Source organism: Bos indicus x Bos taurus, chromosome 4, assembly GCF_003369695.1.
Source record: "Bos indicus x Bos taurus breed Angus x Brahman F1 hybrid chromosome 4, Bos_hybrid_MaternalHap_v2.0, whole genome shotgun sequence".
NCBI lineage: Eukaryota > Metazoa > Chordata > Mammalia > Artiodactyla > Bovidae > Bos > Bos indicus x Bos taurus.
This window is the reverse complement of record NC_040079.1, coordinates 6,881,211-6,953,299: the sequence shown is the minus strand read 5'-3', so window position 1 is coordinate 6,953,299 and position 72,089 is coordinate 6,881,211. Positions and strand designations below refer to the sequence as shown.

At 41.6% G+C, this 72,089-nt stretch overlaps 2 protein-coding genes across 4 annotated transcripts; both read right to left on the bottom strand.

Annotated features, from left to right (window-relative positions):
• Positions 1–18,672: 18,672 nt before the first annotated feature.
• LOC113891021 (GTPase IMAP family member 5-like) lies at positions 18,673–25,387 on the bottom strand. The gene is made up of 3 exons (XM_027538641.1): positions 24,040–25,387; positions 20,619–20,666; positions 18,673–19,737 (listed from the first exon to the last, which is right to left on the bottom strand). The coding sequence occupies exons 2-3, from the start codon at positions 20,626–20,628 to the stop codon at positions 18,959–18,961; spliced, it is 789 nt and encodes a 262-aa protein (XP_027394442.1). The 5' UTR covers positions 20,629–20,666; positions 24,040–25,387; the 3' UTR covers positions 18,673–18,958.
• Positions 25,388–34,970: 9,583 nt separating this feature from the next.
• Positions 34,971–71,443, bottom strand: LOC113891016 (GTPase IMAP family member 7-like). Of its 3 annotated transcripts, XM_027538624.1 has the most exons (3): positions 42,210–42,314; positions 37,949–37,988; positions 34,971–37,211 (listed from the first exon to the last, which is right to left on the bottom strand). In XM_027538624.1, exon 3 carries the CDS (start codon positions 37,172–37,174, stop codon positions 36,281–36,283), a length of 894 nt encoding a protein of 297 aa, XP_027394425.1. In that variant the 5' UTR covers positions 37,175–37,211; positions 37,949–37,988; positions 42,210–42,314; the 3' UTR covers positions 34,971–36,280. The 3 variants fall into 3 exon arrangements, with proteins under 3 accessions (XP_027394425.1, XP_027394426.1, XP_027394424.1); XM_027538625.1 differs by lacking the exons at positions 37,949–37,988; positions 42,210–42,314 and adding an exon at positions 71,384–71,443; XM_027538623.1 differs by lacking the exon at positions 37,949–37,988 and having other exon boundaries at positions 42,210–42,313.
• Between the last annotated feature and the right edge of the window lie 646 nt (positions 71,444–72,089).

The window sequence follows — 72,089 nt, the reverse complement described above, 5'->3', positions numbered from 1 at the left end:
GTATACAAGTTAAGAAGCCATAGTTAGAACCAGACTTGGAACAATGGGCTGGTTCCAATTTGGGAAAGGATTACATCACGGCTGTATACTGTCATCTTGCTTATTTAACTTATATGCAAAGAACATCACGTGACATGCTGGGATGGATGAAGCATGGAATCAAGATTTTGGGAGAAATATCAATAACCTCAGATATGCAGATGACACCACCCTTATGGCAGAAAGTGAAGATGAACTAAAAAGCCTCTTGATGAAAGTGAAAGTGGAAAGTGAAAAAGCTGGCTTAAAACTCAACATTCAAAAAACGAAGATCATGGTATCCAGTCCCATCACTTCATGGCCAACAGATGGGGAAACAATAAGTGAAAGATTTTATTTTCTTGGTTTCCAAAATCACTGCAGATGGTGACTGCAGCCATGAAATTAAAAGACACTTGCTCCCTGCAAGAAAAGCTTTAACAAATCTAGATAGCATATAAAAAGCATAGACGTTACTTTGGCAACAAAGGTCCATCTAATCAAAGGTATGATTTTTTTAGTAGTCATATATAGATGTGAGAGTTGGACCATAAAGAAGGCTGAGCACTGAAGAATTGATGCTTTTGAACCATGGTTTTGGAGACTACTCTTGAGATACCCTTGGACTGCAAGGAGATCCAACCAGTCCATCCTAAAGGAAATCAGTCCTGAATATTCATTGGAAGGACTGATGCTGAAGCTAAAACTCCAGTACTTTGGCCACCTGATGCGAAGAACTGACTCCTTGGAAAAGACCCTGATGCTGGGAAAGACTGAAGGCAGGAAGACAAGAGGACAACAGAAGACGAGATGGTTCGATGGCATCACTGACTCGATGGACCTGAGTTTGAGCAAGCTCCGGGAGTTGGTGATGGATTGGCCAGCTGCAGCCAATGGGGTCGCAAAGAGTAGGACACGACTTAACAACTGAACAACAAGTTCTCTGTGACATCCTGATTTTATGAGGGTTTTCGAAAAGAGTATCTGTGGTCTATAATTGATCTCAGTTCATTTTCTAGAATGGCTGGCATATGGTCAGTTTGCCATCTCAACGCTGAAATCCCTGATCTCGTGTTACAAAGAGATAAAACATAGTAAAAGAAAACTAGCAAACTACTTTTACATGTTTATACACAGATTTTTTTTTTTTTTTTGGTCGCCATTTACAGCTTGGAAATAGAGAAATTCTAATGCAAATTTCATGCTGCTTCAAAATAGGCAATAATAAAAAATAATTGAGTTGTTAAGTTTTCTATAAGCAGTTTAGACTTTTAAAACTCCATTGTCAGGATTCTAAAAGGCATAGGAAAGCAAAGCAACCTGTGTGCACTGATTGCACTGATTCTCCACTCAGCTCACAACAGAGCTGTGACTGTCCTCAGTCAGGCCTCCTCAACATGTCTGAATCCATTGTAAGCATCACCCCGTGTAGTGGGGAAGTGGACCTTGCAGCTTAAGCTTTCTATCCTGTGAAGTGACCGCAGCTATGAGTGACAGGTAAGGTCAAAGGTGAAGGAGATGAGGCAGGAAATGGTTTTGGCTGTTTACTGGAAATTTTATAACAGCCATTCTTGTTATTGTGAGAAGATTCTGAGAAAGGGGTAAACCACAGACTTCCTGGGGACAGTGCTGTTACATGTGTGAAAATCATCCTCTTTACCACAGAATTTCTAGTGAATAGGTACAGATATTTTTACAGGCATGAGAAGGTAGTTCAGTTCAGTTCAGTCACTCAGTCGTGTCTGACTTTTTGCAACCCCATGGATTGCAGCACACCAGGCCTCCCTGTCAGTCACCAACTCCCAGAGTTTACCCAAACTCATGTCCATTGGGTTGGTGCTGCCATTCAACCCTCTCATCCCCTGTTATCATCTTCTCTTCCTGCCTTCAACCTTTGCCAGCATCAGGGTCTTTACCAATGAGTCAGTTCTTTGCATCAGATGGCCAATATTGGAGTTTCAGCTTCAGCATTAGTCCTTCCAATGAATATTCAGGGCTGATTTCCTTTAGGATTGACTGGCTGGATCTCCTTGCTGTCCAAGGGACTTTCAAGAGTCTTCTCCAACACCACAGTACAAAAACACCAATTCTTCAGCATTCAGCTTTCTTTTTAGTCCAAATCTCACATCCGTACATGACAACTGGAAAAACCATAGCTTTGACTAGATAAACCTTTGTTGGCAAAGTAATGTCTCTACTTTTTAATATGGTATCTAGGTTGGTCATAACTTTTCTTCCAAGGAGAAAGCGTCTTTTGATTTCATGACACTTGTTCTCAGTTCATTTTCTAGAATGGCTGACATATGGCCAGTTTGCCATCTGCAGTGATTTTGGAGCCCCCCAAAATAAAGTCTGTCATTACTTCCACTGTTTCCCTATATATTTGCCATGAAGTGATGAGACCAGAGGTCATGATCTTAGTTTTCTGAATGTTGAGTTTTAAGCCAACTTTTTCACTCTCTTCTTTCACTTTCATCAAGAGGCTCTTTAATTCTTTGCACTGATAAATATAGATGCAAAAATCCTTAACAAAATTCTAGCAAACAGAATCCAACAACATATTAAAAAGATGGACCATCTTTTTAATGGTCTATTAAAAATTATTTAATGGTCCATTAAAAGTCTAATAGACCATCATGACCAAGTGGGATTTATCCCAGGAATGCAAGGATTCTTTAATATCCACAAATCAATCAATGTAATACACATTAACAAATTGAAAGATAAAAACCATATGATTATCTCAATAGATGCAGAAAAAGCCTTTGACAAAATTTAACATCCATTTGGATAAAAAACTCTCCAGAAAGCAAGAATAGAAGGAACATACCTCAACATAATAAAAGCTATATATGACAAACCCACAGCAAACATTATCCTCAATGGTGAAAAATTGAGAGCATTTCCCCTAAAGTCAGGAACAAGGCAAGGGTCTCCACTCTCACTACTACTATTAAACTTAGTTTTGGAAGTTTTGGCCACAGCAATCAGAGCAGAAAAAGAAATAAAAGGAATCCATATTGGAAAAGAATAAGTAAAACTCACTGTTTGCAGATGACATGATCCTCTACAAAGAAAACCCTAAAGACTACCAGAAAATTACTAGAGCTAATCAATGAATATAGTAAAGTTGCAAGATATAAAATTAACACAGAGAAATCCCTTGTATTCCTATACACTAACAATGAGAAAACAGAAAGAGAAATTAAGGAAACAATTCCATTCACCATTGCAATGAAAAGAATAAAATACTTAGGAATATATCTACCTAAAGAAACTAAAGACCTATATATAGAAAACTATAAAACACTGAAAAAGAAATCAAAGAGGACAGAAATAGATGGAGAAATATACTATGTTCATGGATCAGAAGAATCAATAGAGTGAAAATGAGTATACTACCCAAAGCAATCTATAGATTCAGTGCAATCCCTATCAAGCTACCAAAGGTATTTTCCACAGAGCTAGAACAAATAATTTCACAATTTATATGGAAATACAAAAAACCTCGAATAGCCAAAGCAATCTCGAGAAAGAAGAATGGAACGGAGGAATCAACCTGCCCGACTTTAGGCTCTACTACAAAGCCACAGTCATCAAGACAGTATGGCCCTGACACAAAGGCAGAAATATAGATCAATGGAACAAAATAGAAAGCCCAGAGATAAATCCACACACCTATGGACACCTTATCTTTGACAAAGGAGGCAAGAATATACAATGGAGAAAAGACAATTCTTTAACAAGTGGTGCTGGGGAAACTGGTCAACCACTTGTAAAAGAATGAAACTAGAACACTTTCTAACACCATACACAAAAATAAACTCAAAATGGATTAAAGATCTAAATGTAAGACCAGAAACTATAAAACTCCTAGAGGAAAACATAGGCAAAACACTCTCCAACATAAATCACAGCAGGATCCTCTATGACCCACTTCCCAGAGTAATGGAAATAAAAGCAAAAATCAACAAGTGGGGCCTAATTAAACTTAAAAGCTTTTGCAAAACGAAGGAAGCTATACGCAAACTGAAAAGACAGAAGAAAATAATAGCAAACAAAGCAACTGACAAAGAATTAATCTCAAAAATATACAAGCAACTCCTGCAGCTCAATTCCAGAAAAATAAATGACCCAATCAAAAAATGGACCAAAGAACTAAACAGGCAGTTCTCCAAAGAAGACACACAGATGGCTAACAAACACATGAAAAGATGCTCAACGTCACTCATTATCAAAGAAATGCAAATCAAAACCACAATGAGGTACCATTTCCTGCCAGTCAGAATGGCTGCTATCCCAAAATCTACAAACAATAAATCCTGGAGAGCATGTGGAGAAAAGGGAACCTTCTTACACTGTTGGTGGGAATGCAAACTAGTACAGCCACTATGGAGAACAGTGTGGAGATTCCTTAGAAACTGGAAATAGAACTGCCTTATGACCCAACAATCCCACTGCTGGGCATACACACCAAGGAAACCAGAATTGAAAGAGACACGTACACCACAATGTTCATCACAGCACTGTTTATAATTGCCAGGACATGGAAGCAACCTAGATGTCCAGGAGCAGACGAATGGATAAGAAAGCTGTGGTACATATACACAATGGACTATTAGCCATTAAAAAGAATGCATTTGAATCAGTTCCAATGAGGTGGATGAAACTGGAGCCTATTATACAGAGTGAAGTAAGCCAGAAAGAAAAACACTAATACAGTATTCAGTTCAGTTCAGTTCAGTCACTCAGTCGTGTCCATTCTGAAGGAGATCAGCCCTGGGATTTCTTTGGGAGGAATGATGCTAAAGCTGAAACTCCAGTACTTTGTCCACCTCATGCAAAGAGTTGACTCATTGGAAAAGACTCTGATGCTGGGAGGGATTGGGGGCAGGAGGAGAAGGGGACGACAAAGGATGAGATGGCTGGATGGCATCACTGACTTGATGCACGTGAGTCTGAGTGAACTCCAAGGGTTGGTGATGGACAGGGAGGCCTGGCGTGCTGTGATTCATGGGGTCGCAAAGAGTCAGACACGACTGAGTGACTGACCTGATCTGATCTGAAACAGGGGTGTCAAATTATGAAGCACAAACAGGAAATGCTTAAAAGAGCAGAAACTATTGAAAGTAAAACTGCAAAGGCTTTGTGGCTTTGAGCTTCAAGAGGTGGAAAAATAGATCCCAACTCTGCATGGGTAGAAATCCAAATTTACATTGTAAAAGGGCCTGGAGACAAGGTAGTGTGACAACTTGGGCCAGTTTTACAATCAGTCTCCTATAAATGAGTATCCTGCTCACATCCAATTGTGCCTAAATTGTGTATTTTTCTTCTTTATTGAATTTTAATTTGCATAAAATAAAATTTATGGATTTTTTTGCAGTATATTCAAAAATTAATTAAAATATTTCTAAGTCTTGGTATTTCTCATTAGCTTATATATGTGTTTACATGTTGAAATGGACGTTCATTTTACTTCATTTGTCATTTTATTAACGTCATTTGTTTCATCTATTGATTTGTGAATGTGGCACCATCCTTGCATCTTTGGATAAGTCTCAGTTGATCATGGTGCATGATGGTCTTAATGTATGTTAAATTTGGCTTGCTATTAATTTTTTGAATCTATATTTGTTAGGGGTATTGGCATGTATTTTTTTTGTAATGGCCTTGTATTTAAAAAAAAAAAAAAATATATATATATATATATATATATATATATATATATATATAGTATTGGTCTATTTGGCCTCAAAATGTGTTTGGAAATGTTCCTTTCTCTTCAGCTTTTTGGAAGAATTTGAGAAGGCTTGGTATTAATTTTCAAAATGTTTGGTTGAATTCACCAGTGAAGCCATATGGTATAGGCTTTTCCTTGTTGGGAGGTTTTCATTACTGTTTCAATCTCTGTATTCATTATTAGTCTGTTCAAATTTTCTGTTTCTTTATGATTAAGTATTTGTAGGTTGCTTATTTTTAGGAATTTATCTATTTCTTCTAGTTTATCCATTTTTCTTAAAAAAAAAAAATCCATCTCTTAGTTTTGTTGATCTTTTCTATTGAAAAAATGTACCTAGATGGCTGCAATTTTTCAGCTTTATTGAATTTTTTAAAAGATTTATTTTTCAAAAAAAAAATAAAAGATTTATTTTTCATTCAGCACAGTGTGTGGCTTGTGGAATCTTAGTTCCCGGACCAGGGATTGAACCCTGTACCCACTGCAGTGAAAATGAGAAACCCTAACCATTGTACTGCCAGGTAATTCCTTCCATTGTGATTTTTTTTTTAAGATTATTTTTTATGTGGACCACTGTAAAAGTCTTTAACTTATTACAATATTTTTTCTTTTTTATACTTTGGTTTTTTGGTCACCAGGCATGTGAAATGTTAGTTCCCTGGCCAGAGATTTGAATGTGTGTCCCTGCATTGGCAGTCAGATCCTTAACCACTGGACCCTCCATTGTGATGTTTAAATGCATTGTTTTCTTCAATGGTTAAGGCAGATGAACCATATATGTCTAATAGATCACAAAATGGGCTGTTTTAGTTAAAGTTCAAGTTAAATCGTGTATAAACCAGTGTGAATTTCCCATGCCCCTCTTCCATCATGATGATCTGTGATCATTGGTCTTTGAAGCTACTGTTGTAATTGTCTTGGTGTGCCATACACTGCACCCATATAGGGCAATGAACTTGACTGGGAAATGTGTGTGTTCTGATTGCTCCTCTAAGCAGCCCTTCACCTGTCTCTCTCTCTTTGTGTCTCCCTATGCCCAAGAAACAACAACATTGAAATTAGGTAATTAATAACCCAACGCTTGCCTCTAACTGTTCAAGTGAAAGGAAGGGTTCACACATCACTCAGTTCAAATCAAAAGCTAAAAATGGTGAAACTTAGTGAGGAATGCATGTCAAAATCCAAGACAGGCTGAAAGCTAGGTTTCTTTTGCCAAGCATTTAGCTGAATTATGAATGCAAAGGAAAAGTTCTTGAGGGAAACTAAAAGTACTACTCCAGTGAACTTAGAATGATTAGAAAATGAAATAGCTATTCTGATATGGAGAGAGTTTTAGTAACCACAGCATTCCATTATGCTAAAGCCTAATCCAGAGAAATGTCCAAACTCTCTTCAATTTTCTAAAGATTAGGAGAGGTGAAGAAGCTGCAGAAGAAAAGTTTGAAACTAGCAGAGGCTGGTTAATGAAGTTTAAGGAAAGAAGCCATCTCCATAACATAAATGTGCACAGTGAAGCAACCAGAGCTGATGTAGAAATGCATGTAAGTTATTCAAAAGATTTAGCTAAGATAAACAACAGATTTCCAGAGTAGGTGAAACAGCTTTATCCTGGAAAAAATGCTGTCTAGAACTTTCATAGCTACAGAGGAGAAGTCAATCATGTATGCATGCTTAATTGCTAAGTCATATCTGACTCTTTGCAATCCCATGGACTTTAGCCCACTAGGCTCCTGTGTCCATGGGATTCTCCAGGCAAGAATACTGGAGTGGGTTGCCATTTCCTCCTCCAGAGGATCTTCCTGACCCAGGGATCGAACCTGTGTCTCCTGCAGGTGCTGCATTGGCAGGAGGATTCTTGACCACTAGCACCACCTGGGAAGCCCAGAGAAGTCAATGCCTGACCTCAAATCTTCAAAGGACAGGCTGACTCTCTTGTTAGAGGTTAACATAGCTGGTGACTTTAAGTTGAAGCCAATGCTCATTGACCATTGTGAAAATCCTAGGGTCCTTAAGAATTATGCTAAATCTACTTTGCCTGTGCCTTACACATGGAACAACAAACCTTGGATGACAGCCTATCTGTTTGCAACATGGTTTGCTGAAGATGTTAAGCCCACTGTTGAGACCTACTGCTCAGGGAAAAAGATTCCTTTTAAAATATTACTGCTAATTGACAATGCCCCTGGTCACACAAGAGCTCTGATGGAAATGTACTGTGAGATTAATGTTGTTTTCATGCCTGTGAACACATCCATTAGTAGCCCTTGTATCAAGGGGTAATTTTGACTTTTGAATCTTATTATTTAGGGAATACACTTCATAAGGCTGTAGCTACCATATATAGTGATTCCTTTGATGCATCTGGGCAAAGTTAGTAGTAAACCATCTGGAAAGGCCTCATCAATCTAGATGCCATTAAGAATATTCATGATTCACAGGAAGAGGTCAAAATATCAACATTAACAGGAGTTTGAAAGAAGCTGATTCTAGTCCTCATAGGTGATTTTAAGGGACTCAACACATATAATTAAAAGATGCTTGCTCCTTGGAAGAAAAGCAATGACAAACCTAGACAGTATATTAAAAAAGCAGAGACATCACTTTGCCAACAAAAGTCCGTATAGTCAAAGCTATGGTTTTTCCAGTAGTCATGTAAAAGAAAGCTTAGCACTGAAGCATTGATGCTTTGGAACTGTGGTGCTAGAGAAGACTCTTGAGAGTCCCTTTGACAGCAAGGAGAGCAAACCAGTCAATTCTAAAGGAAATCAATCCTGAATATTCTTTGGAAGAACTGATGACTTCCCTGGTAGCTTAGCTGGTAAAGAATCCACCTGCAATGCAGGAGACCCTGGTTTGATTCCTGGGCTGGGAAGTTCTCCTGGAGAAGAGATAGGCTACCCACCCCAGTATTCTTCAGCTTCCCTGGTGGCTCAGACATTAAAGAATCCACCTGCAATGCAGGAGACCTGGCTTTGATCCCTGGGTTGGGGAGATCCCCTGAAGGAGGGCATGGCAACCCACTCCAGTGTTCTTGTCTTGAGAATCCCCATAGACAGAGGAGCCTGGTGGACTATGGTCCATGGGGTCCCAAAGAGTTGGACACAACTGAGTGACTAATCACAGCACATGCTGTAGCTGAAGCTACAGTACTTTGGCCGCCTGATGCAAAGAGTTGACTCATTGGAAAAGACCCTGATGCTGGGAAAAATTGAAGGCAGGAAGAAAAGGGAGAGACAGAGGATGAGATGGTGGATGACATCACCGACTCAATGGAAATGAGTTTGAGCAAACTCTGGGAGATAGTGAAGGACAGGGAAGCCCAGAGTGCTGCAGTCCATGTGGTCTCAAAGAATCAGATACAACTTAGTGACTGAACAATAACAACAATTGATAAAGTAGCAGCAGAGTTTGAGAAAATTTATTCCAATTCTGAAAGAAGCTCTACAGTGGGTAAAATGCTGAGAAATAGCAGTGCATGTTACAGAGAAATCATTTATAAAAGGAAGAGTTAATTGATGTGACAAACTGCATTGCTGTCTTATCTTGAGGAATTGCCCCAGCCATGCCAGCCTTAAGCATCCACCAACTTCACCTTGATTAGTCAGCAGTCCTCAACACTGAGGCAAGACTCTCCACCAGCAAAAAGATTATGACTCACCAAAGGCTTAGATGATGGTTGTCAGTGATTTTAAATTCAGGTATGTACATTGTTTTTTACACAAAATGCTATTGTACGCTTAATAGACTACAGTGTAGTGCGAACAGAGCTTTTATGTGCACTGGGAAGCTAAAAACTTGGTGTGATATTAACTTGGTTTCAGTGATCTGGAACCAAATCGACAATGTTTCCTGGTATGCCTGTGTAAGAGGACTGTTTCCAGACACTGAGCAACAGGCTGCTCTGGACTGATCCATAGATGGGTCAGATGGATGGAAAGTGGAAGTGGATGACAAGTGGGATCGACACAAAAGAATGACAGGCGATAGCAAATAACTGGATAAATGAAGAAAGATTATTTTTATCATCTAAAGTTTTCCTAAAGATAGTTGGCTTTTAAAGACAAAGCTAGAAGAATATATTACTGAGTTTATATCATGTTGTTCTTTAGTCACTAAGTCATGCCTGACACTTTTGTGACCCCATGGACTGTAGTCTGCCAGGCTTCTCTGTCCATGGGATTTCCTAGGCAAGAATACTGGAGTGGGTTGCCATTATTTTTCTCCAGAGGATCTTCCTGACCCAGGGATTGAGCCCTAGTCTCCTGCATTGGCAGGTGAATTTTTTACCACTGAGTCAACAGGGAAGCCTGTTTGTATTTCACTTAAATGTAAAAGGTATAATATAAGTAATGCAGAAGATGGGAGGGAGGAAATAAAGAGTGTTCTAAAGAACTCCCAGTATATGTGAAGTGATATAACCCTCTCTGAAGAGAGGATGAGAAATTAAATGTACATATTCTTGAGAGTCCCTTGGACTGCAAGGAGATCCAACCAGTCCATCCTAAAGGAAATCAGTCCTGAATGTTCATTAGAAGGACTGATGCTGAAGCTGAAACTCCAATATTTTGGCCACCTGATTCAAAGAGCCGACTCATTTGAAAAGACCCTGATGCAGGGAAAGATTGAAGGTGAGAGGAGAAGGGGATGACAGAGGATGAGATGGTTGGATGGCATCACCTCAATGGGCATGAGTTTGAGCAAACTCCGGGAGTTGGTGATGGACAGAGAGGCCTAGCATGCTGTAGTCCATGGGGTTGCAAAGAGTCGGACACGACTGAGTGACTGAAGTGAACTGATTGTAAATTGTGGAGCAATCACTAAGAAAATAAAGTCAGGTATAGCTAACAAAGCAATAGTGGAAATAAAATGAAAACTTAAAAATTCATCATAAAAAAAAGCAGAGAAAAAGAAAAAAAAGACAGGTGGGATAAACATAAAGAAGGAAATAGCAAGATGATGAATTTAAACACAACTATATCAATAATCATATTAGATGCAAGTTATCTCAACTCTTCAAGTATAAGACAGATGGGGTGAAAAAGCAAGACCTACGTGCAAACTGTCTAAGGAAATCTCACCCTAAATATCAAGACACAGAGAGGTGAAAGTAGAAGAGATGAAAAAGATATATGATGCATAGATTAAGAATATGAAACCTACAGTGGCTATAATATCAGTGGTTTCAGGACAATACTATCTCTACCTCAGGGCTAAAGGAGGACACTTCATCTTGGTAAAAAGGCTAATTCATCAACAAAACACAGTCATGTTGAATGTGATGCTCCTCATATGTAACTGAGATTCAGAAAAATCCCAGAGAACTTCAAAATTCAAGAAGTAAAAACAGACAGAAATAAATGGGGAAAAATAGACAAGTCCACAGTTAGAGTTGGAGATTTAAACACTCATGTACCAATAACATTTATTATTTCCTTTTTCTTTTAAGATTGAACACAAACGAGGGGAGGAAATTGTGTTTTGTAATTCATATTTCTTCCCATCAAAGACTTATGGTTTCATTTCCCCATTTCCCACAATCTATCCTTGAGTGAGTGTGTTGGGATGAAGAGATGCATGGAGGAACAGAAGGAGAATGAATTCAAAGACTTATACTGTGGCTATAAGTCAAAGCTAGTGGAGGTGATGGAATTCCAGTTAAGCTATTTCAAATCCTGAAAGATGATGTTGTGAAAGTGCTGCACTCAATATGCCAGCAAATTTGGAAAACTCAGCAGTGGCCACAGGACTGGAAAAGGTCAGTTTTCATTCCAATCCCAAAGAAAGGCAATGCCAAAGAATGCTCAAACTACCGCACAATTGCATTCATCTCACACGCTAGTAAAGTAATGCTCAAAATTCTCCAAGCCAGGCTTCAGCAATACATGAACTGTGAACTTCCAGATGTTCAAGCTGGTTTTAGAAAAGGCAGAGGAACCAGAGATCAAATTGCGAACAACTGCTGGATCACGGAAAAAGCAAGAGAGTTCCAGAAAAACATCTATTTCTGCTTGATTGACTATGCCAAAGCCTTTGACTGTGTGGATCACAATAAACTGTGGAAAATTCTGAAAGAGATGGGAATACCAGACCACCTGACCTGCGTCTTAAGAAACCTATATGCAGGTCAGGAAACAACAGTTAGAACTGGACATGGAAAAATAAACTGGTTCCAAATAGGAAAAGGAGTACGTCAAAGCTGTATATTGTCACTCTGCTTATTTAACTTATATACAGAGTACATCATGAGAAACGCTGGGCTGGAAGAAACACAAGAGGGAATCAAGATTGCCGGGAGAAATATCAATAACCTCAGATATGCAGATGACACACCACCCTTATGGCAGAAAGTGAAGAAGAACTAAAAAGCCTCTTGATGAAAGTGAAAGTGGAGAGTGAAAAAGTTGGCTTAAAGCTCAACATTCAGAAAATGAAGATCATGGCATCCGGTCCCATCACTTCATGGGAAATAGATGGGGAAACAGTGGAAACAGTGTCAGTCTTTATTTTTTTGGGCTCCAAAATCACTGCAGATGGTGACTGCAGCCATGAAATTAAAAGATGCTTACTCCTTGGAAAAAAAGTTATGACCAACCTAGATAGCGTATTCAAAAGCAGGGACATTACTTTGCCAACAAAGGTCTGTCTAGTCAAGGCTATGGTTTTTCCTGTGGTCATGTATGGATATGAAGTTGGACTGTGAAGAAGCCTGAGTGCCAAAGAATTGATGTTTTTGAACTGTGATGTTGGAGAAGACTCTTGAGAGTCCCATGGACTGCAAGGAGATCCAACCAGTCCATTCTGAAGGAGATCAGCCCTGGGATTTCTTTGGAAGGAATGATGCTAAAGCTGAAACTCCAGTACTTTGTCCACCTCATGCAAAGAGTTGACTCATTGGAGAAGACTCTGATGCTGGGAGGGATTGGGGACAGGAGGAAAAGGGGACGACAGAGGATGAGATGGCAGGATGGCATCACTGACTCGATGGACGTGAGTCTGAGTGAACTCCAGGAGTTGGTGATGGACAGGGAGGCCTGGCGTGCTGGGATTCATGGGGTCGCAAAGAGTCGGACACGACTGAGTGACTGAACTGAACTGAACTGTAGGTCCTGCATAGGGGGGTGCTTTGTGCATGCCATCTAAGATTTCTGGGCCTCAGTTTGCTCCTTTTTAAAAAAAATAATCTTAGTTTCTCTTCTGGCTGAAAGTAAAGCCAGAGCCCCTGAAATCAGTCAGCAGTCGGAGGTGGATGCTGGTTCATGGTGCTTCCACCTAGTGTCCCATGAGGCTGATTCTTGGCATGGCCTAGGTGCGCACCCCTGAGCAGTCAGCTGTTTCCCACATACAGTGAAAGGTACAAGACTAGAGTCATCTGAAGACAAATGCTTTCCCCCAGGATATAGAGCTTACTAGACTATTTGCTGTCATGCTCTCCTTACTGAGGGTAAGTTTTTTTTCAGATAAAACTCTGCTATCTTGTAAAACAGAGACCAGGCAGGGATGGGAGGAGTTGAAAGCATGGGACAAACAGTTAATTCAGTGGTTGTAGGAAGTTCTGAGCATCAAAGAGGCTTCTGGTGGAGGCAGAATAGGAAGAAGGTTCTGGAAAGGTTGGAAAAATCCAATAACCGCAAAGGACTGATCCTAAAGACTTTGGCCATCTGGGATGATTTATTCCACCAGCACTGTGTGAGCTCCCTTTATTCTCTATGTAAGAATATCTACTCTGAGCCCAGGCCTGTGGTGGGAATAAAGGGTGTGATAGCTGAATTGATCCAGGGGTGCTAGTCCTTCTAGGCCTTTTCCTTTTTATCTTTTCTTATCTTCCTCCTCAAGAGGCATTTAGTACTCCTTTTGTCAGTTAAGGTTGCTAAAACAAATAGCAAAGACTAGGTGGTAATCAAGAAATATTTATTTCTCACTGCTCTGGAGGCTGGGAGGTCCAAGATCAAAGTGTGGGAGATTTGCTGTCTGGGGAGAACCCACTTCCTGGTTGCTGTGTCCTCATCTTGTAGAGAGAGAGATCTAGTTTCTTCCTTTTCTTTGTTGTTGTTGTTCTTCAGTCCCTAAGTCCTCTCCAACTCTTTTGTGGCCCCATGAACTGTAGCCCACAGGCTCCCCTGTCCCTGAGATTTCCAAGGCAAGAATACTGGAGTGGGTTGTCATTTTTTTCTCCTGGGGATCTTCCCCATCCAGGGATCGATCCTGTATCTCCTGCACTGGCAGGTGGATTCTTTACCACTGAGCCACTAGGGAAGCCCCCTAAAAAAAATGTACATAACTTTAAAAATACTTTATTGCTGAAAAGTGCTAATCATCATCTGAGGCTTCAGCAAGTCCTAGTAGCAACATCTAAGATCACTGACCACAGACCAGCGTAATAAATACAGTACGTCTCCTACATGGGAATCTTCAAGTTGTGAACTTTCAAAGATGCAAAGAATAAACAAGCAAACAAACTTCTCTTTTCCTAGTATCAGGAAGGACCTCTGTGTACAGCCAAAGCTCCTGCTTAGAGAGTCAACATCCACTGAATCCTGAAGGGGCTTCCCTGGAATCTTGAAGAATGTGAAAAATCCGTGGAGCTGAACTATCCTAACAATGACAAAGGGAGAAGCAGAGGAAATGGGATGGTCCTTGGGTGAGTCTTTTCTGTGCTTCTTTCACCCTTTGGTTAGGGTCAAACTGCCTGACTGCACACTGACTGAAACTGCCCACCCTGGCCAGGCACCACAGTAAATACTTGCTTGAGTTACTTTATCATAGAAAGTCCTGTTAAGGAACACAAACTAATAAGCCACCACCAACTGGAAGAGTTCAGGAAAGGTCAAAAGGAGAAGCCACATGTTCTACCACCTCCCAGAATCCTTCTCGCTTGCATCCATCTTGACCAAGCAATGCATGCACCACCAGGAAGGACCCTGAGCCAGAATGATTGGCCAAAGACAACCGGGAAACTAATCCCATCACCATGAAACCTGAGACTTCGAGCCACATGGCAGAGCAGTTCTCCTGGGTTCCCTTACCCTACTGCTCTCCCCTCAGGGAGGGGGGTGGGGAAGGGGGCCCTTCCCAATAGTCTCTTGCTTTATCAGACAATTCACTTCCGAGTGTTAGACAAGAGCCCCCTTTCAGGCCCTGGAAGGGATCCTCTTTCTGTAACACTTTGAGGGAGAATTAGAGCTCATAGTTGAACACTTTCAAAGGAATTACTTTGGCGAACATCCAAGGTGGAGCATGACCCTGTCTTCTCTACTGTAAAATATTCCTGGGTTCTTCCTCCAGCTTTACTCCCCTAGAAAGTCAACAAAGGTGGAATGCCATATGGCTCACTGAGAAACGCTGCTCCTGGGGCGAGAGATAATTTCTCATTGCAGGGAGGCCTGGGAACTGACCATCTGCATCCTGGGAGGGAAGCCATCCTCCCACAGCCCTGATCCCGAATACTTTCTTTAGTGAGTTTCCCTGGTCCAGTGCCTTCCCTGGAGGGAGGAGGAGACCACCCAGCCCAGAGGGCTTCAAGGTGGACTCCACCAGATCTGAAGTCTCCGCCCTCTTCTGCTCAGCCCAGTCTCCTCTGAGGGCCCAGGCAGTGGGGGGAGCCAGGGTCCCCAGGAGGCTGACAGAAAGCTGGCTCCCTCCCAACCTTGATATCAGTGCCACTCTGTGTCAATTCACCCCTTTGGTGTCCCCATTCCTGTCATATCCTCTCCATCCCCACACCTCCTGTTGCAGCTCAGGCCCTGATGGATGGCTGAGATGGAATTCTTTCATTCTGAATGTGATGCCATGTTCCTAGGCTCACACTTATTTTTTCCAACCACCACATTGCTACAGCGTGAACTTCATGAAATTCCTAAGCTGCTTAAAAACCTCGGGGAGAAAGCCCTTGAACCCATCCAGCCAGGTCCCTCCCTGCCTCCTCCAGTGATTCTCAATCTCCTGCCTGACCCAGCATTACTGGTTGGGGCACAGACTTGGATTATTGTGATTCTGAATGGCTTGCCTGCTCCCTCTGCCTGAAGTCAGTCCTGGAAGGAGGGGCTGGCATGTTTCTAGAAGCCCCGGCCCCACCCTGGCCAGGGCGCCTCTTCCCCCCAAGCCTATACTCTTCTTCTGGTTGACATCCCACCATGGACAAATTTCTCTCACACCCATTTTTAGTTTAATTTATTCATTGGCCACACTGGGTTTTTGTTGCTGCCCGGGCTTTCTCCAGTCATGACCAGTGAGGGCTACTCTTGCTTCCCTGTGTGGACGCTCACTTCTGGCTCACCCTTGTTTTATATGCCTTCCTCCCTCTACTATACAGGTGCCTTTGGCCTTACTTCTCTCAGATCCCTGGTGACCAGCAGAGACCCCGACATTGGGCACTCAGCTACATGTGGGTGGAGTGGGACTGGATGAAGTCAAGGAAGGGAGAGGCCAACTTGGGTCAGACAGTTTGGGAAGACTGCACTGAGGAGGAGGTTGCTTGGTGTTTCAAGGGTTTGAGGAGCTCACACATAACACTCCTTGCACAAGATTGGAATCGGCTATGGGATAGCACTGTTGAGATAAACTGCACCTTTATCACCAGCGGGGATATGGACAATGAGTTGGGTGTCACAGAGAGTTCATCACCTACCCACCCAGTCACAGAATGCCTGTGCAACCATGGGTGTCCCCTACAGGGTTTGAAGGGACGGGCAGCTATTCCATAGAAGAAGAAGTTGGGAAGGGGTCACCCATACCCTTCCTCATCTGATTTCTTCTTTCCACTGACTTGGTGACCACCACTCAGACTTCACCCTGGTGTCTTTCCACTTCTCTTTCCTGCCACTGAAATTTGCAATGCCACCCTTTCCCCAAATTCCTACAGGTATTGCACACAACTGTGCTGACCTTGGGGTTCAAGATGTTCCACTACATCCAAGCTCAACCCATGATGGAAAACCTCCTCTAAGATGGGGGTGGGCAAACGACAGCCTGCAGAGCAAATCCAGGCTGAGGCCAGTTCTGTGAACTGAGGAATGTTTTTACAATTTTGGATCATAGAAGAAGCAAGAGAATTCCAGAAAAACATCTACTTCCGCTTCATTGACTACATTAAAGCCTTTCACTGTGTGGATCACAACAAACTGTGGAACATTCTTAAACATATGGGAATACCAGACCACCTTACCTGCCTCCTGAGAAACCTGTATGCAGGTCAAGAAGCAACATTCAGAACTGGACAGGGAACAATGGACTGGTTTCAAATTGGGAAAGGAGTACATCAAGGCTGTATATTGTCACCATGCTTATTTAATGTGTATGTGGAGTACATCATGCAAAATGCCAGGCTGGATGAAGCACAAGCTGGAATCAAGGTTGCTGGGAGAAATACCAATAACCTCAGATATGCAGATGACACCACCCATATGGCAGAAAGTGAAAAGGAACTAAAGAGCCTCCTGATGAAAGTGAAAGAAAGGAGTTAAAAAGCTGGCTTAAAACTCAACATTCAAAAAACAAAGATCATGGCATCTGGTCCCATCACTTCATGGTAAAATGATGAGGAAACAATGATAGCAATGGCAGATTTTCTTTTATTGGGCTCCAAAATCACTGTAGATGGTGACTATAGCCATGAAATTAAAAGATGCTCCTTGGAAGAAAAGTTATGACAATCCTAGACAGTGTATTAAAAAACAGAGATATTACTTTGCTGACAAAGGTCAAAGCTATGGTTTTTCCAGCAGTCATGTGTTGATGTGAGAGTTGGAGTATAAACAAGGCTGAGCACCAAAGAATTGATGCATTTGAACTATGGTGTTGGAGAAGACTCTTGAGAGTCCCTTGGATTGCAAGGAGATCAAACCAGTCAGTCCTAAAGGAAAGCAGTCCTGAATATTCTTTGGAAGGACTGATTCTGAAGCTGAAGCTCCAATACTTTGGCTACCTAAGAGCTGACTCATTAGAAGAGACTGAAAAAAATCTTTCAAAAAATCTTTGCTGGGAAAGATTGAAGGCAGGAGGATTCAGGGATGACAGAGAATGAGATGGTTGGATGACATCACCAACTCAATGGACATGAGTTTGAGCAAGCTCCTGGAGATGGTGAATGACAGGGAAACCTGGTGTGCTGCAGTCCATGGGGTTGCAAACAGCCAGACAGGACTGAGTGACTGAACAACAACACGGGTCAAAAAATAAAGAGAAGCATAATGTTTCATCACCACATATGAAAAGTCCATGCAATTCAAATTTCATAAACTTGTAGGGAATGCAGTCTTGCAGGTCACTTCCTTCTTCTCCAGGGTGGCTTTCATGCTACAAGGAGATGGTTGAATGTTGAAGGAGACCAGATGGCCGGCTAAGCCTGAATTCCTACATTCACCATCTGGCTCTTGTCTAGCCCTGCTCTAAGGATTAAGGTTCTCTAATTTCCCAGTGGCTGACTATGCAGAGATTTTCCTCCCCACCCCGTCTCTAGGGCCTTCCTCCTTTCTCCCCCAGCCTCTTCACACCCCAGAGATATCCCAGAACACCCTAGTCTTTCTCTTTTGTGTGGTGTCTTATTATTACTATTTTTTTTAAACCTACAAGGAAGTCAGAGTATGTTTCTGAATAAAATAAGGAATTCCAACTGTAAAAAGGGGGTCCCTGGTGAGACGCTCGCTCACACATGTCAGTCCATTCACTTTCCTCTCTGCAAGCTCCACAATATTTCTTGATGGTGTGCAGTTAGTTTATTATTTGTCTTCACCATTTTTTTGAAAAGATTTTGCTCTTAAATTTATTTATTTGCTTTAATTTTTGGCTGCACAGCATATGGGATCTTAGTTTCTCAGCCAGGGATTGAACCTGCACCCTTTGCATTGAAAGCACAATCTTAACCACTGGACTGCCAGGGAAGTTTCCACCTTCACCATTTTTAACACAACAGAAAGCGGAAATTTTTTTTCCTTTTGGATTTTATTCCTAAAAAGGAACCAAAGAAAAGGGATGGTGTGTCTGATGCAAGGAAGCAAAATTGAAAATGAAATTATGTAAAAAGCAAATAAAGTTTCTGATCAACACAGACAGGTATGCCGACTGAAAAAATGGAAGCCAAGGACAGGTGTCATCTGAAAATGCTCAATGTTGATGCGTACTATACAAGCTAATTACAATGGCAAGAAAAATCAAAAGGCATAGGACAAGAACAAATATTTTGGCATGAGAAACGATCCAGGCTTTGAGTCAGAGGAGCGCCTTGAAGGCAGAGTTTCTCTCCGCCTCTTTCAGGTCTTGCTTTTGCTTTGCAACCTGCAGCCGTACCTTGTCCAGGTAGCGCCTCTGAACTTCTCCATGGGCGCCACCCCCCATCTGCTGGAGCATCTGTGCATCAAAGAAGAGCTCGTTGGTGAGGAAGGCACCCTGGTGCTCCCGCTCCAGCCCCTCAATCACAGCCATCAGCTGGGCCAGCTGCTCTCTCTGCTCGTCCCCGGAGGCCCAGTTGTTGAAGGCGCAGTACCTCCGCCTGCACTTCTGGACCAGGCTCCTCAGCCTGAGGTTGTCTGTGTTTGCCATGTACTCATCCAAGGATCCGCCTGCCAAGTCCTCCTTGTGGGTGAAGAGGATGACCATGTATCTCTCAGCTCCTGCCCCAAAGACCTCCTTCACCCTGGTCACGGCCACCGCATCCTGCTTGGTGAAGTGCCCCAGCTGGGTCACCAGCAGCAGCACGTGGGGCCCTGGCACTGACAGCAGGTAACAGGCTCCGATATTCTCATACACCTCTTGATCCTGGGCTCTGGACTCAAAGATGGGGGGCATGTCCACCACCAGGATGCTCCTCCCATTCCACGTGCCTGTTGCCCTCTGACACTTCCTGGTCACCGACTGGGCCCCCAGCTTGGATTCAAACATGGGCTGGGAGAGGATGCTGTTCCTGGTGGCACTCTCCCCGCTGCCTGTTTTGCCTACCAGGATAATCCTCAAGGAGGAGGAGGGTTCAAAGCCCTGATGTTCTATCCTGCCTGTAAAAAAAAAAAAAAAAAAAAAGAATTTTTCCGGTTTTACTAAGTTTGTGATTCTTTTTTAAAAGTTTTTATTTTATCTTGGAGTATAGTTGATGATAGGCTTCCCAGGTGGTGCTAGTGGGAAAGAACCCACCTGCCAATGCCGGAGACATGGAACACAGGTTTGATCTCTGGGTTGGGAAGATTCCATGGAGGAGGACATGGCAAGCTGCTGCAGTATTCTTGCCAGGAAAAGCCCATGGACAGAGGAGCCTGGTAGGCTGCTGTCCATGGGGTTGCAAAGAGTTGGACATGACATAGTGACTAAACAACAACAGACAACAACAAGAGTTGGCAAGGGTGACACTGTGCCAAGAGCTAAAATTTTCAAGAGATGGAGTGAGAATCCAAGGACTTCTGGAGTTCTAATGAGCCCACGTGAATTAGGTTCATTCCAGGCTCCTAAAATCTTTTATTTTGTTCCTTTTACTCTGTGTCGGTTCTTCCCTTACTTAAGTATTCTGAAATTTTATTTTTCAAACATGATTACTAAATCTCTATGTGGAACTTTTCCTCTTTTCAGCTGAGCACAGGCAGGGGAAGATTTCATTTTCACAATTTGGTTCCAAATCCACTGACTTCTGACTTGAAGTTTTGTTTCCACATTTCCCATACATCACCACACGGGTCAGAGTGTCATATCAGAGTGTCATACTCGGGTGTGTAGGGTGTGATGACAGTAGGGAAGATAAAGAACGTGATAGCTGCCTTTTTCTCCTGCAGTTTAAAGTAACTGGGTTCCTCTTCTGTCTCAGTTTTTGAGGTCAGGGAGTGGAGGAGGGAAGACAGTAACTGTCGCCTGGTGTCCAGAGTGCTTGAGAATTTGGAGGGTTTCTTACCTTCAGCCATGGTCCATATCTGCTCCTCTGCAGCGCTTCCATTCACTTCTAGAATAAAAAGAAGGAAGGAATAAAAGCAAGTGTCCTTATAGGAGTTGGTATAGACCTGAGAACACCTCCAATTCAGACAGCTGAGAACAATTATCCTTAGATGAGCCATTTCCATTGCTAATTTTCTAACACATTTTATTTTCAAATATCCATATAGAACTTTAAGCAAGCCAGGTGATGCTAGGTTATGTTAACACAGTGAACTCTTGTTTTCTTCCTCATTCTGCAGGAAAGCAAGAAATGTTTGAATACATATCAGTTGATTATCTCCCTTCAAACTGAAAAGGCATGAAATAAAGAAAGCCTTCTTATATGGAATAAGAAGCAAGACTTTAAAATTATTTGTTATTATTATTGGAATCAAAGCAAACTTGCTAGACTAGAGAATAAAAGTTGCCTTACTGTAAATGAATAGTGGTTTGTTTGAAGTACTGGGCATTTCCAGTCCCAGAAACTCTTTGTATCAGATGGACATCCCAGTGGCAAAGGGGAAAGTACAATGCACCTTCCAGTGGGAATGTTGAATTGGGGTCCAGGGCTCCTTTGAGGATGCACATGAGAGGGAGAAGGGGAAGAGGCCCGAGTGTGGTCACCACCTCCTTCCCTCTGAGCAACTGGGGGAAGAGAAACTGGTGCCTTGACTGAGGGACAGCAGCAACATTTGGGACAAATTCAGGATAAAGTCCTTTCCTGATCTGTTTTAAATCAAATGTCTTTCCTTGTGGGTCTCCCAATAACAACTTAAGAAAAATCCCAGTAGACATAAGCAGAAATCGGCAAAACCATGGAGATAAATGTTTCATTCAGATGAGGCATACTATTGCGTCATTCTTGGTGCTAGAAAAGGTAAGCATACATTGGAAAAGGCAAGTATGCACTCTGCAATTATAATTAAGATGAACTCTGAGCCTGTGGGCTTCCCTCATAGTTCAGTTGGTAAAGAATGGGCTTGCAATGCAGGAGAACTGGGTTCGATTCCTGGGTTGGGAAGATCCCCTGGAGAAGGGAATGGTTACCCACTCCAGTATTCTTGCCTGGAGAATCCCATGGGCAGAGAAGCCTGGCAGGCTATAGTCCATGGGGTCACAAAAGTCGGACACAACTTAGCAACTAAACCACCATCACTGAGCCTATATTTTATTTATTCAGTTTTAAAGATTATGCAGTTATGAAATAAATATTTTAAGAAGAGAAATAAATACACTGAGTAATGAAACAAATTCCACAATGTGCAATGAACAAATCTCAGTATTTTGGCATTTTTATTACTGCTGTTCAGTTTGGTTGAGAAAGTTAAAACTTTACACATATAGTTTCCTTTATTTACTTTTGGACTCCCCCAACCCTGAGTCTCATTCTCCCTCTCCCTTTAGAGGCAAACAGTATTGTGAGATGTTTATGTGTCTATCTCACTTGTGTATTTACACTTGTACATACATATCTATCTATAATTAAGATACAGTACTTTTTGGTATTTTAATCTTTTACAGAAGTGACATTATTTATGTAACATTTTATCCAGTTCTTTCTTAACGAACAGTTGGTGTTCCAAATGCATCTTTGTTACTGCCAACTGTAGTGCTACTACCAACATGACAATCTCTCTGGAATGTCCAACTTCCTCCTGACTGCTGCTGCTGCTGCTGCTGCTGCTGCTGAGTCGCTTCAGTCGTGTCCAACTCTGTGCAACCCCATAGATGGCAGCCCACCAGGCTTCACCGTCCCTGGGATTCTTCAGGCAAGAACACTGGAGTGGGTTGCCATTTCCTTCTCCAATGCATGAAAGTGAAAAGTGAAAACGAAGTCACTCCGCCTGACTAGATGTTGCCAAGTCTGACTCCATGAAACTTGTGCTGAGTCGTGCTGGCAGCAGCCACGTACCAGCATCCTGCAAATCTTCTCCTACACTTGGTAATACTATATTTTTAATTTTTTGGTCACCCTGTTGGGCATACAGTAGGATGTCTTAATTGGTTTAAACTTGCATTGTATTGATTAACATTGAGTTAAAAATGATTTTCATAGTTGATTTGCAATTCAGCAAATTTCTTATTTCTACCTTTACACATTTTTCTATTCACTCAGTCAAGATGCATAGAAATGGTCCTCATTAAGGAAACCATCCCCTGTCACACTATCAGAATACACTAAAATAACTTCTTTCCTTTCCTTAACCCTTGAGAAGAGCATTTTCCTTACCACCTTCTCCCACTTGGTGTACTTGCCTCTGGTAAATTATACTCCAGCCTCTGCTAAAATTGCTCAAATTCTCTGACGTCTTTTCTGTCTCAGATGACATTTTCTATTGGAACCAGTATACTGAAGTAGTAAAGACAATGACGAGTCATGACAATGTTGATGATGAACTTCACCATCATAATAACCCTCTGTTCAGCCGTTTGTGATTTTCAATTTTGCTTTCATATCCATTATTTTAATTGTTTGCCCTAATTCCCTATGAAGTGATTGAGATAGGTATTAAAATTTCTGTTAAAATATTAAGAAACTGAGTCTCAACTAACATGCCCATGTTCACACAACTGTCATGGAGCTAAGAACAAAAACTGGCTCATTTTGCCTGCATATTCTCCTAGGTTCATTGGGGAGGAGAAGTGACGATAAAGTCATTGAGCCTCTTGGAACACCACATACCATGTTGCCATCCATGGTCAGGACATAAACTGAAGCAGTTAGGCTGGAAGCTTGCCCTAAAACCAACAAACAGAACTGTATTGCAAAATCTTGAAATCTTGGGTGCCTTTTTTTTTTTTTAAAGACTATTCAAACATAATATCGTAGGGGACAGAAGTTGCTCAGAATGGAAAGATTTCAGTTTAAATAATCTGGTGTTTTTACATGACTTGATGATCAGTGTGACCCAAATGGGGCTCTGTGGCTGCCACAAAACACCATCAAAGTCCCAAATTGGGGGGCAGAGGTGCAGCACCGTCCTCCTGAAGCATCTTCTGAGTGGGTCAGGTTGCCAGGGGGAGACATGTCTCACCGAGGAATAGATTTTTGGGGGTGGATATTAACAAATATTAAAGTGTCCAGAGGCTAGTCAAAAAGGATATTGATGGAAATGCTGAAATGAAAGGATATTAAAAGGACTGAATCAAGCCTAGGAAGACATCCGGAAGCATTGTAAACCTGAAGCAATGTGACACGTGTCAATTGCAGAACAGACAAAAGTGGGGGAATGAAGAGTGGAGGCAGATTTCTTCTCCACAAGGAAAATCCGAATCTTCCCCACATGCGATCAGGAATCATGAAAGAGCTGGTGTGGGAGCAGAGATTATACGGGTATCTGACAGGAACAGCAGGGGGATCTAGCTTATGGAGGAGGTTGAAGCAAATAAATGTCATATACCTTTGGATCTTTAAATTGGATGAACCTGATGTTATCTTGATCCTATCTCATTTTATCAAATCAGTAGAAAGTAGGCTCTTTCCTGCTGTTTTAGGAAAGGTAAAACTGTTTTTTGTCTGCCTCATTCATGAGTCTTTCCTTCCCCATTTGCTTGAGTCCCTCTGTTTCCCGGCATCACTTGGTTTCACAGTTTAGTCTCAGGACTTCATAACACGGCTTTCACAGGGGGTTGACAACAGACCAAGGGATGGTTCCTGTACACGCTGGGGTCTCTCTGCCATAGTGTCGAATTCTACATCGTGTGGTGGGAAACGTGGCTATCTGGGGAAGAATGGGGTGGCTTTCAGAAGATCAAGGTCTATGGAACAATGTCCACTGAGAGGTTTCGTTGTGAACGTGGCTCAGTGAGGGTTCTCGTCGTGTGGAGCCCTAGGAGTGGATTCCTGCACCAGGCTTCTCTGGGAGGTGGTGCTGGTCAGGGCCCGGGCGGGGGTGGTATGGGTGAAGTTACGAAGGTAAAACTTAAGATGTTCGCTCTACTTAGTTAGGGCTTACTTGTGAGTTTCAGTTTTCTCATCTGTCAAATTGTTGTTCAGTCGCTCAGTCCTGTCCAGTTCTTTGCGACCCCACGGGCTGCAGCACGCCAGACTTTCCTGTCCTCCACTATCTCCCGAAGTTTGTTCATGACCAATGAGTCCGTGATACTATCTAACCATCTCATTTCCTGCAGCCCCCATCTCCTTTTGCCTTCAATTTTTCCCAGCGTCTGAGAATATTAGCGAAGCTTTGTGAAATGCTGTGAAGCTTAATGAAAATCAAAAGAGCTCAGAAGTAGGCAACTAGACATAAAAGACTGCAGCACTGTGGAAAGCGATGGGCGGGAACGCGGAGTAAGCGGTCCGGTCCCCAAATCCGCCTGGTTCGCACTGGGAACCTGCTGTTGTCCATAAGCTTTCCACCGGCGCCCGGTTTCACTGACAGGAGACCCCAGAAGCATGGAACCGGTTAGAGGACCCACCAGAAATCAGTAGCCCTGACTCAACCGCGGCCTCCAGAACCCTCCCTCTTCGCCCGGCTCCCAATCCTCCAGGACGCAGGGACCCCCGCAGGGGTCCCCTTACCAGGCTCGGCTCTGCGGGCTGGATGCCGGCGGGTCGGCGGGAGCGCGCGGCCGAAGGCTGCAGGGCACGACTGCTGGGCTAGAAGGAAAGCGGCACTGACCGAGCGCGCGCGCCTCCTGTCCCCGCAGCTGGGGACACCCCTCCGGGCAGGGCGAAACTGCTGCCGCGGAAACCGGAGAGCGGCGAGTTCGCAGCGTGCGCACCCCCAAGGGATGTTTGCCCTCTGAGACCACGAGCGCCTCGCCCCCTCCCATTTCCTCTTTAAGAAGGGTGAAAAGAGACCACTCTGATCCCAGTCTCCCCGTGAAAGCACGTCTGCTGCTGCTGCTAAGTCACAGTCATGTCCGACGTTGTGCGATCCCATAGACGGCAGCCCAACAGGCTCCCCCGTCCCTGGGATTCTCCAGGCAAGAATACTGGGGGTTGTCATTTCCTTCTCCAACTCATGAAAGTGAAAAGTGAAAGTGAAGTCGCCCAGTCGTGTCCAACTCTTAGCGACATGGACTGCAGCCTACCAGGCTCCTCCAGCCATGGAATTTTCCAGGCAAGAGTACTGGAGTGGGTTGCCATTGCCTTCTCCGTTAAAGCACCTCCAAAGAGATCAACTTAGAAAGCTAGTTATTTTCTTTGGCGCAAGAAAGAATCACAGACTTTTCACGGAGGACTTCTCTACCTTCGTGCAAAGCTGGAGCCAGGTGTGGAGCAGGTTAGAGTGGAGCCCTCCTCCTTTCCAGAAACTCCGCAGAGCTGGGAGCCAGAGAGCCACTGTTCTTTGCCTTTTGTCTCTTGGGGTTGAGGTGTCTGTTCTTAGGAGGCGTGTATGTGTATGATTTCTGAGGAGTGATACGCAGTTCTCTTTGGTGTATCCTTGAGCTATTTCACCAGCGCGTGGAAGAACAGATCTTAGATGTTTTCAGACGTAATAAGTCAAGGGATATACACGATTTAAGTCTATTTTTGAAGTAAAAAGGAGTGCCTAAACTTCATGGGATAAAGTGTGAAGGGAAATACAAAATAAGAATTGGACCAAGAATGAGACTGAATGTAAGGTATAAAAATAATTATGACCCAAAATAATAAAAACAAAACACTACATCATTCGGGAAGATATTTAAAAGAGGTAAAAGACAAATTTAGGGGAAAAAAATCTCAAAATATTTTATTGCTGGAATAAGCAAATACTTATTCACTTGTATAGAAAAGGCAACATTGTCACTATCATATTAAGGCTCCCAGAGCAAAAAAAAAAAAAAAAAGACCTAACGTCATTACACAACAATAAAAGACCTAACTGTAAGGCCCAGAAGTATAAAACTTTTAGAGGAAAACATAGGCAGAACACTCTTTGACATAAATCGCAGCAAGATCTTTTTGACACACCTCCTAGAGTAATGAAAATAAAAACAAAGATAAGCAAATGGGACCTAATTAAATGCAAAAGCTTTTGCATAGCAAAGGAATACATAAATGAAATGTAAGGGCAACTCTCAGAATGGAAGAAAGTATTTGCAAATGAAGCAACTGACAAAAGATTAAACTCCAAGATATACAAACAGCTCATGCAACTTCATATCAGAAAACCAAGTAACTCAATAAAAAAAAATGGGCAGAAGACCTAAACAGACATTTCTGCAAAGAGAACATACAGATGGCCAGGAAACATGTTCAGCATCACTAATTATTCAGGAAATGCAAGTCAAAACTAAAATCAGGTATCACCTCACACTGAACAGAATGGCCATCACCAAAAAAATCTACAAACAATGAGTGCTGAAGAAGGTGTGGAGAAAAGGGAACCTTCCTACACTGTTGGTGGGAATGTAAACTGGTACAGTCACTATGGAGAAGAGTATGGAGGTGCCTCACAAAATTAAAAATAAAACTATCATATGACCCAGAAATCCCACCCCTGTGCCTGATTTGAACAAAGCCATAATTCAAAAAGATACATACACTCCAATGTCCATTGCAGCACTGTTTACAATAAGCAGGATAGGGAAGCAACCTACATGTTCATCAGCAAAGGAATGGATAAAGAAGATGTGGTACATATACACAATGGGATGTTACTCAGCCACAGAAAGAAATGAAATAGTACCATTTGCATAGACGTGGATAGACCTAGAGACTGTCACGTAGACTGAAGCAAGTCAGAAAAACGAATACTGTATAATATCAATATATGGAATCTAGAAAAGTCATGCAGATGAATTTATTAGCAAAGCAGAAATAGGGACACAGATATACAGAACAAACTTATGGATACCAAGGGGGGATGGGGGAGTAGGATGAATTGGGAAATTGGGATTGAAATATACACACTACTATGTATGAAATAGACAACTAATGAGAATCTACAGTATAGCACAGGGACTCTACTCAAGGCTCTCTGTTGACCTAAATAGGAAGGAAATCTATAACAGATGGGGTGTATGTATAAGTGAAGGAGGAAACAGAACAGACTCTCTTGAGGGCGGGACTCCATCTTGGGCTGGACTGTGGACTTTGAGCTATATGCCCAGTATCTATGGAAATGACATACCAACTGGAAAACCAGGCCCCTGGCAGGAAGAGCCCCAGGGCTCTCTATCGTCTAAAAGAATACCCTAATTATCTGTGTAACCCAATAGAATCATACATTCAGTTATGCTTATTGGGGTATGACCACAGGCCTATTGATAATTGCCCACTGTTAACTACCTAGGCTTAAGGCATATGATCACGGGTTAACTTTGATTGTATCTTTCTTTTTCTTTTGTTCAGACTAGTTTCAGGGAACCTTATACACTTAGGGTATATAAGCTTTTCACAAAAACTGGTCAGGGTCCTTGGCTAAGAGAAGACTCTGCCTTGGACCCACCGGTGTAATAAACTTCACTCCACTATCTGCATTGTCCTTCTGAGTGAGTTTGTTTCCCGGAATGCATGGCTACAACATACATACAAGTGATTCACTTTGCTGCACAGCAGAAACTAACAACACAACATTGTAAAGCAACTATACTCCAATAAAAATTTTTTAAAATAAATTCAAAAAAGCTTAAAAAAAAAGTGAGTCTTAGATCATAGTCTAGCTCTGGATTCCCCACGAATTTACAGGTATTCCTCTTCTAGGGAATTCAACCCACATGGTATTCACTGGAATGAGTAGTGGCTTCTGTCCAGCCAGGCAGATGAATATTGTACATTGTACAATACTGAATATGGTACAAGACTATATAAGAGGGTACGGATTGTTTGAAATCTGCTCAGAAATCTGATCATGGCCAAAAACAACTCTCAGAAGTAAGCCAAAGATGAACCTCTTTGGGTAAAATAACAGTTGATCCAGGCAGCAGGACACGAAAATATGAAATAAACTTCATCAACACACAATCAAAGATGTTCACAAAGAGGAGATAAAAGAAAAGGTGAGAGAAGACATACCTAGTTGGTATGAATTTATAGATTCACTTAAATAGACAGCTTTTGAGAAGTTATAATATTTTGACCCTGTGTCTGGTGACTCAGTGGTAGAAAATCCGCCTGCCAGTGCAGGAGACGTGGATTTGATTCCTGGGTTGGGAGGAGCCCCTGGAGGAGGAAATGGCAACCCACTCCTGCATTCTTGCCTGGGAAATCCCATGGAGAGAGGAGCCATAGGGTTGCAAAGAGTCGGACATGACTGAGCAACCAAACAACCACAACTCCTTAAGGAAACTCTTCCTATCAGTTCAGTTCAGTTCAGTTCAGTCATTCAGTCGTGTCCGACTCTTTGCGACTCCATGAATCGCAGCATGCCAGGCCTCCCTGTCCATCACCAACTCCCGGAGTTCACTCAGACTCACGGCCAACGAGTCAGTGACGCCATCCAGCCATCTCATCCTCTGTCGTCCCCTTCTCCTCCTGCCCCCAATCCCTCCAAGCATCAGAGTCTTTTCCAATGAGTCAACTTTTTGCATGAGGTGGCCAAACTACTGGAGTTTCAGCTTTAGCATCATTCCTTCCAAAGAAATCCCAGGGCTGATCTCCTTCAGAATGGACTGGGTGGATCTCCTTGCAGTCCAAGGGACTCTCAAGAGTCTTCTCCAACACCACAGTTCAAAAGCATCAATTCTTCGGCACTCAGCCTTCTTCACAGTCCAACTCTCACATGCATACATGACCACAGGAAAAACCATAGCCTTGACTAGATGGACCTTTGTTGGCAAAGTAATGTCTCTGCTTTTGAATATGCTAGCTAGGTTGGTCACAGCTTTCCTTCCAAGGAGTAAGCGTCTTTAAATTTCATGGCTGCAGTCGCCATCTGCAGTGATTTTGGAGTCCAGAAAAATAAAGTCTGACACTGTTTCCACTGTTTCCCCATCTATTTCCCATGAAGTGATGGGACCAGATGCCATGATCTTCGTTTTCTGAATGTTGAGCTTTAAGCCAACCTTTTCACTCTCCTCTTTCACTTTCATCAAGAGGCTTTTAGTTCCTCTTCACTTTCTGCCATCAGGGTGGTGTCATCTGCATATCTGATATTGATATTTCTCCCGGAAATCTTAATTCCAGCTTGTGCTTCTTCCAGTCCAGCGTTTCTCATGATGTACTCTGCATATAAGTTAAATAAGCAGGGTGACAATATACAGCCTTGACGTACTCCTTTTCCCATTTGGAACCAGTCTGTTGTTCCATGTCCAGTTTGGTAAATAAAAAATAGGTTCAAGTTCTGATTTGCTGCCTTTTCCCCTTAGAGAGTCACTAGGCTCTTGGTAGATTATTTTCCTCTTCAAATAAAAGGCTGTTAGTGATAATTATCCTTCAACCTCATCAGGTAGCTTTCATCATAAAATATTAACCAATAAACCTGTCATCCAGAACTGGTCCCTATTTGACAACTTAAGGAGCCTCTGCCTTTTCCCCCAGATATTCTTCTACCAAAGAAAGTTGGGGGTGGGGTGGGGGTGGTGGTGTGGCAATAGGCGTGGCCATGAGGGCTGCCTGAGGTACCACACCCCTGGTTCATAGCCCCACTCTCTGTCAGCTCTGTAATCCTGGGAAGCTGTTTAATCAAAGTGTTAAATCTCTTCTGCACAAGTGAGATCAATACTGTAAGTACTGTCCTCGTTGGCTATCAGAAAAATAAGAGGAGACCATCTCCCTTCCTTCCCTCCCTCCCTCCCTCCCTCTTCCTCTCCTCTCTCTTAAACCTGCTGCCTAATAACCTCCATCCGTGTTCCCTAACACCTTCTACCTGGTGCATCATGTTCCCTCTAATACACGATCTGATGCCCTCTACATCCCTTTCTGTTTATTCATTTTACTTTGGGAACAGAGCTGCAGGTTAGTCAAAGAACTTAATATCTCACAGCAGGGCAGGAGTAAAGATCCAGGTGAAGTGCCAGCCCTAGGCCTCTTGCTGCTTCACCCCAGCATCGAGTCACCTCTTGGCTTCTCTCTGTTCAGTCTTGAGTGAGCCCTTCCCCCTACTACCCAGAGCTCATACCTGGGGGCAAACATGCATTATGAGATGTGTTCTTACCATAGGCATTTTCTTCATCTCTTGCCACCTTCTGTCTTCCCATGATTAACTGAAAGAGTCCCAGACACTGTTCATTCACTCATTCATCAAATAGGTATAACTGCCTACAATGTATCTGGCCAAATCCAAAGAGCTGGTGACCCCACTCATAGTTTCTCCTCTCCCCTGAGCATTGGAATTTAGGGAAAGCATTGGAGGAGCCTTATCTGAGTTGGGATGATGCTATGAGAACACCTGGTGAGCTCGACTTTGTCTTCTTTGGATCTCCAAATGCAAAAAGCAGACGGGAGATGATAACATTCCATGCCAATGAGTAAGCTTTTGGTTCAGTTCAGTTGTTCAGTTGTGTTGGACTCTTTGCAACCCCATGGACTGCAGCGTGCCAGGCCTTCCTGTCCATCACCAACTCCTGGAGCCTACTCCAACTCATGTCCATCACATCGGTGATGCCATCCAACCATCTCATCCTCTGTCGTCCCCTTTTCCTCCCACCTTCAATCTTTCCCAGCATCAGGGTCTTTTCAAATGAGTCAGTTCTTCACATCAGGTGGCCAAAGTATTGGAGTTTCAGCTTCAGCATCAGTCCTTCCAATGAATATTCAGGATTGATTTCCTTTAGGATGGACTGGTTGGATCTCCTTGCAGTCCAAGGGACTCTCAAGAGATCTTCTCCAACACCACGGTTCAAAAGCATCAGCACTCAGCTTTCTTTATAGTCCAACTCTCACATCCATACATGACTAGTGGAAAGCCATAGCTTTGACTAGATGGACTTTTGTTGGCAAAGTAATGTCTCTGCTTTTTAATATACTGTCTAGGTTGGTCATAGCTTTTCTTGGATTACTGTGATATTGAATGGTTTGCCTTGGAAACGAAGAGAGATCATTCTGTCATTTTTGAGATTGCACCTAAATACTGCATTTCAGACTCTTGTTGACTATGAGGGCTACTCCATTTCTTCTAAGGGATTCTTGCCCACAGTAGTAGATATAATGGTAATCTGAGTTAAATTCACCCATTCCAGTCCATTTTAGTTCGTTGATTCCTAACATGTTGATGCTCACTCATGCCATCTCCTTTTTGACCACTTCCAATTTGCTTTGATTCATGGGCCTAACATTCCAAGTTCCTATGCAATATTGTTTTTTACAGCATCGGATTTTACTTCCACTACCAATCATATCCACAACCGGGCATTGTTTTCACTTTGGCTCCATCTCTTTATTCTTTCTGGAGTTATTTCTCTACTCTTCTCCAGTAGCATATTAGGCATCTATAGACCTGGAGATTTTATCTTTCAATGTCATATATTTTGCCTTTTCATACTGTTCCTGTGGTTTTCAAAGCAAGAATCCTGATGTGGTTTGCCATTCCCTTCTCCAGTGGATTACGTTTTGTCAGAACTCTCCACCATGACCTGTCCTTCTTGGGTGGCCCTACACTGCATGGCTCATAGTTTCATTGAGTTAGACAAGGCTGTGGTCCATGTGATCGGTTTGATTAGTTTTCTTTGATTGTGGTTTTTGTTCTGTCTGCCCTCTGAAGGATAAGGATAAGAGCTTATGGAAGCTTCCTAATGGGAGAGACAGACTTTAGGGGAAACTGGGTCTTGTTCTGATGGGCAGGGCCCTTCTCAGTAAATCTTTACTGAACAAGGGAAGCAGAGTGGGCAGAGTAAGGAAAAATAATGGGAAAGTGAGAGAAAAACAGGAGTTTGTGTGGATAGATGGTAATTTCCCTCTTGTCCCTGTTTTGCTTCTTTAATCACCGCTTACCAAATCAAGATTATGCAGCTCAGCTTTATCCCATGTCTGTTGCTCAAGAGACTCCCTCTGTATGTCACAGATCATACCCCTTGGTTGGAATTGACAGATTTATCCATTCACCTGTTGATGGACATTTAGGTTCACACAATGTCTTTTTTAACACTCTTGACTCCATGTCCTTGCCTCACTACATCAGGGAGTCTGAAATACCCAACCCTATGAGAATACTGTTTCCTTCAGTTCTGGTTTTGGGTCCCAACAGATTCCAGAACTGATGAGTCTGAGGGTCCCAAAGAGTCGAGCAGAGGCACTAGCTTTTGGGATATGGCATTGCAAACTGCATGCTATCACTCTGTGATGAGAATACCCATATCTTGATCTGTGATCAGGAAAAGCCATGGGTGAACTCTCTAGAACATCTGGCTTATCTTCTCATCCTCCTGTGTGAGATTCTATTCCCGAGGGCAATGCCTCATCTCCCAATCTTCACCCCTGGAAACCCAGAGCTCACAAGCTCCCTTTTGGTGTCTTGGTTCCCAAAGAGAAAGGGCGTGGAAACCACTGTTGGTGTCTTCTTGGCACACCTCGTGTAGCCCTTCTAGATGATCTGGCTCTGGAAGACAGAGGGAGCCTGGTCAGGAGGTCCTGAGGCTTTGGTCAGAAAAACCTGGATGCTGAGGACAAGAAGGGACCTTAATGCATCACTCAAACCTCAGCTCAAGAAGCCCCAGGGACCTGAAGCAGTGAGAGAAGAGGAGGCCCGGGGGATGTCTGTCAGGGAAGGGGTCCTTGTTAGATTGTAAGGAGGGATGGGGTGTGGGTGTAGTGGGGGCAGCCCAAAGAACAGGATCTACGCTCAAGACCCGTAATTCTAACAATTTTTTTTGCCCGTGGCTACTCTTTGTCAGCAAGTTTATATCTCATAAGGGACATGGAGGGCATGGTGTCCGCACCAGAGTCCTCATGAGCAAGGGGCTCCCTGCAAGAGTCCGTGGAAAGTCCTGCCTCTGCTCATGGACTGGACAGGCTCTGTCCATCCCACCCTTTCCTCCTCTTTCCATTTTGTTCCATTTTATCTCATTCCTTCACACCAGTATTCACTGCACACCTGCTATGTGTTCAGCTCTGGGCAGTGGTGTTTATAAGAGGAGATCTCAGCCTAGTCGGGGGGAAAGTCTCAGCACAGGACATAGAGGGTAAAATAAAGCAGCGATTTGTGTGGGACCCAAAATGCATGAAACAGAAGTCAGGGGCTAGGGGAAGAGAGCAGCAGGAAGCCGGCCTGTGTTACAGGGACCGGTGATGTGAAAAGGCAGCTGATAGTTCTTTAGGGAGTAGGGCCCTGCTGGGGGTTCTGAGAATCTCAGACTTGAGATTCTCAGACCTATTGCAAACTTGAGATTCACCCCACCCCCCCTTTTCTGCTTCTCTGCACATCACCCTGCCCTGGCCCTGCAGGGAAGGCTGAAGGAAGACCACCCAGTTAGAACAGGTGTGAAGTCCAAGTCAGTGCCATGTGTGGATAAACCAGGGCTCCCACCCCATTTTGTGCCTGCCCGCCTTCACCCCCTGTGTATGTCCTTAAACTACCTTTATATCTCCTGCTCATTGATACACTTCTCACTGAAATTTCAAAGATATAAGTGAAAATGGAGTAGAGGGAATTCATGTTTTATTAGAAATCAGAGCAGAGTGGTTTGTAATTCCCTTAATGAATACAACTACATGGAGAACTGAATAACAATGAAATAAAACTTTTGGGTTAAGCTACAGCAGTATTTAGAGGGAACTTAATAATCTTAAGTATGTATACTCAAATATAAGAAGCCAATTAAAAAAAGAAGAGCTGAATAAAACCAAAGAACTCAAAAAAAAAAAAAAAAAAGGAAATAATAAAGGAACAGAAATTAATGAACTATAAGACAGCACAAATAAGCATATCAAAATTTAAAAACTAAGCTGATTCTTTGGAATGAATCAGTATGATTCAATTGAAATAAAAAAAAGTGTATAATGGAAATACTAAACATTATAAAAGGATTATAACTATATATTCAAAGGAGATTTAAAATTTTTGAAGAATTTAATGAATAAATTTATGTCAATAAATTTGAAAATACAGATAGTAGATAATTTTTAAAAATAAACTATACAATTTTAGGTAACAAGGAAACCAATAGCATTATTAATCCCATAAGAAAAAATACTTTCTCACTATTTCCCAAATTTTATCCTTTAAATATCTGACTCCTTTATGTTTTTCTAGAAATCTAGACAGACCTATTGCAAACAAGACCATTGTGCTAAGAAACATACCAGAGGAACTTCTCTGGTGGTCCAGTGGTTAGGACTTTGCCTTCTAATGCAGGGGATGTGGGTTTGATCTCTGATTGGGGAGCTAAGACTCCACATACCTCCTGGCCAAAAGGCCAAAACATGAAACAGAAGCAATACTGTAACAAATTTAATAAAGACTTTAAAAATGGTCCACATTAAAAAAAAAATCAAAAAAAAAAGAAACATACAGGAAACTAGGCATACATTCTCAACAATTACTTTATTTTAACAAAGCTTTGTTTTGTTTTGTTAAATTATTGCCATCATTCAAATTCTCCCCCCTTTGAGCTAAGGCACATATTCTAAGCCTCTTTCCACATTTCACAACACAACTGAAACCTTTCCAGAAGCATTGACTTTAGACTTAAGGATCCTATTTTATGACTATCCCTTACAACTTTACCATTTACCCTAATCACCAGATTGGGCATTTTTGAAAATTAAAATTCATTCTTGGATCAAGCTGTGATCTCTGGAAACAGTCAAAAGTTTTGTTTTAGACACACTACAGGTACAACAGGATTCCTATACAGGTGTATTCTACTGGTCAGATCTAAGAGCCCCCAGTGCCTGTGGCTGGACCTTTGGTTGAAGGTGACAGCTAGTCAGATAGGACTGAGCAGAGAGGCATCCAGAAGACAAATGTCCTCATATAATTCTCTGGCTCCCATAGATCCTCTGTTGGCCTTCTCACTGGTGGTGTCTGAGAGAGTCAGAGAACATTGCACCCCAGGATGCAGGCCCCTGGCAGGGCCAAAGGACTAAAAAGGGAAGACAGTGGATCTGCAGGGGGAAATGGAACATTCTGGCACAGAGCTATCTGAATTTATAGGCAGAAGAACTTTAAGCCAGCACCTAGAAAAGGAAAGTGAAGACAAATAAGACAATTGTTTTTGAAATGGCCCTTTGGAATTATTGTTTGTTGGAGAATATTACAAATGTTATTATTTATCTCTTTGTTCATTGGTTGAATAAACAATATGCTGAAATGGATCAAAGAGTATATAGTGAAAAGTAAGTTTCCTTCCACCCCTGATTCTCAGAAACTGAAAGTTCCCTTCCCCAGAAGCAAGTGGCCAGTATTTAAAGAAATATTTTATATATATGTATTAACATACATCTTGTACTAGTTATCTACTGCTGTGTAACAAATTACCACAAAGTTTAGTGGCTAAAAACAACAAACGTTTATTATCTCATCTCTCATGAACCAGAGAATGATGCTGGGGGGGGGGGCGGACCGGAAGCTTTGCTGACAGTCACACAATGTTCACAAGGGGCCTGTGTAATGTGTTTCACAGGCAGTGGTAAGGCTCAATGCAGGATGCATTTCAGCCTTGAAATTCCTTTCATTTGAGTCTTTACCATGTGTAATGAGCTAGCACTCAAACTTGGCAATTTTGTAATTTCTTAAACTGGCTGATGTCTGTTGGTGGGGAGGCAAACATGGAGAGGGTAGGGAGTGAGCTGGAAAGATGCTTTGCTAACCATAGTAAACTGAGAGAAAATAGTTAATTCTTAAACCAATTACTTATTCTTGAAAGAAAATTCATAGGTCCATCATGTTTATCTCTGAAGATACTGTTTTGGGCCTCCTCCCTAACACATCTTAGTTTTTCTTCGTATTCCATCTTTAGTAACTTAATTTTTCTCTCTTTTTCCTGTATCCTATTCTTGTACGCCTGAGCATACTTCACTTCCACTTTTTGGATATCTCCTTTTAATTGATCATCATAGATTTTCTTCAAGACTTCTTCCCGCCTCCTCAGTCTTTCCACTGTGTTCTTGTATATGGCATCAAAGAAGTAAGTCCCTTGGTTGTTCTGCACCATGTTCTCTATCAGCTCTACCAGCTCCTGTATCTGAGCTTCCTTCTCAGCCTGGTTTGTGTTTTTGCTGTTACTGATGGCACAGCAGCGCTCCCCACACTCCTGGAGGAGGCTTCGTAGGTTTACATCCGCATTGTCCAAAAAGTCGCTCAGGCTCTGGTCCTCCAGCTCCTCCTTGCGGGTGAATAAGATGATCATATACTCCATGGCTGCTTCCCCAAACAAAGCCTTGATCAACGCCACGGTTTGCTGCTCTTCCTGTGTGTAGCGGCCCAACCTCAGAACCAAGACGATGGCATGAGGCCCAGGACAGGAGGCGAGGACACATCGGCTGATTTCCCTGCAGGTGGTGTTCAGGCTGTCCTTGGTGTCGAAGAGCCCTGGGGTGTCAACAACAAGAAGCTCTCTCCCCTTCCATTCCCGGGACGCTTTCTGACAAGTTTTGGTAACAGCTCCGGCAGCAATCTTAGACTCGAATACTTTGTACCCGAGGATGGTGTTTGCAGTCGCACTTTTCCCACTTCCGGTCTTCCCTACCAGCACTATCCTCAGAGCGTTGTTAGGGGTGGCAGCCATGTTAACATCAAGAGGCTCTGGGGTACCCAGACTCCACCTTAAGAAAAGGAAGGAGAGGGGAAGAGAGTCAATTTAGGCAAATAGGAACCATTCTCAAGTCTTTTTTTAACTTCCTTTGCCTCCCTGAACGGAGAAGGCAATGGCATTCCACTCCAGTACTCTTGCATGGAGAATCCCAGGGATGGGGGAGCCTGGTGGGTTGCCGTCTATGGAGTCGCACAGAGTCGGGCACGACTGAAGCGACTTAGCAGCAGCAGCAGCAGCCTCCCTGAAATTTGTAATATTCTATTACCAACATTGTTTGCAAAAGAAACAGAAAAATTAAACAGTTTAATTGCTGTGGATAAAACAGCAAAGTAGTTCCAGTATCCCCACAAAGGAGCGTCAGGTCTGTTACCAAGCCCAAGCTGTTCTGCTCACCGAACAACAGGCCAATAAATCCGGATACGAGTTGTTGGGGCAAGGAATGATGACTTTAATCAGAAGGCCAGTAGACCGAGGGGATGGCAGTCTAGCGTCTCTAAGAACCCTCTCATCTCACTCAGCATTTAGGGTCCTTTTATATACAATAGAGAGGGGGAAGGGACTCTCAGTGGCCTCACCAGTGGCAGAAGGAGGTTGTTAACTGGTCGCTGGTTACCAGTTGCTCACGTGCTTGGGAGGAGGGACCCACTCGGATGCCTGACCAATGGCTGAACAGGCCTGTTATAGCTGGTGTCAGTCTGAATGAAGTGTGCATGGGGAGCCAGGGAGGGAAAGCCCTTTATGACTTACCATCACAGTTTCTATCATTAAAGCAGTATGATGTTGGTCCCTGAATAGAGAGAACAGCAAAGCAAAAACAGAAAATTTGGAAACAGGCCAAATTAACCACATTGTATTTATTCATATTCAATTCATTTACATTATGCAACATTTATATTCAATAATGTAGCATCTCACATCAAGAGGAAGAAAGATAGACTAATAAGCAACATGGAGACAATCATATACAAAAAGATAAAACTGTATCCATTTCCTGATGCCTTTCAAACTCCAAATAGGGTAGAATTTCCAATGTTGAAAATTCCGTGTAAATAATAGAAGAAACATGGATAAATCTTTGTAACCTAGAGGTCAGGAAAATATTTCTAAAATTTGAAATAGAGTAAGGAAAGAGACAGGCTTCCCTGGTGATTCAGTCGGTGAAGAATCTGCCAGCAATGCAAGAGACCTGGGGTTCAATCCCTGGGTCAGGAATATCCCCCGGAGAAGGAAATGGCAACCCACTTCAGTATTCTTGCCTGGGAAACCCAGTGGAGAGAGGAGCCTTGTGGACTACAGTCCATGAGGTCACAAAAGAGTCAGACAACTTAGCTACTAAACCGCCACAAGGAAAGAGACTCCTAAATTTGGTTATATAAAAATCAGAAACATAATGTGGGAGAATAATGCCACCATACACAAATTAAAACACAACTGTCAAACTAGGGGAATTTTTTTCCTGGTTATGTAAAAGAGGGGTCATTTCACTTTTATACAAAGAATATCTATATTCAATATCTTGTATTGAACTACAAGAACTATATTCAATATCTTGTATTAACCTATAATGGAAAAAATCAGAATATATATATATATATATATATATATATATAATTATATATATTATATACATATATATATGGGCTTCACCAGTGACTTAGCAGTAAAGAATCTGCCTGCAATGCAGGAGACACAGGAGACGTAAGTTTGATCCCTGGGTTAGGAAGATCACCTTGAGGAAGGCATGGCGACCAACTCCAGTATTCTTGCCTGGAGAATTCCATGGACAGAGGAGACGGGAGGGTCACAGTTCATGGGGCCACAGAGAGTTGGATATGACTGAAGCGACTGAGCATGCACATACGCATGGACACATGTATGTGTAAAACTGAATGGCTTGGCTATAATTATAATAAATCAACTATATTTCAATAAAAATATTTTAGCAAACAAACAATATCTAAAAGTAGAGAAAGAAAAGACCAACAACTTGATAGAAAGTGGAGTAAGAGATAAGAATAAACAGTCCAAATAAAAATGTAAATATCCTTTGAATATGTAAAAAGATATCAACATCCACTCGTAATAGAGAAAAACATATCAAAACATAGAAAAACTAAAGTTAATTATTTAATATTGCACTAGGATACAATTTCTCACCTACAGGTTTGAAAAAACCCAGAAATTAGTTGGCATAATCTGTTGATAAAAGGTATAGCGGAAGGACTCCCTGGTGACCCAGTGGTTAAGAATCCACCTTGCAATGCAGGGGATGTGGGTTCAATCCCTGGTCAGGGAACTAAGATACTACATGCCACGGAGCAACTAATCCCTCCACAACTGGAGAGTCCGTGTGTCACAATGAAAGATCCCACACGAGGCAAGGACAATCCCGCATGCTGCAACTAAGATGCAATGCAGCCAAATAGATAAATACATGTTTTTTTAATAAATAAAAGATGTAGGGGAAAGAGATCTTCTCCTGCATGGCTGTTGGGAATAAAAGAACAGTCTAAAACAACTGGAGGAGAATTTAGCAAGGTCTTGTATATGTGCATTTACATACGCCTTTACCCTTTTATTATCAATCTCAATTTTAGGATTTATTCCAAAGTACCCAAAAAGAATATGGAAGAAAATTACGCAGAAAGCTCTGTGTGTGTGTATGCATACGTGTGTGCTCAGTCATGTTCAACTCTTTGTGAGCCTATGGACTGTAGCCTTCCAGGCTCCTCTGTCCTTGGGATTTTCCCAGCAAGAATACTGGAGTGGGTTGCCATTTCCAAGGGATCTTCATGACCCAGGGGTTGAACCCACGTCTCCTGCATCTCCTGCATTGGCAGGCAGATTCTTTACCATTGGGCCACCTGGGAAGCCCACAGAAGTCTGTTAACTGTGCCACTATTTGAATCTCAGGACACCAAAAACCTATCATGCATCATTAGGGTAGGGACCCAGTTGAATTAACTAAGGTATATTCACACAGTGAAGCACCGGTCAACTGTAGAAAAAATGAGGTATATCTTTATATCCTAGTATGGAGACATCTCCAGGATATAGCATTAAGAAGAAAAAGCAAAGAAGAAAGTAATGCACAGTTTACTAGCATTTCTCTAACCAGGAGGAATATGATCTATATATATATAAAATGTGTAATACATATATTTTTCATTCATCTGTAAAAGCAATGGCTGAATAATCTGAAAGCTAAACAAACAAAAAAGTTACTTATATGGGTATGGGAAAAAGAGGAGGGAGAAGACAGGGACAGAAACTGGGAATCAGACTTGTTTGGATATACTTATATTTCATTGATTTGATCTTAAAACCATATAAATAGTTACATAATCATACAGCAAAAATTATATTTAAAATCCTAGTAAAAATCAAAAGCAAATGTAACAAACAGGCTTAATTGTATTTTGTGTAATGAATGAACCACACAAAAAATTGTTCCAAGAGACTTGATAACGCAGTCATTTCTCTGTCCATCTCCAGTGGGATGTACTTTAAGTCTCCCGAAACCTTGCCCCAAAATATCTGCAAAGAATTCTCAGGAATCTTATTCTTCATTGTGTGTATGTGTATGTGTGTGTGTTTGTATAGTTTTGAAGCCCATTGGAAAGACATCAAAACAATGATAAGCCCAGTAGAAATGAGTACCCTTAGTGCCAGACTGCAGTCTTCAAATGCCCATTTCCTGCCAAAACATTAGTTGATTTACACATACTGCAGTATGAGCTTCCCTGGTGGCTCAACAGTAAAGAATCTGCCTACAATGCTGGAGACCCGGGTTCGATCACTGGGTCAGGTAGATCCCCTGGAGAAATCAGCAACCCACTCCAGTATTCTTGCCTGGGAAATCCCATGAACAGAGAAGCAGGCAGACTATAGTCCATGGGGTCATAAAGAGTTAGACACAACTTAGTGACTAAACAACAGCTGTCAGATTAGATCAGTCACTCAGTCATGTCTGACTCTTTGCAACCCCATGAATCACAGCACGCCAGGCCTCCCTGTCCATCCATCACCAACTCCTCGAGTTCACTGAGACTCACATCCATCGAGTCAGTGATGCCATCCAGCCATCTCATCCTCTGTCATCCCCTTCTCCTCCTGCCCCCAATCCCTCCCAGCATCAGAGTCTTTTCCAATGAGTCAAATCTTCGCATGAGGTGGCCAAAGTACTGGAGTTTCAGCTTTAGTATCATTCCTTCCAAAGAAATCCCAGGGCTGATCTCCTTCAGAATGGACTGGGTGGATCTCCTTGCAGTCCAAGGGACTCTCAAGAGTCTTCTCCAACACCACAGTTCAAAAGCATCAATTCTTCGGCGCTTAGCCTTCTTCACAATCCAACTCTCACATGCATACATGACCACAGGAAAAACCATAGCCTTGACTAGACGAACATTTGTTGGCAAAGTAATCTCTCTGCTTTTGAATATGCTATCTAGGTTGGTCATAACTTTCCTTCCAAGGAGTAAGCGTCTTTTAGTTTCATGGCTGCAGTCACCATCTGTAGTGATTTTGGAGCCCAGAAAAATAAAGTCTGACAGTGTTTCCACTGTTTCCCCATCTATTTCCCATGAAGTGGTGGGACCGGACGCCAGTGCAATATAAAATAACAATTAAATTAAAAAAAAAAAAAGATTTACACTGAGTGGTCTCTAAATTGCCTTCCAAATCTAAAGACCTTGGGGACACATTTCCTACTAAAAGAAATGTCTGGCTTATCAAGTGTACTCAATGTCTATCCCAACAACAACTGGATGGAAGGTGCAATATTCAGCAAAAGGTTGTCTTGTTAAAATGAGAGTGCATGGACAATGTGTTAACAGACATTCTTAGTCCCCTCCCTACCGCCACCTCCCCTGCTCTGGCAGCATCCTCCTGACTTGTTTGCACAGCACCAGGTCCCTTCTCAGGCCAGAATCCACACCCTCCCCAGACTCCCCTACCCTACTGTCCTTGCAGCTCTGTCTCCCTGGGATCTGTTCTCAGCCAAGCTCACCTGATTTAAGGACTTGATGAGCTGTCTGGTTTCCTCCAGAGAAGCTGTTTGAGCCCCTGCGTTTGCTCTAACTGCTGCACCTCTGAGACCTCGGAGCCAGGAAGCAGATTGGGTGGGGCCAGTGAAAAAAGTGTTTTGTTTTTAAAAAGACAGAAATGTTGCCCCATAATTTGATGGGTGGTTCAGTTTGGCCTGGTGGTTCAGACGGTGAAGCATCTGCCTACAATGCAGGAGACCAGAGTTCGATTCCTGCGTCAGAAAGCTCCTCTGGAGAAGGAAGTGGCAACCCACTCCAGTACTCTTGCCTGGAAAATCCCATGGATGGAGGAGCATGGTAGGCTACAGTCCATGGGGTCACAAAGGGTCAGATACCTTTGAAGTGAGTGACTTTACTTCAGTTTTGCCAAGTTGAAAGCTTATTCTCCATGTGCCTGCTATGACACCAGAATTTTGAAAATTTTTACTTGTTGTTTGGGGTTAATAAAGTGAAGTGAAAGTGAAAGTCACTCAGTCATGTCTGATTCTGTGACCCCATGGTCTATACAGCCCATGGAATTCTCCAGGCCAGAATACTGGAGTGGGTACCCTTTCCCCCTTCTCCAGGGGATCTTCCCAACCCAGGGATTGAACCGGGGTCTCTTGCATTGCAGGCAGATTCTTTACCAACTGATCTATCAGGGAAACCTATGGAATAGTATCAACTCTAATATTTAAGCCTTACCCAATGAGAACAAATCCCCAGATTCCCACTGGCAGGAACCAGTTCACACCAATGAACCTGGTGTGCTTACTCACACGAATTCTCAGATGTACGTGGTTATAGTTATAAACCTCCAGCAGTGGAACAGAGAGCAGTGGTACTAAAAGGGAGACTACATGGAAGGGACCATTCGTAGGGCCCTTGGCTCCAGGAGTCTGGCATGAGGAATCACTGTTAGTCCAGGCTCACTCCTCCCAGTGTTCCTGAGTCCTAAGGGTCATCAGAGCCATGGATGGTTACAGACAGTTACAGATATAAGCTTTATTTGCCACTTGGCTTCAACAGCCAAAAAAGCAAGAAGCAAGGAAATGGGTTTTTCTCCCACAGTTTTCTATTTCTTTCAGGAAATCCACAGTTCCTTTCCTTATATGCCTACCTAGGTTTCTAGCCCCACACCTCCAAAATCCACAATATTTGCTTAGCTATCCCCTGAATTCTTAGCCATTCCGTGATCCTAATGGTGGGAGAGGTTGATTAGGATAACAGGAATTCAGGAAAGAATGTGGAGGCTGCCATAACCATCAGACATCATCCCATAACTTGCCTTCTTTCTGGGGTTTGTCATTTGGTTTGCACAATTTCTGCTATTATTTTCATTACTTCCTTTTGGTTTCAATTTGACAACTGTTGTTGCTTTGTTTCAATCCTTCCCCAAGGAGAATGTTCTTCAGTGCTTTCTTAGTAAAGACAGATGCTATAAGTAAAACTTTAACAAGTAGTAAAGGAACAACTGGGCTTCCCTGATAGCTCAGTTGGTAAAGAATCCGCCTGCAATGCAGGAGACCCCAGTTCGATTCCTGGGTTGGGAAGATCCCCTGGAGAAGGAAAAGTCTATCCACTCCAGTGTTCTGGCCTAGAGAATTCCACGGACAGTCCATGGGGTTGCAAAGAGTCAGACACGACTGAGCCACTTTCACTTTCAAAGGAACAATTGCAATGTACACCACAGTATATCACAGCACAGACTTCTTTCTGTTTCTTGTAAACCCCTATATTTTCAAGAAATGGGCAACTGGGTGATTTATTGTAAATTCACTTGTGCAGAGAAAAATACACATCCTGCCTCAGAAACTACACTCTCTTATTTGACACTTGAAGGTCACAGCACACCTTCATCACCACGAGGTCATAGCACAGGCTAGACAGCCTAGGTTACAGGCCTGGGTCCCCCTGGTTATACCTGCTGAAGTGTTCAGAAGGGATAGGAGGAGAAAGGCTGGGCCAGGGAGAAATCTCATCATGAAAATTGCACTGAACTGTCCTTAGAATCCTTTTCAGACCCCTCCTCAGGCAGACCTGGCCTGAGGATGAAGTGCAAGGGCTTTCCTGGAAGTCTCCAAACCCACATCAGGACTCATTCAAAGCAGGCCCAGCAGGCAGCACTTCTGAGTTCCACATGAATGAAATGAAATAAACTCTATTGTAAACTGGAATAGTGTGTGGATATTTCCATCTTTCAAGATCCTAACAATGAAGTTCTCAAAGCCTAAGATAAATAATAAATAAATAAATGAGATGGATAATAAATAGTTGAGCAGCCTCGTGGCTTTTGACTGTTGTTTATCATGAAAAAAAAAAAAAAAAACAAACCTCTAGAATGGTACTTAAGTGTCATTAAGGTTTGAGAGGTCACAGGTGACTATTTGGAAATGAAAAGTGACACTAGCATTTCTCTTATCCTCTGCAAGTATAACATATTTGTGTTTAGTGGAGAGTCAAAGATTCCCAATAAAATAGCAATCTGGAAGACAGTGCCACCTAGGTCCCCATTAGCTCTGTTTCATTCAACTACAATGAAGGACAGCAAGAAGGGGAAACTAAACTGGCCAAAGCCCAGGCACACTGCAGGAAGGAAGAGGAGGGGAGCTAGCAACATGGCCAATGTTTAATTTCAGCTACTGACAGGGTCTCCTCCAAAACATTGAGAGGAGCCCTGCAAACTTACACTGATGAACATCCATAACTGACAAACATTATTTAAAGAAAAAAATTAAAAAGTCTCTAAACATTGTCCTATGTTCATATAAGAAATGAAGAAACATTTATTCAGAAAAAAATATACTGACTCTTAGAAAGAACAGTGAGCATCTGCATCATACTTGAACCATGACCTACTTCCTCCCTCCCCAGCCCAGCCTCAGTTTGACAGAAACTCCATTCTTGGCAGGGGTGGCCAAGAAGATGAGGCTCCCTTTCCCCACAGTTAATCATCGAGAGTATAGTATCTTACCAATAGGGGTAGCATTTCTGATCTGCAGAGACTAAATGTCTGATAAGTAAGATTAGGCAATAGTTTCTAATGGTGGTGGTGGTTTAGTCGCTAAGTTGTGTCCCACTCTAATATATGACACCAAAACACCAAAGAAAAACAGATAATTTATATTTAATCAAAATTTAAAACTTTCCCATCAAAGAGCACTATCCAAAAAGTGAAAAGACAACCTGCAGAATGAGAGAAAATATTTGCCAACCATATATCTGATAAAGATCTAATATCCAGAATATATAACGAACTCTTGTGCTGTGCTTAGTTGCTCAATGGTGTCTGACTCTTTGCGACCCCATGGACTGCAGCCCGCAAAGCTCCTCTATCTGTGGGGATTCGCCAGGCAAAAATACTGGAGTGGGCTGCCATGCCCTCCTCCAGGAGATCTTTCCAGTCCAGGGATCAAACCCAGGTTTCCTATATTGCAAGCAGATTCTTTACCGACTGAGCAGCCAGGGAAGCTGTAACTCTAAAAACTCCACAGTAAAAAGACAAATTGCCTAATTTTTAAATGGGCAAAAGATTTGAATAAGAATTTCTTCAAATAAGATACACAGATGACCAATAAACATAAGAAAAGAAGATAAACATCATCAGTTCAGTCAGTTCAGTTGCTCAGTCATGTCCGACTCTTTGCGACCCCATGAATTGCAGCACGCCAGGCCTTCCTGTCCATCACCAACTCCCGGAGTTCACTCAGACTCATGTTCATCGAGTCAGTGATGCATCCAGCCATCTCATCCTCTGTTGTCCCCTTCTCCTCCTGCCCCAATCCCTTCCAGCATCAGAGTCTTTTCCAATGAGTCAACTTTTTGCATGAGGTGGCCAAACTACTGGAGTTTCAGCTTTAGCATCATTCCTTCCAAAGAAATCCCAGGGCTGATCTCCTTCAGAATGGACTGGTTGGATCTCCTTGCAGTCCAAGGGACTCTCAAGAGTCTTCTCCAACACCACAGTTCAAAAGCATCAATTCTTCGGTGCTCAGCCTTCTTCACAGCCCAACTCTCACATCCATACATGACCACAGGAAAAACCATAGCCTTGACTAGACGAACCCATGTTGGCAAAGTAATGTCTCTGCTTTTGAATATGCTATCTAGGTTGGTCATAACTTTCCTTCCAAGGAGTAAGCGTCTTTTAATTTCATGGCTGCAGTCGCCATCTGCAGTGATTTTCGAGCCCCCCAAAATAAAGTCTGACAGTGTTTCCACTGTTTCCCCATCTATTTCCCATGAAGTGATGGGACTAGATGCCATGATCTTCGTTTTCTGAATGTTGAGCTTTAAGCCAACTTTTTCACTCTCCACTTTCACTTTCATCAGGAGGCTTTTAGTTCCTCTTCACTTTCTGCCATAAGGGTGGTGTCATCTGCATATCTGAGGTTATTGATATTTCTCTCAGCAATCTTGATTCCAGCTTGTGCTTCTTCCAGCCCAGCGTTTCTCATGATGTACTCTGCATTTAAGTTAAATAAGCAGGGTGACAATATACAGCCTTGGCGTACTCTTTTTCCTATTTGGAACCAGTCTGTTGTTCCATGTCCAGTTCTAACTGTTGCTTCCTGACCTGCATACAGGTTTCTCAAGAGGCAGGTCAGGTGGTCTGGTATTCCCATCTCTTTCAGAATTTTCCACAGTTTATTGTGATCCACACAGTCAAAGGCTTTGGCATAGTCAATCAAGCAGAAATAGATGTTTTTCTGGAACTCTCTTGCTTTTTCCATGATCCAGCAGATGTTGGCAATTTGGTGTCTGGTTCCTCTGCCATTTCTAAAACCAGCTTGAGCATCAGTAAGTTCACGGTTCATGTATTGTTGAAGCCTGGCTTGGAGAATTTTGAGCATTACTTAACTAGCATGTGAGATGAGTGCAATTGTGCGGTAGTTTGAGCATTCTTTGGCATTGCCTTTCCTTGGGATTGGAATGAAAACTGACCTTTTCCATTCCTGTGGCCACTGCTGAGTTTTCCAAATTTGCTGGCATATTGAGTGCAGCACTTTCACAGCATCATCTTTCAGGATTTGAAATAGTTCAACTGGAATTCCATCACTTCCACTAGCTTTGTTCATAGTGATGCTTTCTAATCAGTCATCAGGGAAATAAAAATCTACATCAAATAAGATACCACTTCATACTCAGTGGGATGATTATAATCTTTCAAAAAGAAAAAATAACAAATACTGATAAGTATGTGGATAAATTTAATCTTTATACCCTGCTGGGGAGGATATAACATGACACAGCTGCTGCAGAAAACACTTCAGTGTTTCCTTAAAAAATTAAAACATGGATTACCACATGATGTAGTGATTCCACTCCCTAAGTGTCCATCCAAGAGGACTGCCAAGACGTGTTCATACCAAAGATTCTACATGAATGGTTAAGCAGCATTATTCATAATAGCCCAAAACCAGTGGAAACAACCCAAGTGCACATCAACAGATGAATGGATATATGCATACAATGGAGTATCATTTAACCATAAAAAGGAATGGAGTCTGGCTACATGCTACAATGTGAATGAACCTTGACAGCAGTATACTAAGTGAAAGAAACCAGGAAAAAGATACATAAAGATATGATTAATTTACATGAATGTCCAAAAATGACAATGAGCTCATAAGAGTGTCCTTAGGAAGGTTTTAGCTTTAGTTTCTTCTACTCTATTAACGTTTATATGCAGCTTCACTTTTTAAGCCTTTCTTCTCGCTTATGGTTTGAATTGTGTTCCCCTCCAAAAGATACTGAAGCCCTAACCCTACAAATGTGACTTGCTTGGAAATAAGGTCTCTGTAGATTTGATTGTTAAGGTAAAGCTGCTGAGATGAACCTTAATCCATACAATTGGTATCCTTATTAGAAGGGAGATATTGGACACAGACACATGCATTGGGAAGACAGTCATGTGAAGGCAGAAGCAGAGGTTAAAGTAAGGCTCCCTGAGGCCTCTAGAAGCTAGAAGAGGCAAGGAAGGTTGTCACCATGCGCCGTGAATGACACCTGGATTCTTGACCTCTGGAGGAGAGGAATTCGATCCAGGGCCAGTGATGAGGCTTGGTCACTCAGAACTTTTGTGTGATAAAATTTTATTAACGTATAAAGGAGATAGAGAGAGCTTCTGACATAGACATCAGAAGGGGGCAGAAAGAGTGCCCCCTTGCTAGTTTATAGTAAGGGGTTATATACCTATTAGCAAGATGCTAATTAGAGAAAGGAAATGCCTCAAAACTGAGAGAGTTGCACCAGATCCCTTACCCATAACATGCATTTTGTGATAGCATTGGCACCAGGTGAGTCATCCCGGGCCGTGAAACAATTGACATGAATCTTGAACAAAGGCAGATTCTAAGGTAAATACATAGTTCATTAACACAGCTTAAGAAAAACATTTCATAGAAAAATGCATTGGTTAGCTCAAGGTTTGAGAAAAGTTCAGGGGGAACCAGGTGTCATCAGGGCAACATAGAATTTTAAAAGAAAACTCCTTTTAATTTTGTTAAAATTAAAAGTCCGTTTAATTAATAGAAAAGGAATAAAAATCTGACACTTGTGGTTTGTTTCCTCCTGCCTCTTAAGAGAGAGGGAAAAACCGTCTGACACTTGCAGTCTATTTCCTCCCCTTGGGAGGACCCCTAGGCTTCCTGCCTGTTACCTTCTCAGAAGGATCCTCCCTGACAGCATTCAGGAGGAACATGGCCCTGCCAACACCTTTATTTTGGACTTTTGGCCTCCAGACTTGAGAGAGAATAAATTATTATAAAAATGATTTATTATCTGTTATTATAAGCCACTTCATTTGTGCTACTTTGTTATGACAGCCCTGGGAAATGAACATGTCCCTCTCTGGTGATTTTCTCTAGTTATCCCCAGTCAACACACAACAATTACATCTTGTTGCCATTCAGGGAGATAAAATGGCAAGTCTTACATAGGTCTGGGTCAGCAGGGCACTAAAGGGGAATGCAGGCTGCCTCCACATTAGTCTCCCCTGAGAATAGCATGGTGGTGGCAGCAATCACCTAGGGAGGACATGGATCCTGGAGGTCAGCTGCTGACCAAAACCAAATCAAGCTGAGACTCACTCCAGAGCTGAGTGACATTCAAGTAAACCATGATCATGAAGTAGCTAATGTGCAAGGCCAAACTCAGAAACAATAGGAGACTTTTATCCCCAACCCTACTTACATAGTGGGATGGGGAGTAGTGCCTGGATCCTACTGTTCTTTAGACAGGGAGACAGAAATGGCAGATGCTTGAGAGACATGTCATGCTCTGCCTCTATGGTGGTTCAGAACCATTTCCAGACTGTTCATCAGAAATCATGGGGGCCAGAAGGAAGTGACACAATATTTTCCAAGTGTTGAAAGAAAAGAACTGTCAACCCAGAATTCTATAACCAGAGAAAACATCCTTCAAGAATGAAAGGACAGAGGCCATCAGGGATACTCCAATCTCAGTCACCATCTTATTTCAACCTCATGAGAGACTTCAGCTGATGCCAACATGAAGCAGAAGAACCATCCAGTCAAGCCCTGTTCAAATTTCTGACCCACAGGATTGTGAGCAAATAAAACACTTCTTTTGGAAAACAAAAAAAAATGAATGAAAGGACAGAGACTACCCTGGTGGTCCACTGGCTAAGAATCTACCTTGAAATGCAGGGCGCATGGGTTCGATTGCTGGTTGGGGAACTAAGATCCCACATGCCTCAGGGCAACTAAGCCCACCCACCTCAATTAGAAGCCCACATGCTTAGAGGTTTCCCTGGTGGCTCAGATAGTAAAGAATCCGCCTACAATGCAGGAGACCTGAGTTCAATCTCTGGGTCAGGAAGATCTCCTGGAGAGGGAAATGGCGACCCACTCCATTGAAAATTCTTGCCTGGAGAATTCCATGGACAGAAGAGCCTGGCAGATTACAGTCCATGGGGTTGCAAAGAGTTGGACACAACTGAGCAACTAACATATTACATTACATTATGCAACTAAGACCTGATGCAGCCAAATAAATAAATAAAATAAAAATAACTGCACGCATGTACAGTCAAAGTTGGGCAATTATGAACAAATAAGATACACTTCTGAATAAAGTACTGCTCATGATCACTGTGCCCAGCACCACCAAGAAGGTGGGCAGACCACCTAAGCTGCCCCTATGGTCAACCTGCTGATCTGCCCCCACCCTCACTCCTTTTAGGAACCAGACTGTCCTCCTCAGATAGTGAGCCAGGGCACCTGTTTTCTCTTATCACTCCCCCCTACTATAGCATAGGTCCCAGAAAATCTGTGCCTGAATTTCTCATCTGACTTCTTACCAGTTTCTATTGATTAAAGTGTCCAAGGACTTGAGTCGGTAATTGTGTCATCTTTGTTTTGTTTCTATTTTTTAGTTTTAGTCTCTGGTTGAGCCCTTGTGATGAATAATTTAAATGAGTACATTTTGGATGAGAGGGAAAAAAAAAAAAAAGAACAGACCAATTTGCAAAGTTTCAATTAAAAAAAAAAAAAAAAGCACAAATTTGCAAATTTTCATCCAAAGCACAGAGCTTACTAATGCTGGGGTGAAGAAATGCAGCAGGAATCAAAGGTAAAAATGCCGTTTTCCAAACCTCCCTTAACAGAAACGGATTCCCTGGTGGCTCAGACAATAAAGAGTCTGCCTGAAATGTGGGAGACCCGAGTTCAATCCCTGGGGTGGGAAGATCGCCTGGAGAAGGAAGTGGCAACCCACTTCAGTATTCTTGCCTGGAAAATCCCATGGGCAGAGGAGCCTGGCAGGCTACAGTCTATAAAGTTGCAAAGAGTCAGACCCGACTGAATGACTTCACTTTCACTTTTCAGTTGCTCAGTTATGTCTGACTCTTTGTGGACCCATGGACTGTAGTCCACCAGGCTCCTCCATCCATGGAATATTCCAGGCAAGAAAACTGGAATGGGTTGCCATTTCCTTCTCCAGGGAATCTTCCCAATCTAGGGATTGAACCTGCGACTCTTGGGTCTCCTGCATTGGCAGGAGGAGTCTTTACCACTAACACTATCTGGCAAGACATATTAGATTATATTTTACACATAAAATTAAACAGCAGAAAGATCAATACTTTTGTATTATCCCCAGGACCTCAACCATACAGTCAAATGTGTATGTTCCTAAAAATAAGGGTGCACCTTATTTTATTAGAGTAAATCTGTACCTTACTGTGATAGGTATCATGAAACTTTAGCCACAAATCTGTCTATAGACAATAAAAATTCAGACATATAGAATGTAAAGCTACTACTGTAATACCTAGTACAGATGTCAGCAAAACAATAGTTTCCAACTGTGGACAAGAAACATCCTTCTACACTGGAACAAATGAAGAAAGTGCCTTGGGGCAACTACCAAAAATGACACCATTGCCGGTCCTAAGATGGTGAAGGAATAGGACGGGGAGACCACTTTCTACCCCACAAATTCATCAAAAGAACATTTAAATGCTGAGTAAATTCCACAAAACAACTTTTGAATACCAGCAGAGGACATCAGGCACCCAGAAAAGCAGCCCATTGTCTTTGAAAGGAGGTAGGAAAAAATATAAAAGACAAAAAGAGAGACAAAAGAGGTAGGAATGGAGTTCTGTCCCTGAAAGGGAGTCTTAAAAAGAAAGAAGTTTCCAAACACCAGGAAACAATCTCACTGCTGAGTTTGTGGCGAGCCTTGGAACGACAGAGGGCAACATAACTGGGAGGATAAATAAATAAATAATTAAAACCCACAGATTACGTGCCCAACGATAACTGCCCCAGAGGAGAAGCAGCACAGATGCCTGCACCTGCCACTAGCAAGCAGGGGCTGCATTGCTTAAAGACCGGGCCTGAATGCCCCAAGGGCAATCTGAGGGAACTAACTTGGGCAAGCAAACCAGACTTTGGGATAGCTACCACATGAAAAGCCCTAACATAAGACACTTCCAGGCCCACTCATAGAACAAAGGACTGAACAGAGCTAGCCGGCTGCAGACCATTCCCCTCCGGTGCTAGGCAGCCAGAACCAGAAGTGGGCAATCGCAGCTGCAGAGAGGCATTATCTACCAAACTGCAAGCAGGCTTCTTTGCTAACTAAGACTTCTTGGGCTTCTGGACAGTCAACATCCGTCTGAGAAGGTGTGCCAGTTGTACACCCAGAAAACCAAGCGTCAGGGACGGGGGAGGCGATAAGTTGCAGCGATGGTGCTCGCCAAACACTTCATCGCCTGAGCTGCTCGGACCTGGGAAGGGCACAAAATGCAGGTCCAACCAAGTCTACGCCTCTGAGGACTATCTGAGTGTCTGAACCTGAGCGGCTTAGACCTGGAAGGGGCATTCAGCCCAGGGCCGGCCTCGGATGGTTCCCAGCAGAGCAACCTAGAGCCTGAGCAGTGTGGGCAGAGAGGGCACATGCCCCGTGAGCGGGGGCAGGCCCACTGTGGCTGAGACACTGCAAGCACATGCCAGTGTTATTTGTTTGCAGCGTCTCTCCCTCCCCACAGTGCAACTGAACAGGTGAGCCTAAAAAAGTGTCCACCACCGACCCCTTGTGTCAGGGCAGAAATCAGACACTGAAGAGACCAGCAAACAGAAGAAGCTCAGAGGGAACCACTTTGGAAGTGACAGATGCAATAGATTACAACCCTGTAGTTAGTACCGACTACATAGGAAGGGGCCTATAGATCTTGAGAAATATAAGCCAGACCAAGGAACTATCCGAAAATGAACTGACCCCACACTGCCCACAACAACACCAGAGAAAGTCCTAGATATATTTTTTACTATTTTTACTATCATTCTTCTTTAAAAAAAATTTTTTTTAATTTTTAAGTCCTCTATTACTCCTTTAATTTTCATTTTTATAACCTACTATTACTTTGCAAAAAAAAAAAAGGCCCTATTTTTAAAGCAAACTTCATATATATTTTTTGTTTATAATTTTTTGTCTTTTGTTTTTCCTTTCTTTTCTTTAATATTGTATTTTTGAAAATCCAACCTCTACTCTAGATTTTTAATCTTTGCTTTTTGGTATTTGTTATCAATTTTGTACCTTTAAGAACCCAATCCTCAGTACCCATTTTTACTTGGGAGCAAGATTATTGGCTTGACTGCTCTCTCCCTCTTTGGACTCTCCTTTTTCTCCACCAGGTCACCTCTATCTCCTCCCTCCCCCTTATCTTCTCTACCCAACTCTGTGAATCTCTTTGTGTGTTCCAGATGGTGGAGAACACTTAGGGAACTGATTACTGGCTGGATCTGTCTCTCTTCTTTTGATTCCCTCCTTTATCCTCCTGGCCACCACTGTGTCCATCCTCCCTCTTCTCTTCTCTGTATAACTCTGTGAACATCTCTGAGCGGTCCAGCCTGTGGAGAGCACATAAGGAAGTGACTACTGGCTAGCTTGCTCTCTCTTCTTTTGATTCCACCTCATCTCATTCAGGTCACGTCTAACTCCCTCCTCCTCTTCTCTTCTCCATGTAACTCTGTAAACCTCTCTGGGTGTACCTCACTGTGGAGAAACTTTTCATCTTTAACCTAGATGTTTTATCAACGGTGCTGTATAGATGGAGAAGTCTTGAGGCTACTATAAAAATAAGACTGAAAACCAGAAGCAGGAGGCTTAAGTCCAAATCCTGAGAACACCAGAGAACTCCTGACTCCAGGGAATATTAATTGACAGGAGCTCACCAAACGCCTCAATACCCACACTGAAACCAAGCACCACTGAAGAGCCAACAAGTTCTAGAGCAAGACATACCACACAAATTCTCCAGCAACACAGGAACACAGCTCTGGTCTTCAATCTTCAGGCTGCCCAAAGTCACTCCAAACCCATTGACATCTCATAACTCATTACTGGACACTTGATTGCACTCCATAGAAGAAATCCAGCTCCACCCACCAGAACACCAACACAAGCTTCCCTAACCAGGAAACCTTGACAAGCCACCCGTACAACCCCACCCACAGCAAGGAAACTCCACAATAAAGAGAACTCCACAAACTGCCAGAATACAGAAAGGACACCCCAAACACAGAAATATAAACAAGATGAAGAGACAGAGGAATACCCAGAAGGTAAAGGAACAGGATAAATGCCCTTCAAACCAAACAAAAGAGGAAGAGATAGGGAATCTACCTGATAAAGAATTCCGAATAATGATAGTGAAAATGATCCAAAATCTTCAAATCAAAATGGAATCACAGATAAAATAGCCTGGAGACAAGGATTGAGAAGATGCAAGAAAGGTTTAACAAGGACCTAGAAGAAATAAAAAAGAGTGAATATATAATGAATAATGCAATAAATGAGATCAAAAACACTCTGGAGGGAACAAATAGTAGAATAATGGAGGCAGAAGATAGGATTAGTGAAGTGGAAGATAGAATGGTAGAAATAAATGAATCAGAGAGGAAAAAAGAAAAACGAATTAAAAGAAATGAGGACAATCCCAGAGACCTCCAGGACAATGGTAAATGCCCCAACATTCGAATCATAGGAGTCCCAGAAGAAGAAGAAAAAAAGAAAGACCATGAGAAAATACTTGAGGAGATAATAGTTGAAAACTTCCCTAAAATGGGGAAGGAAATAATCACCCAAGTCCAAGAAACCCAGAGAGTCCCAAACAGGATAAACCCAAGGCAAAACACACCAAGACACATACTAATCAAATCAACAAAGATCAAACACAAAGAACAAATATTAAAAGCAGCAAGGGAAAAACAACAAATAACACACAAGGGGATTCCCATAAGGATACAGTTGATTTTTCAATAGAAACTCCTCAGGCCAGGAGGGAATGGCAGGACATACTTAAAGTGATGAAAGAAAATAACCTACAGCCCAGATTACTGTACCCAGTGAGGATCTCATTCAAATATGAAGGAGAAATCAAAAGCTTTACAGACAAGCAAAAGCTTAGAGAATTCAGCACCACCAAACCAGCTCTCCACCAATTGCTAAAGGATCTTCTCCTCAATGGTGAAAAATTGAAAGCATTTCCCCTAACTGCAGGAACAAGACAAGGGCGCCCAATTTCACCACTACTATTCAACATAGTTTTGGAAGTTTTGGCCACAGCAATCAGAGCAGAAAAGGAAATAAAAGGAATCCAAATTGGAAAAGAAGAAGTAAAACTCTCACTGTTTGCAGATGACATGATCCTCTACATAGAAAATCCTAAAGATTACACCAGAAAACTACTAGAGCTAATCAATGAATGTAGTAAAGTTGCAAGATATAAAATCAACACACAGAAATCCCTTGCATTCCTATACACTAATAATGAGAAAATAGAGAAATTAAGGAAACAACTCCATTCACCATTGCAACATAAAGAATAAAATACTTAGGAATATATCTACCTAAAGAAACTAAAGACCTATATACAGAAAACTATAAAACACTGGTGAGAGAAATCAAAGAGGACACTAATAAATGGAGAAATATACCATGTTCATGGATCAGAAGAATCAGTATAGTGGAAATGAGTATACTACCCAAAGCAATTTATAGATTCAATGCAATCCCTATCAAGCTACCAAGGGTATTCTTCACAGAGCTAGAACAAATAATTTCACAATTTGTATGGAAATACAAAAAACCTTGAATAGCCAAAGCAATCTTGAGAAAGAAGAATGGAACTGGAGGAATCAACCTGCCTGACTTCCAGCCTTTACTACAAAGCCACAGTCATCAAGACAGTATGATACTGGCACAAAGACAGAAATATAGATCAATGGAACAAAATAGAGAGCCCAGAGATAAATCCACGCACCTATGGGCACCTTATCTTTGACAACGGAGGCAAGAATATACAATGGAGAAAAGACAATCTCTTTAACAAGTGGTGCTGGGGAAACTGGTCAACCACTTGTGAAAGAATGAAACTAGAACACTTTCTAACACCATACACAAAAAATAAACTCAAAATGGATTAAGGATCTAAATGTAAGACCAGAAACTATAAAACTCCTAGAGGAAAACATAGGCAAAACACTCTCTGACATAAATCACAGCAGGATCCTCTATGACCCCACTCCCAGAATATTGGAAATAAAATAAAAAATAAACCAATAGGACCTAATTAAACTTAAAAGCTTCTGCACAACAAAGGAAACTCTAAGCAAGGTGAAAAGACAGCCTTCAGAATGGGAGAAAATAATAGCAAATGAAGCAACTGACAAACAACTAATTTCAAAAATATACAAGCAACTCCTACAGCTCAATTCCAGAAAAATAAACGACCCAATCAAAAAATGGGCCAAGAACTAAACAGACATTTCTCCAAAGAAGACATACAGATGGCTAACAAACACATGAAAAGATGCTCAACTACACTCATTATCAGAGAAATGCAAATCAAAACCACAATGAGGTACCATTTCATGCCAGTCAGAATGGCTGCTATCCAAAAGTCTATAAGCAATAAATGCTGGAGAGGGTGTGGAGAAAAGGGAACCCTCTTACACTGTTTGTGGGAATGCAAACTAGTACAGCCACTATGGAGAACAGTGTGGAGATTCCTTAAAAAAAACTGGAAACAAAACTGCCTTATGACCCAGCCATCCCACTGCTGGGCATACACACTGAGGAAACCAGAATTGAAAGAGACACATGTACCACAATGTTCATCACAGCACTGTTTATAATAGCCAGGACATGGAAGCAACCTAAATGTCCATCAGCAGATCAATGGATAAGAAAGCAGTGGTACATATACACAATGGAGTATTACTCAGCCATTAAAAATAATACATTTGAATCAGTTCTAATGAGATGGATGAAACTGGAGCCAATTATACAGAGTGAAGTCAGCCAGAAAGAAAAACATCAATACAGTATACTAATGCATATATATGGAATTTAGAAAAATGGTAATGATAACCCTGTATGCGAGACAGCAAAAGAGACACAGATGTATGAAACAGTCTTTTGGACTCTGTGGGAGAGGGAAAGGGTGGGATGATTTTGGAGAATGGCATTGAAACGTGTATAATATCATATATGAAACGAATCGCCAGTCCAGGTTCGATGCAGGATACAGGATGCTTGGGGCTGGTGCACCAGGACGACCCAGAGGGATGGTATGGGGAGGGAGGTGGGAGGTGGGTTCAGGATGGGGAACACGTGTACACCCGTGGTAGATTCATGTTGATGTATGGCAAAATGAATACAATATTGTAAAGTAAAAGAAATAAATAAATAAATCAACAACAACAAAAAAAGAAATGCCAATGGCTTTACTGTCTGACTGTCTTGGTGCAGTGAGAGGTGCCTGGGTTTGTTGAGGTCCCAATCTTTGTTCTTTCTGCTTTTTCAGCCTTTGTGTCTACTTTCCCATCAGTTCTTTGCTCAGAACAATACTTGCCAACACAACCATGAGCAAACCTGGCAAATGGACTGTCTTGGTCAAACTGGAAGCACAGGTTCTAGAATATTTTGAGCAACACTGGTGGGGCCACTTGTCATCAACTCCAGAGGCAAGCAAAGAGCTCTCTGCCTACTTCTTCCTTCCTATCAGATTACACCTTTGAAATAGGCCCTGGCTGTTAAAACTCCATGAACTTGTCAGTATACCCAAGGTTCTCTAAATTAAAAAATAAACTCTGCCACAACAACAACAACAAAAAAGACACCATTGATGATGAGCTTGGCCTTCTAGCCAAACTCTTGTCAAAGCAAAAATTTGCTTGTTGCCACTTGTTATGTGGTTGTAAATTTCACTTTGGACCTGGTTCTTGATATGCAGTCTATTGAAACTTTCATACAGCCATATTAGTACTGTTTGGGTTTGGAAATCAAGGAGACTAAGGAAGGCAAGGGGTGTTAAAAACAGATATTTCCAAACCAGTGGCCTCTGCTTACACAGACTTTCCTTGGTACCCAAATACAGAGGAGCACAGTGTAAACGGCTACGTGTGCTGCCAGGTTACGTGTCAATGACTACACAATTGGATTCTACCGGCTTTGTTCTTCACAGACACAACCTGCCATCAAATACAGAAATATGGCCATAGTATTAGTAGAAATTTGGGGGCATAGTATTTCCAGCGAAATCAGTAATTTACAAAAAAGTTCTAAGTGAAGTACCCAGTGAGGAGCCAAGATTGGAAAGACTTTTAGAAATCCAGCGGTAAGAAACAAACAAGTACTGTTCTCAAGCTGTATGAGAAATCACCCCAGAATATGAAACCACAAGGGAGAAATATTACGCCATTATCATAAACAGCCCCTACAAAATAAAGGGCAAAGGAGGCCAAAATCTGCAAAACAGGAAGTGCATCATCAAGTATCTTCGCTCAGTCAACAGCAGGAGATCCTGAGACACAGGGGAAAATCAGGAACGTAGAGAAGACATTTTCAGTGCTTTCAGCACTCAAACAGCCTGAAATAACAGGCAGCAAACAGCTGGAGGAGGAAAAACAGAGAAAATTTAAAAAGAGACAGATCTTCTCCAGGAGCTAAAAGATTTAGAATTGAGTCTTTTAAATATTCATAGAAAACAAGTTGCATACCAGAAATCAGTACAAATATATCTTCTTGTTAAACCTGATTGAGTGTTCTGAATATTCTTTGGCCCACATTTGTTGTTCACCTGTTATTTATTTAATATTCTGAATACACAGGAAAGGTTCTAATGTTTGTTCAATTGATTTTTTTCCAATGTGGGGAAGATGAGGAGTAAGGTGTGTTGTTGTTTTTTCAACCAAAGCTTGTTGAACTAAAAGAGAGATATTACTATCTACTCAGGGACAGGATCTCATACATGAGTTAAAACATCTTAAAAAGATTTTGTAAATATCTGCTTATTTAGCTGTGTTGAATCTTAGCTGTGGCACGCAGGATCTTTGCTGTGGCTCATGGGCTTAACTGCCTCACTAAACATGGGATCTTTGTTCCCTGACCAAGGATCGAAACTGCATCCCCTGCATTGGAAGGAGGCTTCCTAACCACTGGACCACCAAGGAAGTCCCTTTATTTGTTTTTTTGTTTTTGTTTTTTTTTTTTGTTTTTTTTTTTTCTTTTTCTTTTTCTAAGAGAGGAGAGCAAAGAAAAGTGAGTGACCAAAAAGGGAGAGGAATCCTGTGTGCTGACTCTTGTACTCTGCAGAGTCTCTGGTAAATTGTCTAAAACTGAAAAAAGAAAGAAAAGGCTGAATATGAATAAATGTGTGTGAATGCTGGTTTTTAAAAAACAGTGAAAACTCTGCATTAGAGTCATAGGCTGAAATAGAAACAATGCTTAATTTCATAGGAATGAGGAAACAGAAAAAGCTGAGGAAGAAGTAAAAAGAACTCAGAAATTGTGGGAAGGACTTTGAACTCTTACATTTGTGGTAATTTCAGCCTGGATCAAATTTCACCAATTCATCAAGGAGTAGGGGATCTCAAGTGACATCTGAGTGACAAATCATAAATTAAAGGTCTTGGACATATTAAATATCAGGATATAATTCAAAATGGAGTCTTCTGTCACCAAGGATTTTACAATATACTTGGAGATACAGACAAGAAATATGCATAGCAAGCCTGATCTGGGTGTGCAATAAACGTGATAGAATCAAATAGAGGCACTTCAGTCAGTCTTGGATGAGTCAGAAAACTTTCCTTTAGAATATGAGATTTAAAGGACTTCCCTGGTGGTCCAGGAGTTAAGATTCCATGCCTCCATTGCAGGAAGCACGGGTTCAACCCCTGGCTGAGGAACTAAGATCTCATGTGACACATGGCAAGGACCAAAAAAAAAAGTGAGATTTAAAATGAATATTCCATGATGAACTGGGGTCGTAGTCATCCACAGCATGTGTGTGTATGTCTGGGAAGGTGGGGGGACTGGGAGAAGTGTGAGATCTGCTGTAGGAAGCAATGCAGGCAGAAGGGCAGGAGCCTCGGGTATGACTGCAGGACTAAGAATAGTGGAGATCTGAATGGATGCCCCACCATGAAGAACTTTGCTTAAAATACCAAGGAGTCTAGAATTTGTAAAACAGTTGAGAAGCATACAAGGATAATAAGTGAAAGGATATCATGACTCTGTTTCTTCCTAGTTTATAGAGTGTTTTTTTCATTAAATGGGTCTTGGATTTTGTCAAACTTATTTCTGTATCTATTGAGATGATCATGTGATTTTTGTCCTTCATTCTACTGATATGGTGGAACACATTGACTGACATTCATGTATTGAATCAATCTGGCTTTCCTGGGGTAAATCCAGGAATATACTTGCTCTTATAAGTTGCTGTACTCTATTAGTATTTTGTTGAGGGTTTTATGTCTATATTCATAAGGTTATTAGTCTGTAGTTTCCTTTTCTTGTAATATCTTTGTCTGGATAATACTGAGCTCATACAAAAGTTGTGAACTACTTTCTCCTCTCTTACTTTTTGTTTGAGAAGTATTAGTGTTCAGTCAGTTCAGTTCAGTCGCTCACTCATGTCTCTTTGCGACCCCATGGACTGCAGCATGCCAGGCCTCCCTGTCCATCACCAGCTCCCAAAGCTTGCTCGAACTCATGTCCATTGAGTCGGTGATGCCACACAACCGTCTCATCCTCTGTCATCCCCTTCTTCCACCATCAATCTTTCCCAGCATCAGGGTCTTTTCCAATGAGTCAGTTCTTTGCTTCAGGTGGCCAAAGTATTGGAGTTTCAGCTTCAGCATCAGTCCTTCCAATGAATATTAGGGTTGATTTTCTTTAGGACTGACTGGTTTGATCTCCTTGTTGTCCAAGGGACTCTCAAGAGTCTTCTCCAGCACCATAATTTGAAAGCATCAGTTCTTCAGTGCTCAGCCTTCTTTATGGCCCAACTCTCACATTCGTACCTGACTATTTGAAAAACCGTAGCTTTGACTATATGGACCTTTGTTGGAAAGTGATGTCTCTATTTTTTAATAGGCTGTCTAGGTTTGTCATAGCTTTCCTTCTAAGGAGCTAGTGTCTTTTAATTTCATGACTGCAGTCAATGCAGTGATTTTGGAGCCCAAGAAAAGAAAATCTGTCAGTGCTTCCACTTTTTCCCCTTGTATTTTCCAGGAAGTAATGGGACCTGATGCCATGATCTTAGTATTTTGAATGCTGAGTTTCAAACCAACTTTTTCACTCTCCTCTTTCACCCTCATCAAGAGGCTCTTTAGTTCCTCTTCACTTTCTGCCATAAGGGTGGTGTCATCTGCATGTCTGAGGTTATTGATATTTCTCCCAACAATCTTGATTCCAGCTTGTGATTCATCCAACCCAGCATTTCTCATGATGCACTCTGTGTGTAAGTTAAACAAAAAGGGTGACAATATTTAGCCTTGTACTTCTTTCCCAATTTTGAACCAGTCAGTTGTTCCATGTCCAGTTCTGTTGCTTCTTGAGCTGCATACAGGTTTCTCAGGAGACAGGTAAGGTGATCTAGTACTCCCATCTTTTTAAGAATTTTTGACACTTTTTTGTGACCCACACAGTCAAAGGGTCTTGTGGTTGAAGAGCCCCCCATGAAACAGCATCAGTCTCATATGGTTTCACAGGAGAATTCTGCTAAACCCTCAGCAATCAAAGAATCCCACTTTTAACTAAGTTATCCCAGAATATAAGGAAATAAGGGAAAACTTCAAATTCTAAAAAGTAAATGTAACTTTGAGCTGCAAAGCTGATAAAGTCTGTATAAAAAAAATCTAGTTATATATCTCATTAATGAATGTCAGTTCAAAAATCTTAATAAAATATTAACAGAATCTGACATTTTTAAAAGGGTTCAATCTTTACCAAGTGGGATTTATTCTAGAAAACTAGAGTGAGGGAGAAGTTTCAATAAGAGGAAAATCATTAATATAATCTACCAATAGTCATTCATGGTAAAAACATTCTACAAAATGTGAATTGACATGTACTCTCTTACCTATTTCTATACTCACCTACTTACTTAATGGGGAAATACTTTGTTACTAAAACTAAAACCATCTCCACCTCACTTTCCCATGGTATTTGAGAAATCTGTCAATGCAAAGAGAAGAAGAAGTAACTATAGGAATGAGAATAAAAAAAAAGAACAAAGAGGGAAGCCAGAATATAAATAATATGGAAAAGCCCCTTAGAGTTCTGGCACGCAAATAGAAAAATCAGTGGAAGAAAACAGAAAATCTAGAAAAATACTCATTTGCCTAGGAAAATTTAGTATATACTAAAGGCAATATCCTATATCAGTGGAGAGAAGATGGACATTGTAATTAAATAATCGTTTTAAAGCATATAAAAGTGGATTCATCCCTTGTGTCAACCAAAGAAATGTACCAAATGCATCAGATATTTGTTAAAACATTAAACTATGTACTTTTGGAAGAAAACAGACAAATTCTTTCAAAACCTGAGAGTGAGGAAAACTTTTTAACTTACTGAAAGCACAGATGGAATATGGAATCCAATTGACAAAGTTGACCTCAAATTTCTAGTTACAGGTCCAGAGCTTGGAAGTCACTACTCCATTCAAAGAATTAGTCAAAAGCTGAACAGACTGAAAAATCAACTCTTAAATCCTTAACAGATTCCTTTAAGGACACAGGGCAAAGTGCTGCCCCCTAGACTGGAGAACAGACAGGCAAATACAGGGAGTCATGGCTTAGTTGAACAGAGACTGACTCACCATGGACACTGTGCTGGGGCAGGAAAACCTAGGCTGTGATTGACCAATTGCTTGACAGTCAGGATGACCCATTCATAGAGTGACCCCACACTTTTGTGTGTTTTAATCCTGGAAGCCCCACTAGGTTCTGATAGTACATATCCAAAAAATCCCCTGGTGCTTCCTGCAGGGGAGGGGAAAAGAAACCAGTTTGATACAGGACAGGGTATCTTGTTCTTCTCAAAAGGCCTGCCTTCAGAGGAAAGCAGTTAACCAGGCTTTGACCTTCTGTGGTTTTATCAGAGCCTAACTCACCATTAACCACAGCACAGAGCTACCAGAACTTACACAGGACTGAGAGATAAACTCTTGGAGGGTACAAACAGAAACTTGTATGCACCAGGATGCAGGAGAAAGGAGCAGTGACCCCACAAGAGACTGACCAAGACTTGCCCAGGAGTGTCTAGGAGTCTCCAGCCAAGTCATGGGTCAGTGGTGGCCTGCTGCAGGGTTGGGGGCAGTGTACTACATGTGCATGCATAGGATCTTTTAAAGGAGGTCGCCATTATCTTCATTACCTCCACCATAGTTTGGCTCCAGGTAAATAGCAGGGAGGGAACACAGCTCCAACCATCAACAGAAAATTGGATTGAAGATTTACTGAGCATGTCCCTGCCTCAGAACAAGACCCAGTTCCCAACCCATAGTCAGTCTATCCCATCAGGAAGCTTCCATAAGCCTCTTATCCTCCTCCATCAGAGGGCAGACAGAATGAAAACTAACCAATCTGATCACATGGACCACAGCCTCATCTAATTCAATGAAACTACGAACCATGCCATGTAGGGCCACCCAAGATGGACTGGTCATGGTGGAGAGTTCTGACAAAATGTGGTCCACTGGAGAAGGGAATGGCAAACCACTTCAGTATTCTTGCCTTGAGAACCCCATGAACAGTATGAAAAGGCAAAAAGAAAGGACACTGAAAGATGACCTCCCAAGTTGGTAGGTTCCCAATATGCTATTGGAGATCAGTGGAGAAATAACTCCAGAAAGAATGAAGAGATGGAGCCAAAGCAAAAACAACACCCAGTTGTGGATGTTACTGGTGATATAAGCAAGGTCTGATGCTGTAAAGAGCAATATTCCATAGGAACATGGAATGTTATGTCCATGAATCAAGGCAAATTGGAAGTGGTCATACAGGTGATGGCAAGAGTGAACGTTGGCATTTTAGGAATCAGCGAAATAAAATGGACTGAAAGACAGTGAAAGTGAAGTCGCTCAGGAAACAATAGAATGGGAAAGACTAGAGATCACTTCAAGAAAATTAGAGGTGCCAAGGGAACATTTCATGCAAAAACGGGCTCAATAAAGGACATAAATGGTATGGACCTAACAGAAGTAGAAGATATTAAGAAGAGATGGTAAGAATACACAGAAGAACTGTACAAAAAAGGTCTTCATGACCCAGATACTCACGATGGTGTAGTCACTCACCTAGAGCCAGACATCCTGGAATGCAAAGTCAAGTGGGCCTTAGAAAACATCTCTACGAGCAAAGTTAGTGGAGTTGATGGAGTTCCAGTTGAGCTATTTCAAATCCTAAAAGATGATGCTGTGAAAGTGCTGCACTCAATATGCCAGCAAATTTGGAAAACTCAGCAGTGGCCACAGGACTGGAAAAAGTCAGTTTTCATTCCAAGGGTTCAGGATGGGGAACGCATGTATACCTGTGGCGGATTCATTTTGATATTTGGCAAAACTAATACAATTATGTAAAGTTTAAAAATAAAATTAAATTAAAAAAAAAAAGTCAGTTTTCATTCCAATCCCAAAGAAAGGCAGTGCCAAAGAATGTTCAAACTACCACACAATTGCACTCATCTCACACGCTAGTAAAGTAATGCTCAAAATTCTCCAAGCAGGCTTCAACAGCATGTGAACCATGAATTCCAGATGTTCAAGCTGGATTTAGAAAAAGCAGAGGAACCAGAGATCAAATTGCCAATATCCATTGTATCACAGATAAAGCAAGAGAGTTCCAGAAAAACATCTATTTCTGCTTGATTGACTATTCCAAAGCCTTTGACTGTGTGGATCACACCAAACTGTGGAAAATTCTGAAAAAGATGGGAATACCAGACCACCAGACCTGCCTCTTGAGATATCTGTATGCAGGTCAGGAAGCAGCAGTTAGAACTGGACATGAAGTAACAGACTCTTTCCAAACTGGGAAAGGAGTATGTCAGGGCTGTATATTGTCACTCTGCTCATTTAACTTCTATGCAGAATACATTATGAGAAATGCTGGGCTGGATGGAACACAGGCTGGAATCAAGGTTTCTGGGAGAAATATCAATAACCTCAGGTATGGAGATGATACTACCCTATGGTAGAAAGCAAAGAAGAACTAAAGAGCCTCTTGATGAAAGTGAAAGAGGAGAGTGAAAAAGTTGACTTAAAACTCAACATTCAGAAAACAAAGATCATGGCATCTGGTCCCATCACTTCATGGGAAATAGATGGGGAAACAGTGGAAACAGTGAAAGACTTTATTTTTGGGGGCTCCAAAATTACTGCAGATGGTGATTACAGTCATGAAATTAAAAGACACTAGCTCCTTGGAAGAAAAGTTATGACCAACCTAGACAGCATATTAAAAAGCAGAAACATTACTTTGCCAAAAATGTTCTGTCTAGTCAAGGCTATGGTTTTTCCAGTAGTCATGTTTGGATGTGAGAGCTGAACCATAATGAAGGCTGAGCAGCAAAGAATTGATGCTTTTGAACTGTGGTGTTGGAGAAGACTCTTGGGAGTCCCTTGGACTGCAAGAAGATCCAACCAGTCCTTCCTAAAAGAAACCAGTCCTGATTATTCATTGGAAGGACTGATGTTGAAGCTGAAACTCCAATATGTTGGCCACCTGATTCAAAGAGCTGACTCATTTGTAAAGACCCTGATGCTGGGAAAGATTGAAGGTGGGACGGAAGGGGATGACAGAGAATGAGATGGTTGGATGGCATCACCGACTCAATGGACATGAGTTTGCATAATCTCCGGGAGTTGGTGATGGACAGGGAAGCCTGGCGTGCTGCAGTCCATGGGTTCTCAAAGAGTCGGACACCACTGAGTGACTGAACTGAACTCACTTGGAGGAAAAAAAGTATACAACTACAGTCAGCTCTAAGCCGCTCACATAGGAAAAGGGAAATATCCACTTCCAGTCTACTTGAACTCTCCTGTCCCACCTGGGGTGGGGGAGAAAAACACTTGTGAAGCTCACAGTCCAGAGGCAAAGGCTCACTAGAACAGAAATGTGCTCGTAGTACAATAGACTATGTCCCCTCCCCAACCCTGTCACCACGTTACTAAAGTCTTTACAGCAGCAGTTCTGTTTACCCAGTACATCAGGTCCAGCTGATGAGAAAAATGAACAGACATAATAAAGAGCAAATAATAATAATAATAATTTGAGAAGACAGAGCAAGCATTAGGACCAGACATGACAGGCATCGACTGAACAAAAATGCACAACCTACAAGTTAAGAAAAATGTTGTATTTGAGGAATTACTGAGGACTATAGCTTGGGAGACACTCTCTCAGATGACTCTGAGGAACTGTTCCAAAGAAGTAGTGGAGGAGACAGGATATATAGGAGTCTTTTTGAAAACAAAACAAAAGAAAAGAAAATGCATGGTCAAACATCAGAAGATCACTTCTCATCACAAAAAAACCAGACACTCAAGTTAATGATTGTAGAGCTTTTGTATAAATGGGAAGATGTAAGAGTCTGGGCTCATTGAAACCACTCCTTTGATATGCATGTTAGCTATCTAGGGCCAGTATCCTCTTTTTTTCCATTCTAAATTCCCCTCAGGGCACACTATCAGAGGCTGCAATGCTGATGACCTGATGGTGGGCAACATTCATTGCTTATTGAGATGGCAGGCAAGCTTTCTTTGTCCACAGAGGGATCTTGGAATGATTAGACCAGGAATTTAAAACAACTAAGATGAATATTCTAGGGCTCTAATGTAAGAACAGATGGGCCATATAGGCAGAGACAAGAAATCCTAAGAAAAAAAACAAAAATAAATGCTTTCAATTAAAAGTAATATAACAGGAAAGAAGAACATACCTTTGATGTTCTAGTTAGACCAGTCCAGATTATAGTCTTCAGGACCAGTTACTGCTGAAAAAACCAAGCCAAAATGACTGGTTGGAGAAATGAGTGATTCATAGTCTGAGGCAGGAAATACATAAAGTGACCTGGGGTCATCTTATTCAACTTATATTTGCATCTTGATGCAAACAAACTAAACTGTAAACAAATCATGAGATAATCCATGAAATCTAATGAAAGGATAGTTGACAATATAAAAAATTTATACTACCTTTTAATTTGTAGTTATATTTTTCAAACTTTTTGTTTTAAATATGCATCCTAAAATATTTATAGGTAAAATGATACAATGTCTATTATCTGCCTCAAAATAACCCAGGATTAGGATGGAAAGTATGTTGAATACACATGAAACATGAATGGTCAGGAGTTGATAACTGTCAAAGCTTGATGATGGATATATGGAGGTTTTTATACTATTCCTTTGTAAATGTCTGAAATGTTCTTCAGTAAGAGATTTAACATGTATGTATGCCTTTGTAACTACTATTAATATATATTATATTCCAGACACTCCTATATGCATTTTTTACAGGAATATTTATTCCTTATAAATACTCTAGAATGAAGGTACTATTATTCTGATGTTATAAGCAAGGAAACTGTGGTTCAAATACTGAGAAACATGCCCAAGGTCATCATATTGGGCCAAACAGTGATGCAATTCAAAGTACGTCTGACTACCATGCTCATTCTTAACCACTACACACTACAGCCTCTCCTAGGTTCCTTCTCAGCTCCATCCATTCTGTAGTTTATACCAGCTCAAAGGTAGATGAGAGGAAAATAGTTCACTCTTTTTCCCAAATGGTGAATGAGTAGCAAGCCTGCAATTAGGGAAGGCAAGGAGGATGCTTTCAGACTTCATGGATCTTATTTAGTCTCTGTCCAATATCGGGAAGCCAAACATGGGAGACATAGTCGGGGACAAAAATCATTAAAAAAGTTTCTCCAGTGGTTTTAAGATGTCAAGCACCCCCAGCTGAAGGAAAGGCTATAAAATGAAAAAACCCAGTGCTTCAGGAAAGAAGTGACTTATGCCGTGAGCCCAGATCCACCACTTCTAGAAAATTCCTTCAGCTACCCAAGGTTCAGTTCCCTTTTCAATGAAAAGGGACAATAAAACCAATCTTGCAGGCGTGTCATGAGGCTTTTGTAGAATGATTTCTACAAAGATCTCTAGGGAATGGCAGCCACTCAATAAGCAGGCAGTGCTGCTAAATGCATTGAAATATTGATATAAGAAAACTGTGGACTGAAACCTAACAGCAATAGATTAGAACACATTGTAGTTTAACGATCCAGCTGCAGTTACAGGTTATATTCTTTCTTCAGAGTAGCTCATCTGCTCCCTATAGCCACCCCTCCTTCACCCCATACCTTGCGCCTTGAGGGATACAGGGTTTCTTGTGAAGTGTTGGGTGAATCAAAACAGGAAGTCAGTAGGGAAGGTTCTAATCCTCTCTTGTCAACCTCTACGAGCCTTGGAGAGTCAGTTGTTCTCTGGAATTTGGTTATTTTTCAGTGTAAAGGGAGTTAGAATAGGTTTAATGGAATGTTGTTTAAATTGTCTTCCAGTTCTGAAGGGTCTGCTGTGGGGTCACTAACGTGTCTTAAAGGAAAACCACAGGTTTCTAGGTAACGTTATCACAACAGACACTGGCTAGAAAGTTCACTGTTAAGACAAGGTCAGCCCCTCCTAACAAAAGAGTAAGTGTACAGTACATTACCCATCCCACAGCCTCTGCCAACCACCATTCCACTCACTGATTCTGTGACTTTGCCTAATTTGTATATAAGTGGATTCATACAGTATTTGTATTTCTGTGACTGGTTTATTCAACTAAAGAATAATGTTCTCACATTTCATCCATATTGTCTCATAATGGCATGATTTCCTTCTTTTTTAAGGCTGAATAATATTCCACTGCCTGTCAATACCACACTTTAATCCACTCATCTGTCAATGGACATTCAGGTTGTTTCCACCTCTTGGCTAGTATTGGCTACGTCTTGGCTAGTATTGCAAGCTGCCACTTGGAACAGTGCTGCAATGAACATGGAAGTGCTAATATTTCTTCAAGATCCAGTTTTCAATTTTTTTGGATAAATGCCCAGGAGTGGAATTGTTGTATCATATAGTACTTCTAACTTTAAGTTTTTGAGGCACCTCCAGACTGTTTTGTGGTTAGATCTCATCTTAAGTAGTCTTACCATAATAAAATAAAATTTAAAAATTTGAAAACTATGATGGTTTATGTAGTGGTTATAGGAATGACTATAAAACCATAGGCCTGTGAGACAAACAGATCACAATACTACGTAATATTGGGTTGGCAAAGAAGTTTGTTTGGGTTTTTCTGTAAGTATGGAAATCCTCCAATGAACTTTTTGGCTAATAGAAAACAGAAAGTTATCATGATGAAAAAAAAAAAAAAAATCCCAATGCATCAACTGGGCAAACACCACTCAAAATATGAAAAAGGAAGAAGTTAAGCAAAATTTGTGTGTACACCTACACACATGTACACATGCATCTCTCTCCACATACATGTATATGATACATAAAATGGAACCAAATTACAGAGGCCATAACCAAAAGTAGAGAACACTTTTGTAAGTGTTTTAGACTATGAAACATTATAATAAGAACACAAACTCAAAAACACAAAGTTCCAAGAGGAGATGGTAGAACAAAGAAAGAGAAGAAACTACAAACTTGAAGAAACAAAGTGAAGACAAAAGGTATTATCATTACAGGATCCATCAAAGAGTTAGAAGCAAAGTGGTCAGAAAACATATAAGTCAAAAATAGATGTCTTATTAATAGGAAAAGCTTAATAAGAAACACAACAGATACAAATCTGAAAGGCTAGAAGATACAACAGTTAGAGAAAAACTAAAACATGAGTAGAACCGACCATAAATTCTACTTAAAAAGGACTGGTGTTGCTAGAGTAAACAAATCAATAAATACAACTGAGGAAGCATAATCTAATAACTTCTCTGAAATGGGAAAAATATCCCAAACTAAAATCTAACTCTCTAGAAAAAAAGAGCACATTTCATTCCTGGGAAACTTGATACAGAATATTCAATATTGAATTTTCATCTGATATAACATATCACATTCCAAGCACAAAGAAGAAATTCTTAAGTTATCCAAGAAAAATGCAAATGAGGAACTGTGAAAGGGGGTCAGGCTAGCTTCACAATTTTCTATAATCAACATAGAAACAGTAGCACTGGTGGTTTCACAATAGAATGTTAATATTCTACACCTGAAAAAAGTAAAAATAATACATAGCAAAAAGTGGGAGGTTGGAGAGAGGAGATGGAAAAATATCTGCAGCTTTTTCTTTGTATAACGTCTAAACAGAAACCACTTAGTGTTTTGCATAAATTCTTAATCCTTGAAACTTCTTTCTGGAATAAATAAATCATCAACTTACCAAGGACCAAGGTCTGGCTCTGAATATAAATGTGTGTGTGGTACAAACTAAGGATGAGCTATAGCTTGCCCTGTTCCTTTTGAGTTACATTTGCTTCCAGAATATGCATGTGAAACTGGACATATTTTCAAGAAAAAGAAGTTGATTATCACTTAGTATAAATCATTTATTAGAGTTGCATTTATTACTCTTAAACAGGAGTTGGCAAATTTGAAGAGGGCCAGCAGTTAGACTTTTGCAGTCACAGCCTCTCAGCCCTGGTTGGAACACAAAAGCAACCCCAGATCACAGTAAACTCGTAAATGGATTAGATAACTGTGTTACACTGAAACAGGTGGCAGGCTGTATATGACCCATGGAAGGTAGGTAGTTTGTGCACTCTTGCTCCAGAGGAGAATCTTGTGTGTATTGTGCCATCAAAAAAATTTTTTTTAAGTGTTAAATGTTCTAAAAACACAAACTTTTGTCTACCTTTTGTGATAAATGTTCATCACTAAAATAGGGGCACATTGTTGAAATAACATAGAGACAAGTTTGTGACTAGAATAAAAATTATATATAGTCCCACCCCTAAATTAGAGGCTATTTTACATGAAAATCTTTCCTTCTTTTTGTGTGTCTTGTTTTTCTAGTGGTAACATATTAATGATTTTATATCTTGACTCTTATACATAACATTATATCATAGAGAATATTGAGAACAACTAAAACTCTTATAAGCATGAAAAAGGCCTGTCCTATTAAATATGAGATGTATGGCATCACATGAATAAATCCCTCAGCTTCCCCTCCTACAACCTTTCCACTCCCATGTGGGCGGCCCTGTCTATTCCTCTTCCCTCTGCCCCTTCCCGTAGCCCTCTCATAAGCTCCATTGGCCTTGTCTTGGCCAGTCTCACCTTCTCTGGCAGAACTGGTGAGATCTCAGCTCCTCTCCAGGAAAGCTACCTGATCTGGTATTTGCTTTATTTGAAGAAAATTGTGTTTTCTACTCCTGCAGTCTCTGACCACAGGAAGGTGAGGCTGGGTGGAGTGAAGACTACATTTTGTGGTTAAATAGAAACAGAAAGCATTTCCCAGTAATTTGCTTGGTGCTTCAGTGTTGCTCTCTGAAACCTTTACCCCCATGCACCTGCTGAACCACTAAGATTCCAAAATCTTAGCCATTGCTTTGGATTATAGCCCTGGCTCCAGAAAGCCCTGTGAAATGGTCCCAATTTTTTTTTTAAATCACAATTAGCATTGATTTATAATTTTTGTTACTTTCAGGTGTACAGCAAATTTATATATATATATATATATATATATCTTCGAAGATGGTTGGATGTCATCACTGACTCGATGGACACGAGTTTCAGCAAGCTCTAGGAGTTGGTGATGGACAAGAAAGCCATGGTATGCTGCACGCATGGAGTCGCAAAGAGTCGGACACGACTGAGCAACTGAACTGAACTGAACTGGTGACTCAGAGATAAAGAATCCACCTGCCAATGCAGGAGACATGGATTCAATCCCTGGGTTGGAAAGATCCTCTGGAGAAGAAATAAAAACCCACTCCAGTGGTAAAGAAACTGCCTGCCAGTGCAGGAGACGTAAGAGATGTGG

What these genes read in the sequence shown, in the direction of transcription:
- LOC113891016 (XM_027538625.1), bottom strand. Translation starts at nt 37,174, where the DNA reads ATGGCTGCCACCCCTAACAACGCTCTGAGGATAGTGCTGGTAGGGAAG.